General features: G+C 47.1%; 3 protein-coding genes and 1 non-coding gene across 4 annotated transcripts; 2 read left to right on the forward strand and 2 right to left on the reverse strand.

Annotated features, from left to right (window-relative positions):
- Positions 1–8661: 8661 nt before the first annotated feature.
- LOC109761172 (probable glycosyltransferase At5g03795) lies at positions 8662–11767 on the forward strand. The gene is made up of 5 exons (XM_020319970.4): positions 8662–9173; positions 9642–9928; positions 10363–10595; positions 10729–10886; positions 11260–11767. Exons 1-5 carry the CDS (start codon positions 8736–8738, stop codon positions 11359–11361), a joined length of 1218 nt encoding a protein of 405 aa, XP_020175559.1. The 5' UTR covers positions 8662–8735; the 3' UTR covers positions 11362–11767.
- Positions 11768–12129: 362 nt separating this feature from the next.
- On the reverse strand, positions 12130–23872 carry LOC109761173 (cyclase-like protein 1). Its single transcript, XM_020319971.4, has 6 exons — positions 23325–23872; positions 14046–14090; positions 13366–13438; positions 13178–13275; positions 12942–13012; positions 12130–12595 (listed from the first exon to the last, which is right to left on the reverse strand). The coding sequence occupies exons 1-6, from the start codon at positions 23707–23709 to the stop codon at positions 12470–12472; spliced, it is 798 nt and encodes a 265-aa protein (XP_020175560.1). The 5' UTR covers positions 23710–23872; the 3' UTR covers positions 12130–12469.
- A 363-nt stretch (positions 23873–24235) lies between these two features.
- Positions 24236–30391, forward strand: LOC109761177 (uncharacterized). Its single transcript, XR_012187483.1, has 5 exons — positions 24236–24911; positions 25539–25621; positions 26896–27011; positions 27831–28860; positions 29877–30391. It is a non-coding gene; the product is annotated as an uncharacterized protein (transcript).
- Positions 30392–31361: 970 nt separating this feature from the next.
- On the reverse strand, positions 31362–34173 carry LOC109761178 (cyclase-like protein 1). Its single transcript, XM_020319979.4, has 6 exons — positions 33606–34173; positions 33168–33212; positions 32747–32819; positions 32537–32634; positions 32139–32209; positions 31362–31776 (listed from the first exon to the last, which is right to left on the reverse strand). The coding sequence occupies exons 1-6, from the start codon at positions 34045–34047 to the stop codon at positions 31651–31653; spliced, it is 855 nt and encodes a 284-aa protein (XP_020175568.1). The 5' UTR covers positions 34048–34173; the 3' UTR covers positions 31362–31650.
- Positions 34174–71661: the final 37488 nt, after the last annotated feature.

A 71661-nucleotide genomic window follows, 5' to 3' on the forward strand; every position in this document is an offset into this window, starting at 1 on the left:
TTCATTCTGGCGGTTCAAATAAAATAATTCTCTGAAGAGTAGTAGGCTGGGTTCTTCTCCAAGATACACCTCACAGAACACTTGAAAGTTGCAAATATTAGACACGGAGTTGGGTCCGATGTCTTGAGGACGGAGGTCAAAGAAGTGTAAGACGTCTCTAAAAAACTTTGAGCCAGGTGGGGAAAAGCCCAGGTTCATGTGGTCAGTGAAGACGATGACTTCCCCCTCTTTGGGTTGAGGCTTTTCCTCGGTTGGATCAGGGGCACAGTAGGACATGATTTCCTTCTTTGGTAGATAGCCAGTCTTTACAAAAATCATCAAGTGTGATGTCTGTGATGATGGACTTGACCCAATTGCATGTAGTGGGTGTTTTGGGCGGCATTATGAAGACAAAAGCCTAACAAAGAGTAAAATTGCCGGTTCAAATTTAAGCCGGAGAAGAAAAACATTACAATGCATATTCAAGATGACGGCTTACAAAGGGGCCTAATGGTATATGGCTAAATTATGTCAGGTCACGTAAACCGCCAGGAGCAGTGCAAGTTATTTAAGCCGCCATGATAAGTTGGATGATGTCTGTTGAAGCATTTCAAATTAAGTCGGCAATTTGAGCCGCCATGGCTAGATGGATCTAACAATGCAGGTTTTTGCCTAAGTGTTACATAAACAGATTTCACAGGCTGCAGTTATTATTTTGGATCAACGACTGGTTAGGAAAAGAAATATAAATCTAGACCTAAAAACTAGTACAGATGAGTTCATGAGCTTTCACAAGACTTTCCTTTCAGGAAAGGGGATCTACTGATATCAAAAGTGGAAATACAACAACTACCGCAGTGGTGTAGCACCGTTTTCGGATCAAAGAAGCTCGCGAAACAACCGAGAAGATGAACTATGATGAACTACGAAGAACACGGAGAAACTCACAAACCCAAATGTGGATCTGTGGTTTGGGAAAGTAGAAACTTATAGCTGCAGATCTACTGCGGAGGGTCGCCGTCGTTCTCTGGATCGACTCAGGTTGATGCAGCGGCCGAGGTTGAGGAAGACGAGGTGCTCTGTGGTGGCGGCGGAGCTCGAGCGGCAGAAGAGTTGCGAGAGGAAGAAGACGCTGGAAAGGGGGAGAAGGAGGAAAGACCGGTCGTGCCTATTTATAAGGAAAGACTCTTAAGTGGGCGTGAAAAACGAGGAGGCCGAAAATATGGTTATCCAGCTACCAGGACGCCTCGATTCTCGGGATGGTCATTAAGATAAAGATCCGTTGAGATATGTTGAACAAAGTGTGAAGTAATGGCAGATGACGTCATGACAGTTTATCACAAATCCAGAAGATGACGTCATGGCGGGTTAAAAATTCTCGCACAATGAAGAGCAGAGGATTTTTTATAAGTGTTGAAGATTGACATGAACCAGTTCAAATCAATCTGGGGCCTAATGTTGGGGATATAACTATTAGGTATGACCCGCCCAGGAGGGGCCGAGTTATACCTATGATGATTCATGAAGCCCAAGACAGCCCTAGAGATGGCGGTTCAGTTGAGGGCCCAAGGCCCAAAGGCGACTTAAGGACCGTAGAGATAAACCGCCATATGTGCATAACTTGTATTGTAAGGCGGGGATAGTTAGAGACCGAGCCGGACACTGTTTATGAGCCGGCCGGGACTCTTTGAGCCGCTGGGCGTCAACCTCTATATATAAAGGGACGACCCGGCGGTTCAGGGCAAGTAACATCTGATCGAAAGCTAGGTCAAGCGGATTCGCTCCCTAGTAATCGAAACATAAGCAATACCACCTCAAACTGGATTAGGCCTTTACCTTCACCGCAAGGGGCCGGACCAGTGTAAACCCTCGTGTCCTTTGTCCCATTTTAACCCCTTTAAGCTTCCTAGTTGCGATGGCTCCACGACTAAGTCCTTTCAATAGGACATCTGCCTTGACAATTCCATGACACCCTGCCACTGAAGAAGTCATTCTCGAGGAGAATGTGTCTATGCCTGACCCTCCAGATGAGACACGGAGGTTGAGAACACTGAGGGTGCCACCAACAATGATACTGAAGCCAATGATGTTGTCATGGCTGAAGATAATGTGGAGCCTGAAGCCAATGTTGTGCCTGAAGCTCATGTGCAACCTGAAGCCCATGTGGATGCTGATGCCACTGTTCCAGCCCCAAGGCCTCACACAATTGAACAGGCCTATAATCGTGGTGAACTTTTCACAGTTCGGTGGCCCATCATGGTGCCTCCCACTGCTCCCGGACCTCAATATGACTATCATGTGGAGCATAGGCCACAAGTTTAGAAGCCAAAGCCCAGGCTACCAAGGCTTCCAGGTGCTGCAGCCTCCCTAGGATCGTTCAGTGTGAACAGCTTCAGAGCCCACAACACCTTCTTTGATAGCGCCAAGAATCCTTTCTCGAAGCCAAAGATCTCTTCTGATCGCTTCTGGAGCTATCAGCAGCGCAGCTACTACTCTTGCATCCTATACAATCAAGAGCGAATCTTTCAACACATGCATCTTGATTGTGAAGCTATTGCTGGGCTGCCCTGTCTGGAAGAAGCTCTTGACTGCTTCAGGGAGGTTGGTCTTCTATAGTTCGTCACTGACAAAGAACACTGGAATGAAGAGCTCCTGCTGCAGTTCTACGCCACACTTCACATTCGTGGTTGCAACAGGGATCCGAAGACATGGGTCCTTAAGTGGATGTCAGGCGATGTGCACCATGAAGCCAAAGCTCAAGACATTATTGAGCTTACTTCCCTGCCCACTCCAGTTGAACTCTATGAGCCTGGTTGTCAGCTACACCAAAATGAGCTGCAGAGTATCTTCCAGCGGCCTGAACCAAACATGAGTCAGATGCTCAGCATGATGAAGCCATTGCCTCAAGATGCTGATTATCCCAAGGAATTCTTCGTCAAGGACCTTGAGTGCCTGCCCTGCACAGTCTATCATATTCTGAGGCGTACTCTATGGCCAATCAAGGGATATTCTGCTGAAGCCAAACTTGAAGGAGCCATGAAGACTTTGGTATTCTATATTGTCAATGGCATCAGATTCAATTCCCAGGATTTCTTCATCAGACAGCTTGCTGCATCCGGAATTGATCTGTTTGGCTTGAAGTTTTATGCTCCATGGGTGATGCGCTTAATCAAGCTTCACTCTTCTGTCGACTATCAGCCCTCAGTGCGCAACCATCTAGTCTTTTTGCCTGAGGTTGATATGTCCGTCAAAGCCATCTACCCCGATCCTACCAAGGAGCCCCTTTATCTTCATAATGTTGATCACCAAAGCTTCTCGCAACCAATGGAGGGTGTTCTTGCTGCAACTCGAGTCTATCCTCTGGCTGGAAATATGCGTGCGCCTCATCGTGCAAACACTGAAGCCACTGAAAGCACCATTGCTCAAAGGCCTCGGAAGCGATCTCGTGTACTCAATGACCGGGAGCTTCTTGTGGCCTTACATCAGAAACAGGATAGGCACCATGACTGGCTAAAGCGTCATATGCATAGCATCTTGGTGGATGTCAATCGCATTCGCAATCTTGCCACCAGGAACTTATTCGTAGCTCATGAAGCCTGTCGGCGGTCTTGGAAGAGTCACACACTGCTATGCTCTGAAGACGATCTTTGCGAAGATGGCTTCACAGAGGGCTTCAAGTTTGATTCCAAGCCTCCCCAGAATGCAAGCTGGCGTCGGACTCCTTCCATTGAAGACTCTGAGTATTCATCTTCGGCTGCAACTGTTGTTGGGAGAGTCATCGATGAAGAAGACGATGCCACTTCACCAACCATGGCTTCACCGCATCTCGACACTGCACCAGGCCCCTCTGCACCACCGAACTCCAACGTCGACCCTGCACCTGCATCTACTCCTGATGGGAACGAGTAGATACTCTATGTCTTCAAACCTTTTTGGTCCTTACTGAAAAAAGGGGGAGAAGCATATGAGTTGATATTCTTCAAGCGGGTCCTTTATGGGTGGTTGCTATATTTTGCCAAGTGTTTACAACTCTCGTCTTTTGATACATTTGCCTCTTTGGGTTGTAACACTTAAACTTGATGGTCGTCTGCTACATTTGTCAGCTACTCTGTGATGCGATGATAAATTCCGCATGAAGTCATTCCGCAGACGTCCATTTTTCATTATGCATGTCATTATCTTCGTTATATCTTTATATGCATGATGAATTGTCTTCATAAGTTGAAGAGGATCTCCACAAAGTAAAACCTGCCATGTGCATTTGCATTCAAAAGCAAACTACTTATATGCACATCTTCAGGGGGAGCCTTTTTGCCACTTATGAAGACAATGCTTTAATCCTTAAACTTTCACATACTTTTATCCCCGTTCAAAACTTCAACCAGTTTGTCATCAATCACCAAAAAAGGGGGAGATTGTAAGTGCATCTAGTGCCACCCCTAGTTGGTTTTGGAGTATTGACGACAAAGTTGGTTGAGGGACTAATGTGTTTGTGAGAATTGCAGGATAACACAGGTAGTAGTCCCTCATTGATTCGGTTTACCTACCAGAGATGACCCCTAAAAATGTGTCAAGACATTGAAGACAATGGTGGTCTGTGAAGATATTCACAACGAAGATTATGACTCGAGAAGACATTCACGTGAAGACTATGGAGTGCGAAGACATAGTTGTTTCGTAGTTCCTTTTCTTCTTTGTTGAGTCATAGGAACCACCGCACTGTTAAGTGGGGTCCAAGTGAACAAAGTCAGAGTGACTAAAGTGATGCTCAACCAAATCCTATGTCTTCGAGCGAAGACAATGAGAGCAAATCTTATCCAGAGCTGGATGAGTCGGGTTTACTTGTAGCCCAAGTCAAGCTGCCGCGTGTGTTTGAAATCTGACCGTTGGACACGTGTCAGTTCCTTAGTGACCCAGGGTCATTTCGGACAAATCAGGTCGGGTTGCCTCCTGGCTATAAATAGCCCACCCCCTACACCATAAATTGGTGGCTGCTCAGAGTTAGTGCACGGCTTTTATCGTTTGAGAGCAACCCACCTCCGAAGCATTTGAGAGAGAGATCCTTGTGAGGACAAAGCCCAAAACACCCAGAGCCAAAGAGTAGGCATCACTGAATCTTTCTGTCCGCGTGATCTAAAGACTTGTTACACTTGAGAGACTGTGAATCCTCCAGCCCGTTAGGCGTTGATGTCTACTATGCAACCTTCTTCTTGTAGACGTTGTTGGACCTCCAAGTGCAGAGGTTTGTAGGACAGTAGCAAATTTCCCTCAAGTGGATGACCTAAGGTTTATCAATCTGTGGGAGGCGTAGGATGAAGATGGTCTCTCTCAAACAACCCTACAACCAAATAACAAAGAGTCTCTTGTGTCCCCAACACACCCAATACAATGGTAAATTGTATAGGTGCACTAGTTCGGCGAAGAGATGGTGATACAAGTGCAATATGGATGGTAGATATAGGTTTTTGTAATCTGAAAATATAAAAGAAGCAAGGTAACTAATGATAAAATTGATCACAAACGGTATTGCAATGTGTTGAAACAAGGCCTAGGGTTCATACTTTCACTAGTGCAAGTTCTCTCAACAATAATAACATAATTGGATCATATAACTATCCCTCAACATGCAACAAAGAGTCACTCCAAATTCACTAATAGCGGAGAACAAACGAAGAGATTATTGTAGGGTACAAAACCACCTCAAAGTTATTCTTTCTCCGTAGTAAAATAACATGAAGCTATTCTTTCCGTTCAATCTATCCTAGAGTTCGTACTAGAATAACACCTTAAGACACAAATCAACCAAAACCCCAATGTCACCTAGATACTCCAATGTCACCTCAAGTATCCGTGGGTATGATTATACGATATGCATCATACAATCTCAGATTCATCTATTCAACCAACATAAAGAACTTCAAAGAGTGCCCCAAAGTTTCTACCGGAGAGTCAAGACGAAAACGTGTGCCAACCCCTATGCATAAGTTCACAAGGTCACTGAACCCGCAAGTTGATCACCAAAACATACATCAAGTAGATCACGTGAATATCCCATTGTCACCGCAGATAAGCACATGCAAGACATACATCAAGTGTTCTCAAATCCTTAAAGACTCAATCCGATAAGATAACTTCAAAGGGAAAACCAAATCCATTACAAGAAGTAGAGGGGGGAAACATCATAAGATCCAACTATAATAGCAAAGCTCGCGATACATCAAGATCGTGCCAAATCAAGAACACGAGAGAGAGAGAGAGAGAGAGAGAGAGAGAGAGAGAGAGAGATCAAACACATAGCTACTGGTACATACCCTCAGCCCCGAGGGTGAACTACTCCCTCCTCAACATGGAGAACGCCGGGATGATGAAGATGGCTGCCGGTGAGGGTTCCCCCTCCGGCAGGGTGCCGGAACAGGGTCCCGATTGGTTTTTGGTGGCTACAGAGGCTTGCGGCGGCGGAACTCCTGATCTAGGTTTCTTTCTGGGGGTTTCTGTATTTATAAGAATTTTTGGCGTCGGTCTCAAGTCAGGGGGGTGTCTCCGAGTCGTCCACGATATAGGGGTACGCGCCTAGGGGGGTAGGGCGCGCCCCCACCCTCGTGGACGGCATGGGACTCTTCTGGCCAACTCTTTTACTCTGGGGGCTTCTTTTGGTCCATAAAAAATCATCAAAAATTGGCATGTCAGTTGGACTCCATTTGGTATTCCTTTTCTGTAAAACTCAAAAACAAGGAAAAAACATAAATTGGCACTGGGCTCTAGGTTAATAGGTTAGTCCCAAAAATCATATAAAATAGCATATAAATGCATATAAAACATCCTAGATGGATAATCTAATAGCATGGAACAATAAAAAATTATAGATACGTTCTAAGCATCCAAGAGTCATTGTGGATCGCCGGTGAACGAAGTCTGTGAAGGTTTGGAAGTCTACCTTGAAGACTTACCTGAGTGATTGGGCGAGGACTAAGTGTCCTTAGCTCAAGGGGAATAAGGTGAAGACGCGGTCTTCTGAGTTGAATCTCAGCCTCCCTAACCAGACGTACAGTTGTCACAGCAACTGGAACTGGTCCAACAAATCCTTGCCCTCACCAAGCAACTAGTTCTATCTCTTACCTCTCTTTACTTACAGTTTGTCTGCGTGAAGTCATTGCCTGATTGCATGATCTGATTGGCTTCACTGTGTGAAGACTGTTGTTGATTGGCTTCATACTATCTTCCATCCTGATCCATACTGCCTAGCTGCTAATAGTCTTCGTGCTTTCACTTTATTGCTTACTTGACTATGGCTTGTCTAGTGTAGTCTACCTTCCGCTGCATATCAATAGGTTCATTTCTACTGTTTGTCTTCGAAACCACCATGTATTGAACACGTTCATTAAAATCGCCTATTCACCCCCTCTAGTCGATAGCTAGTACTTTTAGACCCCTAAATAAATGCACGTCAGGACAAGATTCTTTTTTTGGTCTACCACGTCAGGCGCATCAATTGCTCCTTCCATATTTAGAAAAGCGTTTGATCCTAACAACTGACGCTCGTGCGCCCTCTAGCCACGTCTATATAATAATGTAGATGCATGTCATTCTTGTGTTTTTAACAGGATAAAAGTGCCAAAGTGGTTGGAACTAGTAGTTGCACGTCACTTCAACCTCTCTTTACAGTTATTATCACAAAAAAAGCTCTTTCCAGTTCATCGGCTCATGTGTTCCAGTCTCAAGCAGGCAACACCATTTTATGATGATGCGTACACGTGCTTTGGTTTGACAACACTTCATTGCAAGCAGACATTACATCATCTTCTTCAATGTAAAACACGATGCCCTAAAAACCATTATAGAGGAGGAGAGAGAATGTTTTTGAGCACCAGCCTGACTTTTGCTTTAAATAATGTAGAAGTAATGCCCTAAAATTACTTTTGCTTTAAATAATGTAAAAGTAATGCCCTAAAATTTGAGAACCACGTGAAACATGATGATTTGATGGCCGGAAGGTCGGGAGGCGGACCCAACGACAGGAAGGAGCTCAGCGGGGATGGCAACGGTGATAGCGGACTTTGGTGGCGGGGTAGTTTAGGGATGATGGCAGGAGCTTGGGGACGGCGATGAGCGGTGCTCGTGGATGGCCGCACGAGCTCGACGACCGTGACGGACAACACCGAAGGGCGGGATGGGGTGGACAACGTTGGCGGGAGGGCACAACTGTGTAGCCAGCTTGGAGGGGTCGGGGTAGCCGCGACGTAGATCGTCGAGGAGCGGTATGGGGTGAGAGGCTTCATGGTGGCCCGCGTGGAGGCGGGGTGAGGCGACGCGACAATGGTGAAAGTTCACGGTGGCGGTTGGGTTCCAGCTGTTTTAGGGCAGCTGCTAATGGTGTTGCAAATATATATCACTTGGAGTTAAAATTTAGGATTGCTGCAAATTTTTCGGCACCAAATAGAGATACACCATTTGTTGAAGGCCGTTGTTTTACATCACCCTTTGAAGATGCTCTTACACGCGCATACGGTACTTTTCTTTGGCTTGCTTGCTGTGGTGTACAAAGAATATTGACCACAACGTGCACAAATTGAGAGCCGTTTATCCAGAAACCAACGCTTGAGATCGACCAGGACATAAATAAGTTTTTAGGAAAAAAAAAAGGATCGCAGAAGATCTAAACGGCCTCTTTGTTACAGAAAACACCCTCGAGTCGCCGTTCCCTTCCAATCCGCACCCCGCATCACTCCCTCGCTCCACTCCTCTCCTCACCTCCGGCGATGGCCGGCCGCCTCGCCGGCACCGGCGCTTCCTCGCCCCTCCCCCGCGCGCTCCTCCTCCTTGCCGTGGTAGCCCTCTTCTCTATATCCTTCCTCTCCCTCCGCTCGCTCCGCCCCGCCGCGGCCCCCTCCCTCCCCCTAGATGAACCCCGCCGCCTCCCGCTCTCCTCCCCTCTGCCGGCGTCGCGCCCGTCGGTCTACCACTCGCCCGAGGCGTTCGCGGCGGGGTACGCGGAGATGGAGCGGAGCTTCAAGGTCTACATCTACCCGGACGGCGACCCCAAGACCTTCTACCAGACGCCCCGGAAGCTCACGGGCAAGTACGCCAGCGAGGGATACTTCTTCCAGAACATTCGGGAGAGCCGCTTTCGCACCGAAGACCCCGACAAGGCCGACCTCTTCTTCGTCCCCATCTCGCCCCACAAGATGCGCGGCAAGGTCCCCCCTACACTCTCTTTAGCCCTACTGCTCGTTTTACCGCATTGTAACGCCTTTAGTATTGTACTGTTCTTGGTATACTCGGGTATTACTGTGTGTCTGGCGAGCTATGCACATTGTCAAACTCTGAAGTAATATGGATTCTCATGGTATGTTAGTTAATGTGTACACAGACCACAGCTAAAGCAAAAGTAGAACGAAGTTGTAGAGAATAGAGATGCTAATTGACTTGGTTGGCTGTATTAGTCCGACGTGGGTGTTTCAACTTGCTTGCTCACAAATGTAATGGAAAAATATTCTTTCCTATGATGCCATGGTTGAACTGTTCTTTTTAAAGTTTAGCGAACAGCTGTATGACCAGAAGTGACTTCAATTTCACACGCTAGTTATTTTGTCTGTGTTGTTCTTCTGGTTTTGTGATTGAATTGCTCTGATAATTATTTACATGCATCATTTTTAGTCTTGCAGGGTACTTCATATGAAAATATGACAATGATAGTTAAGGATTATGTTGAAGGCTTGATAAGCAAGTACCCTTACTGGAACCGCACACTAGGAGCGGACCACTTCTTTGTCGCATGCCATGATGTAGGCGTGAGGGCGTTCGAAGGACTTCCGTTCATGGTGAAGAACTCTATTAGAGCTGTCTGCTCGCCAAGCTATAATGTTGACTTTATCCCTCATAAGGATGTTGCTCTGCCTCAAGTATTACAGCCATTTGCTCTACCCGAAGGAGGGAATGACATTGAAAACAGGTTGAAATGGCACTTCCTATTTGTTGAGCTATATAATGTAATTATAAGGCTCTCTATATGTGATATAAAAGAAAAATAATTCTGTATGCTAGGTTTTTTTTCAATGAAACACATCAGAAATTCATATTATTTAACTATTTGGAACTCTTGAGTGCTTTCTTTTTTTGCTAGACTTAGTGGCTTGGTGCCTTCCAGTATGACTCTTATTTACCCTACTGTCTCCTTATTTATGCATTGAGGTTTATACTCTTTGAATCTGATTTGTTAGTGCGTATGATTTTAAGCTGTGATAAATGTTTTCTTCTAGTGCATATTGGAATTCGGAAGTTGCTCATAATTGATAACCATAAACTGGTCACCACTGCAGCATAAACATCTATCTGCACTCTTGCTATATCTATATCTTAAATTGCTTCTTCTGCAATGGAAAACAGGACAAATCTTGGATTTTGGGCTGGTCATCGCAACTCGAAAATACGAGTTATTTTGGCACGAGTCTGGGAGAATGATACAGAGCTTGCTATTAGCAATAATCGGATTAATAGAGCTATTGGAGAGCTAGTTTATCAGAAGCAGTTCTACCGTACTAAGTTCTGTATCTGCCCTGGTGGCTCTCAAGTTAATAGTGCTCGTATATCTGATTCAATACACTATGGCTGTGTCCCTGGTTAGTATTTTTGACATGCAAAATACATGGCACCCATGACCATTCCTTATTGTTATTCCCCTTTCATGGGCGCTCAATTTTTTAGTGATTCCCATATTATTATTTTCTAATTATCTCTATTGTGTCCTTTTAGTTATTTTGTCGGACTACTATGATTTGCCTTTCAATGATGTTCTTGACTGGAGAAAGTTCGCGGTTGTACTTAAGGAGCGCGACGTATATGAACTAAAGAGTATCCTGAAATCTATATCACAGCAAGAATTTGTTGCATTGCACAAATCTTTAGTTCAGGTATGCATTGTGAGTAGTAGATTTTGTCACTATACAACTTCCGATTTATGCATTCATCTTCCTTTATCTACAAGATAGAGTAGTTATTCACGATCTGAAGGATGATGTTAAATATTGAATCTTATTGTGATGGAAAATAATGTAGAAGATCAGGGTACAAAGTAACAAGAGCTTGTTTGTTGGTCGAGATTCTAATGTGTCACCTGTCTTATCATTAGACTTGAGCCGTTGTAATCTGAAAAAACAAGAATGAAGAACTGAGTAGTGGACCCTTTGATTTGGCTATTTTATTTCTTCTGTAGTGCATAAAAAACCAGATGGTTATCAAAGTTCTAGTGCGGTCCGATACTAATATGTTAAGTTGGGATTGCAGGTTCAGAAACACTTTGTATGGCACTCACCTCCTGTTCCTTATGATGCATTCCACATGGTTATGTATGAGCTGTGGCTGCGGCATCATGTGATCAAGTACTAACTCAAGGCTTCACGGTCACTATTTGCAACATAATGGCGTGATCCATCAGAATGATGTTATAGGTCTACCTGCTTGTGATATGCCAAGTACGGCCTCTGTTCTTCGCTCTTGTAGTTAGTAGCTGGATGGGTCATTGGTGCAAGGAAAACATCTACATAGAAAAGTTGGCAATCGACGATATCGCTAAAATTGTGTTGTAGTTATTAGATTCATTAGCCATTCTTCGGTTAGCTGGTTCCCCCCATATTTGAGTCCTTTCTGTGGCATTGCTTTTGTAGTTTGCTTTGCTATATACTGATCTGCCTGAGTAATCGCTTATGCTTATACAAATTTTGCACCTACTCTTGTAAAGTAATGTACGCTGTTACTGATGAGATAGTAAGCATCCAAAGATATATTAGATTGACATGATCACCTCTTTTTGCTCCTGCGAGACATGATCCAACTACTTTACTCGTATAATGTAATGTACTCCCTCTGTCCCATAATATAAGAACGTTTTTCAATCTATGTTAGCTTGAAAAACGTTCTTATATTATGGGACGGAGGGAGTATGATATATGATTATTACGGATGAGATGGTAAATGCAGAGACATGTCAGATTGACATGCTAGCATCAGAAAAAATGACTTGTGTCATTTTACCCGGGGGCTAATATGGCTGTGCATGACAGTATTCATGTTACTTTTGTATGACTATCATCCATGTGCACCCAGAGGAAACATGAGAACTCATACGGTAAGCATTCAATGTATCAGCAATGGTAGTAGCACTAACAGATTTCATCATAGGCATGTTAAGTGAAAATATTGCAGAAATTGCTTGAGTGCAACATGCCAACATGTACTTGAAAGTTGCTGAACTCCTGTGGTTCAACATGGGTTACAGCGTGGCAGTGGCAGAGCAACCAGACTGCCATGAGTCTACAAGTTCATTGTTGATTTCTAGTAATGCTAAATTTTAATGTTGGTTTGGCAGTAGACTTATATACATGACATCAGGCATTTTATTTTTACGGTTATGGACTGTGCATCAAGACATTAGCTAGGGTGTAGCATCTGTGGGCATGATACATTGCAGCCTTTGGCAAGAGCAGCCGCCAAGTGATCACTTGATAAGAATGCACCTGATTGGTGAACCCTCGGAGCCAACCAGTCTTAGAGGTAAGCAGTGCAGCATGTATAGTCCAGTCTTCACGTTGTCTAGTTTCAGGGCTTCGACTGGGATGATATCCTGACAGAACAAAGTAAAGTAAAACAACCGACACTTTCGATCAACGATGCTGTCTCTAAGAAGGCAAGTTATTTGTGTTATTCGTCACCGATATGTGAAATGTCTTCGGAAGAGCATTAAAATAGCATAAGCAAGCATTGTTCCCCCCAAAGAGGTTGATCAGTAAGGAATTGGTGGGACCAAGACTTCGATCAACTTGTCAACATGCAATGTTGTACTAACATGTTGTCAGACTTGGGGAATAAGCAGCATATGACCAGAGGCTAGTGCAAAACTACGAGGTTATAACTGGTGGCTTCAATTTCACATGGGTTACTTTTTGGGGCCATGAAAGGGCACATCTTACCGCATTTTTTAAGAAGGCCACATGGGCAGTGATCAAGTGACCAAATGAAGCAACTGATATATAGTCAATCCCTGCATAATTTGCCAATATCACCATGTTAAGTTCACATCAGATAAGGTATGCATATATTGATCCACCGGTGAAAAGGTCATGAACTAACTGAACCTAGGCAGTTCACAATTTCACAAGGTTCTTACAAATTTGGTGCAATACAAGTACAACTCCTGTTTACTTACCAACAAGCTTGATGTCGGTGTTGTCAACTAACCACTGTGCACCATCCTCCGTAAATCCAACAAAACTCATATCACCTCCTTGCTTCCACATGAGCCCCCTACAGATCATTTGCTTTTATGCATTTAGTAACGACGTGGTGAAAAATATGTTATCTACTTGAATATGTGCCCTTCAAAGAGGCCAATACCTGTCTGTGTTCAATGTCCTGAAGAGAACTCGACGAACACCTTTTGGTATATTTAGGGATTCCATTGCTTCAGCTGCATGGAGTTAGAGGGGAATTGAATCCTTGGGAATTTCTCTATGTAGGTCCTTTGATTCACATGAATAGAATCCTTAGGATTTTTCCTAAGGAATCCTTTGCAGTTCATTTTGGAGGAAAGTTTCTATCCACTCAAACCTCTTTTTCTATGCCCTTGGTTTTTATGCGGTGTATCAGATCGTTGGTGCTAATTCCTGTCGGTTTCTATTCATATATATTCATGTGTACAATAACACTAAAATCATGTGTTTTTCCTATTCTTGTATTTTAAAATCCTTGCGAATCAAAGAAGCCCTTACGGGTTCCGTTGCTTCAGCTGCATAGAATCAATGGTGCCATCATATACCAAATACCAGACAACATTGATGTAATGCAGATGCTGGTAAATGCATACTGAATTTGCAACAACCCACCGTAAAGAAAAGATGAAGTAACTGATATTTGAATACAATGCCATATTAGTAATGCGCATGTATCTCTAATGCCATGTTAAATTAGTCTTATGACATGATATGAGAAGTTCATTAACAGGGTGATTCATCATCGATGATGCAATAGAGCTGATCTCCTTGTAAAAGAAGAGAGAACACATCCCCAGGTCCTACCTGTTATATTTGTGTGTCTTGGAACATCGACCAGTAAGGCAGGACCTGTCCAGAAACAAGAATAAGTCGACCGTTAATAAATCATTCATTAGTACCATGGTAATTTTAATGATGCCTGGCAGGGAAATCTTTGGGTCAAAAAATATACAGAGGGCATTTGGCGATATAGTTCTTTTGTCTTGAGAGCACTGTCAGCACTGCCGGAGTGCCAAGTCGACGAATACACACGCGAGAGAACAGAGCTCTAGATGGACGAAGAACAGAAGTGTTTTTGCGCTGTAAACTTCACAGCTTTTCTGCTCCTTTCTTGCTTCTATTTATTCAGAGTACAGAGGGGAAACTGGGGATCGTGGCCCCTGACTTGGCGCCTACGTGATCCACAACGCTCGTGCCATCCCACGAGCAGATCAACGAGGCGCACGACTCGCTCCAGGCCGTTGCAACCTTCGAGCAAAGCTAGCTAACAAAAAGACTAAAAAAAACGGGAAAGCTAACCTGACAGAAAAACTAGCTAACTGAACTTTGACAGGGCTCGGGGTTTTAATTCAACAAATCACCCCCTAAAACCTAAGCCCTTGTCAATCTCTACCATGCCGATCCTTGCTCGCAGCTCCGTGAAGCGCACGCGCCCAAGAGCCTTAGTGAGAAGATCGGCGAGCTGTCCGTCTGTGCCGACGAATTCCACCTCCACTTGCTTGTTCTCCACACATTCTCTGATGAAGTGGAAACGGTCATCGATGTGCTTGCTTCGCTCATGAAACACGGGATTCTTCGCGAGGGAGATGGCAGACTTGTTATCCATCCAGAGTGGGAAGCAGGCTGGCCTCTCCTTCTTGAGCTCGCCGAGGAAACAAGCCAGCCAAACTCCTTGGCATGCTGCTGTCGTGGCGCCGATGTACTCGGCCTCGCAGGAGGACAGAGCCACGACCTTTTGCTTGAGGGACTGCCAGCTGATAATACTGTTGCCGTAGAAGAACATGGCGCCGGTCGTGCTCCGACGTGTGTCGATGTCTCCTCCCATGTCACTGTCGCTGTAACCAGCGAGGTGGCCATCTCCTTTTCCCCTTGGGTAGAAGCAGCCCCAATGCAAAGTGCCGGCGATGTAGCGCAGAATCTTCCTCACCGCAGCCAGATGCTCGATGGTGGGCGCCTCCATGAAGCGCGAGACGTAGCCGACGGCGAAAGCGATGTCCGGCCTGGTGTGAACCAGATAGCACAGACACCCGACGAGGCCGCGGTACTCCGTCGCGTCAGTCAGAGGCGCGGTGCTCTGCTTGCTAAGCTTCAGTCTGGGTTCCATGGGCACCGCGCACGGGTTGCACCCTGTCATGCCGCCGCGCTCCAGAATCTTCTCAGCGTAAGCCGTCTGGTTCAGGGAGATACTAACCCGCGCCTGGTGCACCTCGATCCCCAAGTAAAAACTTAGGAGACCGAGATCGCTCATCTTGAAGAGCTTCATCATCTCCTCCTTGAACCGCGTGATCTCCCCGTCGTTGTTGCCGGTGATGACCAGATCATCGACGTACACCCCCACAAGGAGGCGAGACGATGCGTTGCCACGCCCGTAGATGGCGTGCTCGGTGGTGCTGCGCTCGAACCCGAGCGACGCGAGGCATGCGTCCAGCTTCTGGTTCCAGGCGCGCGGCGCCTGTTTCAAGCCGTACAAGGCCTTGTCGAGGCGCAGCACCTTGCTCTCCTGTCCGGCGGCGATGTACCCAGGTGGTTGCGCGACGTAGACCTCCTCCTGGAGCTCCCCGTTCAGAAACGCACTCTTCACGTCCATGTGATGCACGCCCCAGCCCGCGCGCGCGGCTAGAGCGAGCAGGAGGCGCACTGACTCCATGCGGGCGACAGGCGCGAACACCTCTTCATAGTCCACGCCCTGGTGCTGCACGAACCCTTTGGCGACGAGGCGGGCCTTGTGCCGCACCACCGCGCCCTGGGCGTCACGTTTCACCTTGTAGACCCATTTGAGACCAATGGGGCGGTGACCAGGAGGGAGATCAGCGAGATGCCAGGTGCGATTCTCCTGGATAGACGCCATTTCCTCGTCCATAGCGCGCTTCCAGGCTGCATCTCCTTGCGCCTCATCCAGAGAGGCCGGCTCCTCTGCCAGCCCGAGGTGCAGCTCCTCGTCGTCGAGGTCGTCGAGGTTGAGGATGTAGTCCGTGAGCTGTTGGTTCGGCTGCACGATGCCGTCCCGTGCACGCGTCACCATCAGGTGCACGCCCGCGTGGTCAGCTGGTGGCGACTCGATCGGAGTCGGCGAAGCGCTTGGCGGAGAACGTGACATGGCAGGGCTGAGCTCAGGATTGAGGTCCCTCCCGCCGGTGCTCGCGGGCGTGAACGGAGTGGGCGCGTCGGCTCCTGCTGCAGTTGCGTCCCCGACAGTGCTGGCGTGTGGTGGAGGGGCCGGCGTCGCCGGCGCAGAGTGACGCACCCCCTCAAGCACAGCAGACGGCCCGTACTCGACAGTGAACGTCGCCGCGCCGGGAGCGTCCCCGCCCCGTTGCCAGTCCCAGCTTGCTCGCTCATCGAAGACGACGTCGCGCGTGACGTGCACGCGCTTAGTGGCGGGGTCGTACGCCCGGTAGGCCTTGCCTCCCGGCTCATACCCGATGAAAACCATCGCCTTGCTCCTGTCCGCCAGTTTCGCCAGGTGCGGGCGCGTGTCCTTGACGTGAGCCACGCACCCGAAGACGCGCAGGAAGTGCACGTTGGGTTTGCGACCATGCCACGCCTCAAATGGCGTCTTCCCAGTCAGGCTCCTTGTGTACGACCTGTTCATCAGAAACACGACAGTGGTGACAGCCTCACCCCAGAAGGAAGCCGGCACGCCCCTGGCCTTGAGCATGCACCTCGCCATGCCCACAACGGTCAGGTTGCGGCGCTCCACCACTCCGTTTTGCTGCGGGGAGTAGGGCGCCGTCAGGTGGCGCTGCACGCCGTGGTCAGCGCAGTACTCCGCGAACGCCGTGCTTGTGAATTCGCCCCCGCGATCTGTGCAGAACGTGTGCAGGGAGCGGCGCGACTCGGTCTCCGCGGCGGCCTTGAACCGGCGGATCGCCTCGGCCGCCTCGTCCTTGGAGCGCAGCAAGACGAGCCAAGTGTAACGGCTGTGGTCGTCCACTAGCAAGAGGAAGTAGCGCTTCCCGCCCGGCGTCGCCGGCGAGATCGGCCCGCAGATGTCGCCGTGGACCAGCTCCAGAGGTTCCGTCGCGCGGAACTTGGCGACCTGAGGGAACGAGGCCCGCCTCTGCTTGCCAGCCAGGCAAGCCTCGCAAATGTGCTCCGCGTGGACGATGAGGGGAAGGCCGGTGACCATGCCAGTGCGCGCCATCCTCTCGAGTCCCTGAAAGTGGACGTGGCCGAATCTCTCGTGCCAGCGCCAGCCTGCACCGTCGCACTCGCTCGCCGCGAGACACGCCGGCTTCACAATCTTGAGATGCAGCACATAGAGGCGCTTGGCCGAACGAGTTACCTTGGCGAGCAGATTCTTCTGGCGATCGTGGACTGTCATGACACCATGCTCCACCAGCGTCGCGCAACCGACCTCGTCTAGTTGGCCGATGCTGATGATGTTGCTCTTGAGGCGAGGTATCCAGTAGACATTGGTGAGGCCACGGTGGTGACCGCCTGCCACGGCGAACAGCACCGTGCCCCGCCCGCGTATGTCCACTAGAGACCCGTCGCCGAACTTGACCGATCCCGTCACGGACTCGTCCAGGTCCGCGAACGCCGACACGTCGCCGGTCATGTGGTTCGATGCCCCAGTGTCGAGGTACCAGGCGGCATCGGTGTCGCCAGGAGACTGCTGCAGTTCCATGCGCGCGCGCTCCTCGTTGAGGAACACCTGCGCCGCCGCGGTCGTGAGGGATGTCTGGGGCGCAGTCAGGTTCAGCTCCGGCCCTGCCGTGCTCCCCTCGTCCAGAGTGCAGGCCTGGGCCATCAGAAGGCCCGGCTCATCCTCGTCAGCGTCGGCGAGGTTCGCCTCCTCGTCGCGCTTCTTCTTCCGGCATTCCCGGGCCCAGTGGCCCAGGTTGTTGCAGTAGCGGCACTTGTCGTTCTTGCGGGCGGCGCTGCCAGAAGAGCTCTGGTTCCCCCGCCCGCCTCGGCTACCTCCGCGACCGCGCGAGCGTCCGCCACCGCCGCCACCGCGGCGTCCGCCGCCGCCGGCAGCTTGGTTGCTGCTGCCCCCGGTGGCTCCGGCCTGGTCGATCTTCTGCTGGCGCGCCATCCACTCCTCGTGAGTGAACAGCAGGCTGCTCCCGCCGTGGGCGACCCCGTCTAGCCCGTAGCGTTCCTCCGCCGCTTTCAGCCGGCCGGTGAGTTCCTCGACCGTGAGCTCCGACAGGTCAAGCAGCGTCTCTATGGAGAGAGCCACCTGTGCATAGCGCGGCGGGACGACCCGGAGAAATTTCTCCACGGCCCTTTCTTCCTTCAGATCATCACCAAGAAGAGCTAGGTTATTCATCATACCGGTGAGTCGAAGGGCAAACTCGTCGACGGTCTCCCCGTCCTTGAAACGGATGTCGTCGAACTCGCGGCGGAGGGACTGCGCCTTCGCCTTGCGTACGCGGTCGACTCCAAGACGGATCGTCTTGATGGAGTCCCACGCCTCTTTCGCCGTCTCCTTCACGGCAAGCATCGCCAGCATCTCCGGCGGTACGGCCCGGAGGATTGCCTCCAGCGCCAGGCGGTCGTCACGATAATCGGCGTCGTCGTCAGGACACGGGCCGATCTCGATGACGGTCCACAGGCCTCTCGCCTGCAGGATTACCTTCATCAGGAGCGACCACTCCGCGTAGTTCGTCCTCGTCAGGGGAGGGTAGGAGGTGGATCCAGTCGCCTCGCGGAGCGGCCGTGGCATCGCTAGCTCACGGCCGGACGACCTCCCTGAGCCGTCGCCCAGCAGGGGCGCGGGCGTGCCGTCGCCGCCGCCGCTGGTGCCCTTTCCGTCCTTCTTCGCCCCAGCCCCGGTCTTCACCGGCGAGGCGGAACGGGAGCGACTTGGATTGCTCTTTCCCATGACCAAACGCGGCTCTGATGCCAACTGTCAGCACTGCCGGAGTGCCAAGTCGACGAATACACACGCGAGAGAACAGAGCTCTAGATGGACGAAGAACAGAAGTGTTTTTGCGCTGTAAACTTCACAGCTTTTCTGCTCCTTTCTTGCTTCTATTTATTCAGAGTACAGAGGGGAAACTGGGGATCGTGGCCCCTGACTTGGCGCCTACGTGATCCACAACGCTCGTGCCATCCCACGAGCAGATCAACGAGGCGCACGACTCGCTCCAGGCCGTTGCAACCTTCGAGCAAAGCTAGCTAACAAAAAGACTGAAAAAAAGGGGAAAGCTAACCTGACAGAAAAACTAGCTAACTGAACTTTGACAGGGCTCGGGGTTTTAATTCAACAAGCACGCCAAAGGCTTACCATGTCTTTATAGAAGTCATTTTGCGATATTGTTTGCCCTTCTTAAGTAACTTGGACAGAGCCTGTTTCACAGCTACTCCGGATCAGAGAACATCAACTACAAGAAAATTGATTGTCGCGTTGCCCATATGAATTGGCGAGACCAAGATATGAAGTGTGTGTATTCAAATTCCAAAGACTATTTTTCCCCGATAGCCTAAAGCCTTATTTTGCATGTATAATTGATTATAGCACCATATATTATACTAAACGTAGATATAACACATACTTGGGCATGATAGCATAGATTTATTCATAGAATATCATGGCAAATGGCAAAACAGTATTAATGTCTGAATAATTCTCATATTTAAATACTTCGTGCATTAATTTCTGAAAGATCTATGCCAATAGAACAAAATATGACATGAAGTGGTGAACCACGTATTCTACCATGGCACCATCAAGATGCCACATTAATCCCAGCCATGAATAATCCTCTCAAAGCACCAACCAATTTCACACACAAAAGCAGGGCAACATGTCTCGCTCTCAATGCCTATTAAAAGCCGGTCGCGAGTGATGGATGCTGCTGTCTACAGTTTGCTAGCCCGCCGCGCGCGACCAATGCACCTGCCCTCGCCACCTGGTTTCCCACGTGCCCTGCCATGCATGCGGCGCGGCGTTCGGTTCATGTAGCCTGTGGTGTTTCTCCTAGTGATTACTTCGAAGAAAATGAGACCGAGCAAGTAAATCCGATTGAAACGGTATCAGAAGAATGAAAGAGGGCACGAAAGGAATCCTTTCTACCTCAGTACTCGTTACTATAGTAACTCTTGTTGTAGCTTTTACCGTGCCTGGCGGCTACAGGATCCATGGTTCACCTACTCGTGTGGAGAAATTTCTTTTAAAATGGCCGTCGATGTTGATATATTGGCTTTCGTTTTCTCCATGGTGGCTACAATTGTTCTCATATTAGCTAGGCAACCTACGGTAGACCCTACGAGATGAGAATTGTACATGAAGAGGGCCTACTATACCATGGTGCTTTCTATTACATGCATGGCAATTGCCTTTGGATCTCGTAAGTATTTGATATTAGCTCCACTCACCAGCGGCAGAGCTTAGTGAGGGGGGCATGCCCCCTCCCCCGCCCCCAAACCAAATTTAGCTCCACCCACTAATCGCGTTGAAGCTTCACCATTTTCACTACCGTGATTGCCATTGCTATGCATGTCGAGTTCTCTCTCAACATGCATGTTTTCGATGTTAGCTACAACTCGTATGACTATCGCGAGGATCTGCATAGTGACTTCTATCATACTGCTCATTCAACGTATGAACTCGGTGCTCATGATTAACTACAACAAGGATTATAACAAACATAAACGCCCTATCACTTTATGTTTAGCGCAAGGCCTAGGATATGAGATTGTGTGCTTTAATCTTCTACTTATTATGTTTGTAGAGCAATAAATATCAAGTGCTCTTTATTTATACTCAATATGCCTAGTCCAGACGTGGTGTTTCTCCTAGGGATTACTTTGAAGAGAATGAGACCGAGAAAGTAAATCAGATCAAAAAGAGTATTAGAAGAGTGAAAGAGGGCACGAAAGGAATGCTTGTTGCCTCTGTACTCGTTACAACAGTAGCTTATTTTATAGCTTTTATTGTGCCTGTCGGCTACAGGGTTGATGGTTCACCACACTTGCGGAGAGATTTTCTTTTAAAATGGTTGTCGATGCTGATGTATTGCCTTTCATTTTCTCCATGGTGGCTACAATTTTTCTAATATCACCTAGGCAGCCTATGTTACACCCTACAAGACATGGATGGTAATGAAGAGGGCCTAAGACACCATGGTGTTTTCTGTTACATACATGGTAATGCCTTTGGATCTAGTGAGCATTTGATATTAGCTCCACTCACCGGTGAAGCTTAGGGCCAGTTCTTTTCTAGCTTCTATGAGCTTATTGTCAAAATAAGCCAGCAGCTCAAAAGAACTCGTTTTGAAGTATAGGGCTTAACTTATTTCCACAGCTCTCTCTCTCACAATGAGAAAAAGCTCGGGGGAGGGGTGCTTCCCGCAGAAGCCCACTTAAAGTCGAAGGGGTATACCCCATTGCCCCTAGTTTTCACACTTAATTACAGCGATTTTGCCACCGAGCCCAACCCAACCGAGCGAGATAGGAGAAAAACGAATCGAGCAGAGTCCTCGCCCCTCGTGTTCGTCCTCGCCACGAGAGCTAGGGTTCCTCCGCGATTCAAGCCGCCGCCGCCCCCCATCACCATCGTCGACGAGGCCGGTTCCAATCAGGCGCCGTTGACGCTAGCCGTCCCCCACAGTCGCCCCCGCCGCCGTTAACCGCCAGCTCTTCTGCTCCTCCCGCTGTCCCACAGTCGCCCCCGCCGCCGTTAACCGCCAGCTCTTCTGCTCCTCCCGCTGCTAACAGCCAGCTCCTCTCTGCTCGTTCCGTCGCCGCCGTTAGCCCTACCCTACAGCACGCCGCCGAGCACGGGGCCGCTGCACAACTAGACTTGAGGCCGAACAGGCAGCAACTCGTCCAATCTGGCCGCTGCCTCACGTTCCGTAGTTCGCCCAGCCGCCGCTTACATTTTAGGGGTATTGTAAACTTTCACCAGAGAACTTGGAACATAAGCTCAGACAAAAGAACTGGATGGCTTAATTTCATGGGCTTATTTCCACTGCAGCTTATCAAGGGATTATTTTCACCGCAGCTTATGTATAAGCCATGGCTCAAAAGAACTAGCCCTTAGTGAGGGCCAAAGGGGGCCATGCCCCCCCCCACCAAATTTATTTCTTTACATAAACACATAATCCCTCCGTAAAGAAATATAAGTAGATCTAAAAAGTATTATATTTAACACCATCTGGACCAAATTTAACATAATACACTAGATTAGTCCTCTCAACTCTATTTGTGACTCATTTATCCCCCTCTCAAATTGCATTGAAGCCCCGTCACTGGGGTTGAGCCATTGATGTCCCGGAGATTTAGATTCTTCCATGTTAACCATTAATGGGTACACTTCGCATGGTCAGACAAATGGTATGTTATCTTGCATATGGATTAGTCCACTACAAGTAAGATGTATCACTATCACTACATCCACTAAGCTACCTAGAAAGGACGCCTTGTGGTGCAGTGGAGTTGGGGCACGACGATGGCGGCCCGAACCGAGGTCGATGGGGAGCCGAATCGATGGCAACGACGGTTGAAATGGTTTGTGGGAGGTGTGGGCTAGGGTTTGGCGGCGCGGCTCCTCGGTTTTTACCGACTAGTAGTTCTTCGAATGCTAGATTTGATTGATTGATACGATGTTTTTTTAATGCTAATGATGATGCTTTTTGATTGCTAATTACGATGCTTTAATTGGTACAATGATCATTAGAGCAATGTTGGAGGATAACGGAGGGCTGATATTAAATGTTTTTGCCATAATTCATTTGTTTAATAGTAGTGGAGATGGAGATGAAGGTACTTGTCCTCTTAGCCTAAAATAGGGAAATGGTGTAAAGTTTTGAGGAATAGAAGTTAAATTTTTGATAAGTTTAGAGAATCTAGCAGCTGATACTTACTTTATAAATTTTTTTTTATTCTTAAATAGTACTCCCTTCGTTCGAAAAAATTTATCCCAAATAAATGTATCTAGCACTAAGTTAATGTTAAATACATCCATTTGAGGAACAGATTTGGGATAAGTTTTTTCGAAAGGAGGGAGTACAACTTTTGAGGGATGCTGTAGCTAACCATTTAACCAGGGTTTATTTGCGAGACCGCAGGGCGGAGATTCACAAAAATGGTCAAAGCTATGTTCTGGTCGGCGAAAACCGGGGAGCTCACCGTTGAGGACTTGGAGGTCGAGCGTGTCGACGTCGAGGCCGGCGGCGAAGTGGGCCTGGTTCATGTGGCCCGGCGCGTCGACGTGGGTGCCCATGTGGCAGTGCATCCGGAGCTCCGACAAGTTGTAGTCCGACCCGTTCTCCATCGACTCCTTGAGCCGCACCAGGGGCCCCGTCGTCGCGTCGGGCGGCATGCCCGGCCGGTACGCGTGCGTGATGTCCACGATGCGCCCGCCGCCGTACTCCTCCAGCCCCGGGCCATGGCGCCGGCCTGCCGCGCCTCCGAGCGCCGGCCCACAGGTGTCGGCCTCCGCGCCCGCGTAGCCCGCCTGGTGTGCCGGGAGGAGGAGCAGCAGGAGGAGGGTGAGAGCCGGTGCGCCCGCCATGCCGCCGAGCGCTCACTTCCGTGGACTCCCTGGGCTGTGATGGTTACTGGAAGTTGCAGCTCTTCCTTGATTTCTGGTGGTCAATACAATGCTGATGAATGGAGCAAGCATGCACCAAGCTTCTCTCAGGCCGGCTGGCTGAGAATGAGACAACGGACAGTGAAAGGGGCCGTATCTGAAAACCACATGATTTTAGCCTTTCCAAACAGTCCCCCGCAAATATGTACTGTATCGCTCATCCATGTGCACCCAGAGGAAGATTGAGAACTCATATCAAAAGATTGTACTACACATGTTCACCGGCATGCAACTTATTTTGCTTTACAAGAAAAGTTGCTGCAGATATACAACAGTTTGACAAGCTAACATCTAACATATAAAGCCCAAGAAGTGCTAGTCACAACCGATGCCTCGAGCGCACGGCACCACGCGAGGCGAAAAAACCACCACACCGCGCCCGCGCGTGGGGGTGCAGCGCACCACGTGAGGGAAAAAACCACCGCGCCGTGATGAGCCCCGCGCCCGTCCGCTTTCTCCTCCCGTTCCCTCAGTCTCCAACCCTAAATCTTTTCCCCCTACAGCCGCCTTCCCAAGCTCCCCATCCCCTCCACTCCCTCGACAATGGTGGCGGCGGCGCCCTCTGGTGGCGGAGGAGGAGGGGGGAGATGGTGGCAGCGGCGCCCTCTGGTGGCGTAGGAGGAGTGTGGAGATGGTGGCGCGGCGGCAACCTTCCCCTCACGCATCCCATCCCCCCTCGTCATCCCGGATCCCACCGGACCCGAGGCGTGCGGGCGCGGCAGCGACCTGCAAGGGAAGGGCGACGCTCGAATCGATCCAGCCATGGATCGGTCCCTGCGGGAGAAAGAGAAAATGAGGGCCTCCGTGCTCAACAGGAGGAGCCGGGGTTGCTGATCCGGCCGGCCCAGATCCACACGCCTCCTCCTTCGGCCACCTCGCCCCACCAGCTTCCAGCGCCGTGGATACGACGAAGATGGAGGGCAGCAAGTGAGAGGGAGCAAGAGAAGAGGTGAATCGAGGGAGTGAAAGAAGGATCTCACAGGGGAAGCGGTGTATCCTCGTCTCATCCCTGGCTGCACCTCTTCTGATGCCATGGCACCAGTGGTGGCTCCTCGATGGAGCACCTCCTTCCATGACGGCACCACCAGCGGCTCTTGCTCGACGCCACGACACACAACATCGAGGTAAGCTCGACTCCCTTTCTCCCCTCTCTCAATTGATAGTCAGTGATTTTATTCTCTCCTTTCCATCTCATGATGGATTCCTTCTTCCAAGACGAATTAGTAACTTTAGCACCAAATATGAAGTTATTTGGACAAAGAAAAGAGCATATGGCAAAATTCTAGGCAATCCCTTGCTAGCATTTGTCTCTCTGAACTGTTGTTGGTTGATAGGCCAATAACCATGGCGATTTGCACTTACATATGCATTCTGCCTATGTTTTTGGGGTGGAATTTTGCCTTCTCTTAGGTTGTGTTCTGCCAGGTATAAGTTTGCCTGCAAATTGTTTGTGCTAATGTCTGTAAGAGCTGTTGTACTACACCTATATTCAATTGATGGCTAGGCACTATACTGTGCATAAGTAAAATTTTCAGTTTTTCTTTTCGTAGTTGCAGCAGTTATTCTGTACCAACTGCTTCCTCTCTTATTGGTGACTTGAAGTTAGAAGAGAAGATTTGGTTTTCTTTTCTTAGGTTTTGACAAAGCAGGTGAGGCCAACAAAACTGCTGCACCAGAGTAAACCTGTGCTCCAGCAGCCGAGCTGTATATACACATCTTTGCATTCTGATCCGTTTTGTTTTGCGATTCAGGCCACCCCTGATGCTCAGGCTGATGCTTCTTCGCTTGATGCCGAAGAAAAGGATGATCAGATTCAGACGCCCAAGAACAACAGGTGCTGGTGCTGCATATTCTCTTATATGTTTATCTATGTACTTTCAATTCATATAGTCATTCAAATTGTCTATATACACATCTTGAAATTAAGAAACTCCGGTGGTTTAAAGCGAGTTGGGCCAGGGAAGAAATCAAAGCAGTGACTGCCCGTGCAAGGATCAAAAGCATATAGGTGTAGCAATAAATTCCCCTAGGGCTGCATGCATCATTATGATGCAGAGGCCGGGGGTATACCTCCATTTCCAAAAAAAAAGCAATAAATTCCCCTCTTATGCTCAAGTTAAATTTCTTCACTGAAGATATGGTTGGAAGTTACGTTTTGAGTTTGATTCTTTAAACTATAGGCCAATTTGCATATTAATCTCTTTATTTATTTTCTTACTACAGTAGCACACTTGCCTAAATCCCACATAAGACTGAATGGTACTCTGCCATGGTGTTTAATCTCAGTAATGTGTCTTGTTTTATTTTGTCCGCGGTGACTATGGATGTGTTCTCGGCTTTGCCGACAGTAAAAAGAAGGCATACAAAACATTAAATTTTTGCCTTGGTTGAATGCCGCATTTAATTGTCGCTTATGTATTCTAAGTTATTCAATTCTCATTGAGCTTTCCTTTGCTAAAGAAATTTAATACGCAATATTTTTAATATGTGAGGAGGCGAGAGAAGAAAAGAGGGGTTGTTAGGTCAGACTTTGGTGCGTCTCTGGTCAGAAATGGCTGGATCCGTCCGACGCTCTTCCAAACAGTGTAGTGTAGATTCGCTGACCAGTACAACATCTAAACCTTCACTACTCTAGCTTCTTCTTACATTTCTTAGTATCAACAAATAAGGTGGTCACAATATATACTTGAAGATTGCATCCCGAGCCAGCTCGGGCCGCTGCTACCTCTTCCTCGCCGCCCAACAGGCCGCCGTGCTGGGGGAGCAGGGTAGCATCGGGTCCACAGGCACTCTAAAGCCGAGTAAAATCCTTGCATTCGTATTATTCACTTTCATTATGCAAACTTCTCTTTCCAAGTTTGAGAGAACAAGAAGCCAGCGTCGAGGAAGCCTTGGGGTGTGAAAAGCATAGTAACAATATATCTGGGCTGCGACGTATATTGTTATGAAACTTTACTGTAATTACGATTTCCTATTATAGCTCATATGACGAATTATTTGCTGCTTTTACATTTGCTTATTTTATTAACTTTTACTAGGATATGAGTAGCATTACTCAAAATTTTGCTTTGAGAAGAATCTAATGATGTATCCAATTTCACATCCAAGCTACTATGAATATTATGATTGAGCGACTGCTTGGCGATGTCATCGTCAGAGGCTCAAGCCTCCTCCCTGGACAAGGCACTCGTGCTAGGCGGCGGCGATCTGTGCGCTGGTTCAAGGTGAGGCATCTCCTCAAGCCACATCCAGTTTTTCCCATGAGTTTGTGCTAAAAGAATGAGTGTTCTTCTATGACCCATGCATTCTGAATTTAGGAGGAATGACAACAAAGAGAAGAGATCTTTTTGAAATTCTTAGTAAAGTCTGAGCTTTACGTAAATCTCAGTTTCCTTAGCAAACATATGTCTGCAGTTTTTAGTTTGATATGTGGCGTGAGGTTGGGATTTGTGATCAAAATGGTTGGATGTTGATTCAAGAGTGTAGAAAGGTGAATGAGATTCAAGAACGATTCAGGCAGCTTATGAGTATGTTACATTCTGATATTGGCTTCAGATTACATAATTTTATTTCCTTTGGATCGTTGCTTTGGTTCCCTGTGGCCAAGTATCATGGTTTTAAAGATAACATGTGTTTCATGAAGATAACAGGTGTTTCATGAGACTAGGATTCATTTAGGAATCCTTGTAGCACAGATCTCCATACCTAATTTGACTAGGATATGAGTAGCATTACTCAAAATTTTGCTTTGAGAAGAATCTAATGATGTATCCAATTTCACATCCAAGCTACTATGAATATTATGATTGAGCAACTGCTTGTTACACTACACCATGCCACCAAACCAGTGCATTTGAGTGCGAGTTCAGTTATGTGCGTAAATAGCTGTAACGGAAATAATATGGAGTTGGGCATGTGCAACTCTAATTTAGACAAGGGTAGTCATATGTCAACTTTAATCCTACAAATGTGACACAAATAAATAAGATTTGCTTTTGTGCCTTATCAATTTTCTTTCCTAATATTTCTTGGCTTGTAAACAGAGGCGGTAAGACGGTCGCAAGAATGCCAAGCTTTTCAGCTGTGGCATCATGCAATAATGGAATTGAGCATCCTGGCCAAAACATAAAGGACAACGAATATGCAAGGTTGGTGACACCAGCTGAACATGCAACAGCTGACAAGAAATTTTGCCTGAGCAACCAAAGTTAAGACACTTCATTTGGTGAATGAAAGATTTGCTTGGAGCTTCCATCTTATATTAGCATCTTATATCTTCGTGAAATTTGGAGCCCCTTTGCCTTTGAAAATGTGAGGCGTTGATACTTCCCGTGCAAAAGAAAATCTCTTGTTAGGGATTTTTCCATTTAACATGTGCTTGTTCTAGGGTAGCGGTACTCTGCTGCGTGTTCGACCGGCCAGCCAAGGATCTCCAACAAGCATGTGCGCCTACTCTCCTTGCCCTTAATTCCTGCCACAACAGCAGCTCCTGTGTAGTGTGAGCCAGAGAACTACTACACTAATCATGTTCCTGGTATTTTCTCACTCTTGCTTCACAGACGATGTATTGTAGTTAGTTCAAAGAAATTCCATTACATATTTTGCACATTTCCTGATTGGTGACCATCCATTTTATATGATGTTCTTCACCTGCAAGCGTTGAGTGTTTTTTTCCTTTCAAGTTTTTGTCTCTTGCTCTATTTCATGAAATACATTCCTCTTCTCATTCCATCATTTAGCCTTGTTGATTACTTACGATTAGTGATTACATGCAATCATCCGCCTTAAATTAGAATAGTTAATTAGTTATGCCAGGTTGCTACATTTCTATCTCCTTTTTGCCAAAATAAAATTAAAATATGATGGCATGTTATTGACCCAGCCTCGCCGTCCGTTGTGGCATCACCCTTCTTGTCCACCACCCTAACTCTGTCGCGCTTCAGGCCTAGCATGTGACAGTGGTGCCGCGAGGATTTGCTGACGTGGGAGGAGGGGCCCGACCCAGATGGCGGCCACCAGTAGGTCACACACTTATTCAGCTCGCCGTTTGGTTACTCTGATGGCTTCTCTAAGGTATCTTCTCGTGCAGCTTCACTCTTGCTTGTGTGTCTCGCGTGAAAAAGTAAGCTACCTGGCACTTGCTCTACTCTGCTTTAGCAGGCGCTCGCAGAGGAGGCCAAGGGATACATGATACTGGTAATTTACTAATGATCCATCTTAGTGGAATGCTTTTGTTGTAGATATTTTCATTGGTTGTCCTTTCATTTTATTTATATTCATGGCTGGATGGTGCCTTCCACTATGCTTCTTCACTGAAAAGGTGTTTCGCATATGTGTACTTGCTTGAGAATGGAATAATCTCAGAATTCTGTTGAAAACAAAACTTAGTTATTTCAGCATGCATAGTGTTTGGCTATAGAGATTGAGTGCTTCACATATCCGATGCCATCTCGGAATAATCTCAGACCTGTTTAAATAACTTAGTGTTTGGCTAAGGAGTCCACATTGAACGCCACATATCCGATGCCAACACACCGAGGTGAGCTTCAGCAAACTCTCTCTCTCTCTCTCTCTCTCTCTCTCCAATCAGACATGTGAATATTTACCAGAGTGCTTCAAGATCGATCTGACGAAAGCCGTCCACTGCCGCTCTGCTGTTTCTCTCTCTCTCTCTCTCTCTCTCTCTCTCGCCCTCTCCCCTCCAATCAGACATGTGAATATTTACCAGAGTGCTTCAAGATCGATCCAACGAAAGCCGTCCACTGCCACTCTGCTGTTGGGACTAATTTGGACGGGAATGGTGATTTCATGGTTGATTATGATTACTTGGTTGTTGCTCTTGGAGTTACTGTGAATACATTCAACACTCCTGGTGTGATGGGGCATTGCCACTTTCTGAAGGTCAAATCCTTAATTGGCATTGTGTGTCTCTTTACTGTTCTGCTATTTCTCATGTTTCAATCCTAAGATGTAAGTTACAGTTTAATTTCCTGCTAAATCTTGAGATATATGGTATTGATACTTTAGGTTATTGTACCGTACAGTATTAGTCATATCTTGTGCTTACAGCCTCACATTGTAAATGTCAGGTCATGGAGGATGCCCAAAAGATTCGGAAGAGCGTGATAGACTACTTTGAAAAGGCGTCACCTCCTAACCTCAGTGAAGAGGAGAGAAGGAAGATCCTTCACTTTGTGATTATCGGTGGTGGACCTACTGGGGTTGAATTTGCGGTGGAGTTGCATGATTTTCTTGTCGAAGATCTGGTGAAGCTATATCCTGCAATTGAAGAATTTGTGAAGATAACAATTATGCAATCAGGAGAACATACAATGAGGGTTGAACGTTCCTGCAGTAATAACCTTAGTTTTGGGCAAGATGATCAAGGAGTAGCGAAACTTTAGCAGTCATCTTTGGCTTCACCATCTTCCTCCCCTGATCATGCATCTATTTTAGATCATATAATTATGCTATATCATATATATTGTTTAGTTCAGACTTGTGCATGTGCGTCCATTGGCATTGATTTATACAGAGATATTGCATGATTTGTACATAAAAGGAGTACGGATGATCTAAGAATAAATGTTCAAATAAAGTTAGTAGTGAGATTTAGGTAAAGGTTACCTGCACTGTTCTGTTTTATGTAGATTCTAAGCTGCAAAATCATACATGGCCCTGTTAGTAGTTTGTCTGAGTTGTGAGTTTACGCATTTTCCCTTGGAATGTTTGTATGTGTGATCACTTGCTTTTAGGTTCCCAGCGTTATATCATGAGAAGTTTTTTACTTTGCACCGGGTGATCAACTACATATTTAGACGAATACACTATTCAGGACCAGGAACATTAGGATTTCCAATGTTGTTTTCCTCTTTCAAGGTTGCAGTTTTCATTAGTCTTAGATAGCTAAGGTACATAGTTTTCATTTAACAATTTTTTTTACTGTTCTCACATCTCCTATATGATGTCTAAGAAATACTAATGTAGACAATTCAAAATTTTAAAATACCTTCTGGCCAATTATGTGGGGAAGGTGCAGCAAGCCGGCTCTCGCGCCGCAGTAGAGTGGAGCCGGCAATTTTATGATCGGTCTCTAAATATTTCAACTTGCATAGTTTGAATTAGTTTCACATGCTAAAGTATATAGTTTGAACATAGGTATTCCTTAATTTTTCATATATAAGGTTTAGAATTATTACCCTCAGTGCTTGCTAAAACTCGAAGTTACTAACAAATGCAAAGGTTTCTGTTACAAAAGGTTTAGAATCATTACCCTTGATGCTTGAATTTGGACCTTGCGCCTTACTTGGGTAACATAGAGCCAAATGGCACATTGTCCAACTACACGTTCAAAACACTTCGGGTTTGACATGGTCTCTATCCTTGATCAAACATAAAGTTACTAAAAAAGGCAAATATTTCTCAACACGAACATGGTTTCAATTGGGTCTCTGCGCCATTTGGCGCACCGGGTCATCTAGTTACACAGAACAGTCCAACGTATCAGCAATGGTAGTAGGCTTCGCCACCGGCTGAGTCAGAGTCGAAATATTGCAGAAACTGCCTGAGGAAGATGCACTTGAAAATTGCTGAACTCGATTGGAAATTATACAAACTCGTGTGGTTCATCACTGGTTACAGACTGACAAAAGTCGCTACAAGTCTGTCTTCACTACTCACTTATTCGTAGTACTGCTATATTTCCTTTGTTCATTTTACAATACAAACTTGTATGCATGACAAGAGGCATTTTCTTTTTCCACTAAGATGGGACCGTGGACAAAGATATTGTAGCATCTGCGGGCACGATACGTTGCAGCCATTGGCAAGAGCAGCCACTCGGATAAGAATGCACCATGGTGATCACTTGATAAGAATGCACCTAATTGGTGAGCCCTCAGAGCCAACCAGTCTCAGAGGTAAGCAGTGCAGCATGTATAGTCCAGTCTTCACGTTGTCTAGTTTCAGGGCTTCGACTAGGATGATATCCTGACAGAACAGAGTAAGTAAACCAACCGGTAGTTTCAATCAATAATGCAATCGCTAAGCTGATAAGTTCATCACTGATATGTGAATTTAATGTTCTCTAGAGAAGCATCAAAATAGTGTGAAGAAGCATTGTAGCCCCAAAAGAGGTTGATTAGCAAGGAATTTGTGGAACCAAGACTCCAGTCAACTGATATATAGGCAGAACATGTTTCCAGAGTTGGTTCGTTAGTCAGTAATGCTCGTGAAGGAATGTTCTGAAGTAGGCTTGGGGACTAAGCAGCATAAGATCAGAGATTAGCACAGAACGACAAGGGTGGCTTCAAATTCACATTCTTTGAGACCATTAAAGGGCAGCATCTTACCGCATTTTTGAAGAAGGCCACATGGGCAGAGATCAAGTGATCAAACGCAGCAACTGATATATAGTCAATCCCTGCGGAATTGCCAATGTCATATGTTAGGTTCACACCAGATAAGGCAAGTAAATGCATATATTGAGCCACCAAAGGACATGAACTAACTGAACCTAGGTAGTTCACCATTGCACATGGTTCTAGCAAATACTCCCTCCGTTCCTAAATATTTGTCTTTTTAGAGATTTTAAATGGACTACCACATACGGATGTGTATAGACATATTTTAGAATGTAGATTCACTCATTTTGCTCCGTATGTAGTCACTTGTTGAAATCTCTAGAAAGACAAATATTTAGGAACGGAGGGAGTATGTTATAACACCAATACAGCTCCCGTATACTTACCAACTAGCTTGATGTCCGTGTTGTCAACTAACCACTGTGCACCATCCTCTGTAAATCCAACATAACTCATATCACCAGCTGCCTTCCACATGAGCCCCCTACATATCATCTGCTTACTTACATGTTCAATACAGCCTATAGAAAGATCGACTGATGATATGGTGAAGAATGTAGCGTCTACTTGAATATCTGTTCTTAAAGAGGTCATACCTGTCTGTGTTCAATGTCCTGAAGAGAACGCGACGAACACCTTTCGGTATATTTAGGGATTTCATGGATTCAGCTGCATAGAATTAGTGGGGCATCATATATCAAATACTAGACAGCGTGGATGTGAATCAAATATTTTTAGTAAGAATATCAGCACTCATTTTTTTTCGAAATGCAGATGTTGGTTTTAGCAAGAATATCAGCTTATTGGATTTGTATCAAACAACATGAATTATATGGAGAAACCAATATCTGAACACATAACCACATTAGTAATGCACATGTTTCTCTCATGTCATGTTAAATTGATCTTGTGACATGATATGAGAAGAAGTTCATTAGCTGTGTGATTCATCATCATTGATGCAATAGAAGAGCTGAGCTCCCTGTAAAAAGAGAGAAGACATCCCGCACACCCTACCTGTTATATTTGTGTGTCTTGGAACATCGACCAGTAAGGCAGGACCTGTCCAGGAACAAGAGTAAGTCAATTGTCAATGCTAATTTCAATGAAGTTTAGCAGGGAAATCTTTCGGGAAATTACATATAAAATGCTAATTGTCAATGAACAAGAGTCTTTTGTCCTTTTTAAACAATTTTAATCGACAAAGTCTGTTCTACAGCTACTCCGAATCAGATTCAGAGGACATCAGCTACAGGAAAATGATGTGAGGCGGCCGCAGTCCATGCTGCCGTGTTGCCTGTATGAATTGGCACCTAGAATTCCCCGTCTCATCATCTAGCCAACCATTTAACCAAGGTGATCATATGTACAAAGACGGCAGGCCGGAGACTGACAAAAATGGTCAAAGCCTAGTTCTGATCGCCGATCGGAGAAAACCAGGGATGCTCAGCTCACCGTTGAGGACATCCAGGTCGAGCGTGTCGACGTCGAGGCCGGCGGCGAAGTGGGCCTGGTTCATGTGGCCCGGCGCGTCGACGTGGGTGCCCATGTGGCACTCCATCCGGAGCTCCGACAGGTTGTACTCCGACCCGTCCTCCATGGACGCCTTGAGCCGCACGAGGGGGCCGACGGTCGCGCCGGGCGCGAACGCCGGCATGCTGGGGCGGTACGCGTGCGTGATGTCCACGATGTGCCCGCCCCCGTACTCCTCCAGCGCCGGGCCGTGGCGCCGGCCTGCCGCGCCTCCTCCGTAGGGGGGAGCGCCGCCGGGCGCCGGCTCGCAGGTGTCGGCCTCCGCGCCCGCGTAGCCCGGGTGCGCGTCGCCGGCCGCCGTGGCGAGAGCACGGCCCGCCGGGAGGAGGACCAGCAGGAGGAGGGTGAGAGCCGCCGCGGCCATGGTGGCCGACTTGCCGCGCCGAGCGCTCACGCTGGACTCCGTGGACTCTGGGGAGTGATGGTAAGAGGAAATTGATGCTCTCGCCTGGTTTCTGGCGTCAGTAGTAAAGTCTGGATGGGACAAGGGGCTGCCGATAAGTACGGACCGAGTTGGGGCAAATTTGACAATTTTAACGTGTGGATGAAATCATTTCACAAAATGAACTGTCTCTAAAAAATTCACTTAGCTGATTTTTTAGTGGCCCCCAACACAAAGTCAGTGTGCAGCGCCTCAGAGCTAAGCGTCACACTATAGAGTGTAGTTTGACATATATATTATGCAATGCCTGACAGATATGCGTTGCACGCCTGGCCAGCGTCGCACCCGTGTGATCCGAAATTTACAAAGTCAGTGTGCAGCGCCTCAGAGCTAGGCATCACACTATACAGTGTAGCGCCCAGCCTCTAGGCGTTGCACTCCTGTATAGTGTGACGCCTAGCTCTCAGGCGTTGCACACTGACTTAGTAATTTTTAGGCGGTCCGGGGTGCGACGCTGGCCAGGCGTGTAGCGCCTATCTGTCAGGCGTTACATAGTGTAGTGTGGCGCCTTCGTGTCGGACGCCATTCAAAAAGATTAGCCGAGTGATTTTTTAAAAAACAGTTCATTTTGTGAAATGATTTCATCCGTAGATTAAAATTGTCAAATTTACCCCGAGTTGGGTTGACCAAATTGGCAAATTAGATGCCTGCTTCTGTCAGGCTTCAAAGCTGGACAAGAGAAAGAGCCAGATCCTGGAAACCAACCACAGAAAGTGATTCGATCGAATGGACGGATCACGTCTCCTCGTCGGACGCTGATCTTGCCGTTCTAGACGCCGCTGATATTCAGGCGCGTCGGGGTTGGTTTTGCTGGGCCCACTCCACCCGCTCCGTGTAGTACACTAGGCTCGAGCTCTACGCAAGCTGCCGCCTGACCGCAACTCCAATTATCATATCCACGTTGACGAAAAAGGTCGGGCCCCGTTTTATACGTAAAGCAGTGACCACGTATAATTATCCGGATACAAACGTAACACATTCACCCTAGGCGCCTAGATACAGGCATGCTGAAATCAGCTACACCCCATGCATCACAAATAAAACGAACGATAAACAACAAAACATCACTTGAGGTAAACGGCCGAACATCGATGAGTTGAAGCCTTCAAAGCGGTGTCTTCAAGAAGAGCACGACATCGTACTCCCGCCACCGCCCGATCGAAGTGATTTGTGATTTCATCCGAAGTGTCTCAAAGAGGATCGAGCAGCCACGACGGTGCCTTCAAGAAGAGCGACGCCAACTAGCGCCGTCACCGACGGCCTGTCCAAAGACAGACAAAGTTTTCATCCCAACTCGCACGATCCATGCCTGAAACATGGTACGAGCATATTGCCGTACAACCATTGTCGGTGTCAAAACCGGCCGATCTCGGGTAGGGGGTCCCGAACTGTGCGTCTGAGGATCGAATGTAACAAGGGACACAGGGAATACGATGTTTACCAGGTTCGGGCCCTCTTAATGGAGGTAAAACCTTACGTCCTGCTTGATTGTATTTGATGAATATAGGGGTTACAAGAGTCGATCTACCTCAAGATTGCAATGGCTAAATCCTAGATGTCTAGCCTGTATGAATTTTGATAGCCTCTACGGACTAAACCCTCCGATTTATATACACACCGGAGGGGCCTAGGGTTGTACAGAGTCGGTTTGCAGAAGAAGGGAATTACATATCCGGACGCCAATCTTGCCATCCACGCATAGGAGAGTCCTATCCGGACACGGGGGAAGGTCTTCTACCTTGTATCTTCACGGCCCATCAGTCCGGCCTATATCACACAGCCCGGACACCCGAGGACCCCCTAATCCAGAACTCCCTCAGTAGCCCCTGAACCAGTCTTCAATGACGATATGCTCGGTACGCAGATTGTCTTCAGCATTGCAAGGCGAGTTCCTCCTCCCGAGTACTTCAAAGCAATCTTCTGAATAGAAGAACTGTATCTGGCTCTGCATGATAGTCACAACCCTCAACCACGAAGGCAAAATATTTAATCAAAATAATATCTGTCAACTGACAACTTTTCGGCGAAACGCCACATCTGGCCTCTCTGACATTTCGAACCGTTTTTCGCCTCCCCCTTCGCGTTTCGAGGCGCAGCCTCTATTGACACGTCTTGTCAAAACAGAGATCGTGTCCGCTTATTGCGGGATCCTCATCAATACGGCTTTGGGTAATCCAACCCTGTCATTCGCACGACCCCTTGGGAACAGGCGAGTTTTAAGGCTTGAGGGGGGAGGGGGGCGCTTGACATTCATTGCCTATATGTGGATAAAGATCCCTCTTTTCTCCCCACGCCTTCTTCCTTCTCATGTTTTCCCATCGTCAAGCTCCAACGCCCAAGCTTCAATCTTTTCCACCGCCACCAACCTATCCAGCCATGTCCGAATCTGGTTCAAAGGGCAAGTGGGAGGCCTCCTCCATTACGGAGAAGGACGTAAAGGAGCTCTGGGAGGCGGGATATCTGTCTGCGGACATCGTCCACAGGCTCCCTGCCAAGGAGCAAATCATCCCCACCCCGGAGCCCGACGAAAGGGTTGTGTTCATCCTTCACTTCCTCCGCGGGCTAGGGTTTCCCCTCCACCCCTTTGTCCGCGGCCTCATGTTCTACTATGGGCTACATTTCCATGATCTAGCCCCAAATTCTTTCCTCCACATCTCGGCGTTTATCGTCGTGTGCGAGGCGCTACTCTGCATCCCCCCACACTTCGGCCTATGGCTAAAAGTCTTCAATGTGAAGCCGGGGGTGGTCGACGGGCAGCACGCGGACTGCGGCGGCGCCATGGTCAGTAAGCTCCCCAACGCCACTTGGCCTAAAGGGGCCTTCGTGGAGACCGCCAAGGTGTGGCAACAGGAGTGGTTCTACATCACCGAACCCCGCGGCGCTAGGTGGACGGCCACTCCTGAGTTCAGATCCGGGCCCCCTATGCGGCTCGCGTCGTGGACCAATGATACGTCTCCAACGTATCTATAATTTTTGATTGTTCCATGCTATATTATATTCTGTTTTGGATGTTTAATGGGCTTTATTATACACTTTTATATTATTTTTGGGACTAACTATTAACCGGAGGCCCATCCCAAATTGCTGTTTTTTTTGCCTATTTCAGTGTTTCACAGAAAAAGAATATCAAACGGAGTCCAAACGGAATGAAACTTTCGGGAACGTGATTTTCGGAACAAACGTGATCCAGAGGACTTGGAGTCTACGTCAAGAAATCGACCAGGAGAGCACGAGGCAGGGGGCACGCCTACCCCTCTGGGCGCGCCCTCCACCCTCGTGGGGCCCACGTTGCTCCACCGACGTACTTCTTCCTCCTATATATACCTACGTACCCCCAAACTATCAGATACGGAGCCAAAAACCTATTTCCACCGCCGCAACCTTCTGTACCCGTGAGATCCCATCTTGGGGTCTTTTCCGGCGCTCCGCCGGAGGGGGCATTGATCATGGAGGGCTTCTACATCAACACCATAGCCTCTCCGATGATGTGTGAGTAGTTTACCTCAGACCTTCGGGTCCATAGTTATTAGCTAGATGGCTTCTTCTCTCTTTTTGGATCTCAATACAAAGTTCTCCACGATTCTCGTGGAGATCTATTCGATGTAATCTTCTTTTGCGGTGTGTTTGTTGAGACCGATGAATTGTGGGTTTATGATCAAGATTATCTATAAACAATATTTGAATCTCCTCTGAATTCTTTTATGTATGATTGGTTATCTTTGCAAGTCTCTTCGAATTATCAGTTTGGTTTGGCCTACTAGATTGATCTTTCTTGCAATGGGAGAAGTGCTTAGCTTTGGGTTCAATCTTGTGTTCAAGATTATCTATAAACAATATTTGAATCTCCTCTGAATTCTTTTATGTATGATTGGTTATCTTTGCAAGGCACGTATTGTATTGTTGCCATCGAGGATAAAAAGATGGGGTTTATATCATATTGCATGAGTTTATCCCTCTACATCATGTCATCTTACTTAAAGCATTACTCTGTTCTTATGAACTTAATACTCTAGATGCATGCTGGATAGCGGTCGATGTGTGGAGTAATAGTAGTAGATGCAGAATCCTTTCGGTCTACTTGTCTCGGACGTGATGCCTATATACATGATCATACCTAGATATTCTCATAACTATGCTCAATTCTATCAATTGCTCGACAGTAATTTGTTCACCCACCGTAATACTTATGCTCTTGAGAGAAGCCACTAGTGAAACCTATGGCCCCCGGGTCTATTTTCCATCATATTAATCCTCCAACACTTAGTTATTTCTTTTGCCCTTTTATTTTACTTTGCATCTTTATTTCTCTTTATCATAAAAATACCAAAAATATTATCCTATCATATCTATCAGATCTCACTCTCGTGAGTGACCGTTGAGGGATTGACAACCCCTTTATCGCGTTGGTTGCGAGGTTCTTATTTGTTTGTGTAGGTGAGAGGGAGTCGTGTGTGATCTCCTACTGGATTGATACCTTGGTTCTCAAAAACTGAGGGAAATACTTACGCTACTTTACTGCATCACCCTTTCCTCTTCAAGGGAAAACCAACGCAATGCTCAAGAGGTAGCAACCAACAAGGGTCTGGACTGGGGATCAACTGCAGAAGTGTTGATGCTGCAAAAGCGCATCACAAACATGATAGGCAAGAACACCAGTCTCACTAACATGATTCAGGTGATGCTGTTCCGCCAGATCCTCCCCTACCAGCTCCGGCCCCTCCACATGTGGGAGTTTAATCCGGAAGTTCTGTGGACCCTACAACACTTCTTCGGCACAACGCACGAAGAGATCTGGAAGCTACTCTTCAAGGCCCAGAAAAACATGGCCGAAGAAGACCGAAGACATCGGCCTCGACAACGAGAATCCGGCCACTCCGGTAAGTGTGTTATTTCCGAACATACCTTCGGTCCATAAATTCTTAGGCATAATGGGTTTTCTGTCCCTCGCACAGGGCTGGATAGCGAAGGCAGAGCGGATCAAGTGTCCGGCACCGCTGCCTGAAGATCCGGCCACACCCCAGCTTACGAAGATGCCCTATCAGGCGCCGGAGAAGAAGAGCAAGGAGGCCAAGGGCGGCCTCTGCCGTAAGGGTACTTCGGATGCAGTGTCCGGAGAGACCGAAATCCCCTCCTCCCACGAGGGAGACGAAGACGAAGAGGAGGAGGAGGCGGAAAGTGACTCCCCTCTCAAGGGGAGGAAAAAGAAAAGGGCGGCCTCCCTAGAACCGGAGGGGGAGGCGTCCAAGAGGGGGAAGGTGACCCTCTCGGATGGTTCGGATTCAGATGCCAAGCCCATCCTCGAGAGGCTTCCCAGGGCGAAGCCCCTAGCCGCATCGTACGTATCAAAATGATATATTACCAGTATTTGGTCTTTTATGTTTTTAATATAACATATTATGTTGTGTGTATTTCAGCCCTGCCCGTGACCTCCCCAATCCATCGCTATCTGAGGGGAGTTCTCTGCCACCGGATATGGAAGAGAGCGAGACGCCTCCACGAGCCTCTCCGCCAACCATCGCGGATGACACTGAGGTGTTGTCCCGAAGGGCCTCTCCGGGCCATGGAGGGGTGAGTGAGGCTGTCAAGACGACACCTGAGGGTGATGCCACGGTTGCCGAGAACATGGTGGGTGCAACCCCCATGGAGACCGACGGCGGGGGCCCTGACCAGCCCGGGCCCCAGCCGAACATTATTCCGGAGACCCATATGGCTCCAGAATCGAGCGAGCAACCCCCTTTGAAGGAGGGGGGAGCGTCGACTCCGACGGCGACCTCCACTAATCCGGAGGCGCCGAACGCTCTGGTGGAGGCACTACGACGTGCTTCCATCATGGAGGAGCACCGCACCCTGATGGGTGTGGTGGTTGAGAAGGTTCAGTCGGCCAAGAGCGGGCTGCACGAAGCCTTCACCAGCCTGCTAATAGGCTTTGAGGTATGCGACGTAATACTCTTAGATGCTTTTCATATGAAGGAAATATGCCTGTATATAGATAGTAGCCCCTGAAACTATGTTTGGTTTTGAAAAAAGCCGAACAGAGGATCACATAGTATTCGGAAGAGGTGACGTATTTTTCTATTTTATAACAGGCTTCCCTGTTGGCGGCAACCGCCCAGGCCGCTGAGGTTTTCGAACTCAATCGGAAACTGAAGCTGGGTTGATGATGAGATCGATCGCATTAATAAGCGGTTCGATGAGTCGCAAGGTATGCGTGTACGTTAAAAGAGCTAGATCGTATATCTTAGGTGATAGGCAAACTCAGAGTGTAACTCATGTACTGCTATGTCTATGAGTTCAGGTAGCGCAGCCGAGGTCGAAACCCTCAAGAGCGCCCATGCATAGGCCAAGAAGGAGGCGAGGGCAAATAAAGCAGCCACTGATAAAGCGGCTGCGGAACTGAAGACCGAACAGGTTGCCTGCCACCAGCACGAGGAGAGGGTGGCCGAGGTGGAGCAAGAGCTTAAGGACGCCATCGGCAAGCACGAGGCCTTAGAGGAGAAGAGTACGGCCCAAGCGGCCGATCTCGCCAAGGCCCTCTAAGAGGCCAAAGAGGCGCAGACCGAGTCCCGGAGTGCTCGGGAGGAGATCCGGCAGGCCGAACAGATAGCGGCTGGTAAGCCCTTTCTCTTGCAGAGTATATTTGGGGGTCAGAGATATTGATAACCCACAAGTATAGGGGATCGCAACAGTTTTCGAGGGTAGAGTATTCAACCCAAATTTATTGATTCGACACAAGGGGAGCCAAAGAATATTCTCAAGTATTAGCAGTTGAGTTGTCAATTCAACCACACCTGGATAATTTAGTATCTGCAGCAAAGTATTTAGTAGCAAAGTAGTATGGAAGTAACAGTAACAGTAGCAAAAGTAATTTTTTTGGGTTTTGTAGTGATTGTAACAGTAGCAACGGTAAAGTAAATAAGCAAAGAACAATATGTGAAAAGCTCGTAGGCATTGGATCGGTGATGGAGAATTATGCCGGATGCGGTTCATCATGTAACAGTCATAACATAGGGTGACACAGAACTAGCTCCAATTCATCAATATAATGTAGGCATGTATTCCGAATATAGTCATACGTGCTTATGGAAAAGAACTTGCATGACATCTTTTGTCCTACACTCCCGTGGCAGCGGGGTCCTAGCCGAAACTAAGGGATATTAAGGCCTCCTTTTAATAGAGTACCGGACCAAAGCATTAACACATAGTGAATACATGAACTCCTCAAACTATGGTCATCACCGGGAGTGGTCCCAATTATTGTCACTTCGGGGTTGCCGGATCATAACACATAGTAGGTGACTATAGACTTGCAAGATAGGATCAAGAACTCACATATATTCATGAAAACATAACAGGTTCAGATCTGAAATCATGGCACTCGGGCCCTAGTGACAAGCATTAAGCATAGAAAAGTCATAGCAACAGCAATCTCAGAACATAGTGGATACTAGGGATCAAACCCTAACAAAACTAACTCGATTACATGATAAATCTCATCCAACCCATCACCGTCCAGCAAGCCTACGATGGAATTACTCACGCACAGCGGTGAGCATCATGAAATTGGTGATGGAGGATGGTTGATGATGACGATGGCGACGGATTCCCCTCTCCGGAGCCCCGAACGGACTCCAGATCAGCCCTCCCGAGAGAGTTTAGGGCTTGGCGGCGGCTCCATATCGTAAAACGCGATGAATCTTTCTCTCTGTTTTTTCTCCCTGAACACGAATATATGGAGTTGGAGTTGAGGTCGGTGGAGCTCCAAGGGGCCCACGAGTCAGGGGGGCGCGCCCAGGGGGGCAGGCGCGCCCCCACCCTCGTGGAAAGGGTGTGGGCCCCATGGACTTGATTCTTTTGCCAGTATTTTCTATTATTTCCAAAAATAATCTCCGTGAAGTTTCAGGTCATTCCGAGAACTTTTGTTTCTGCACAAAGATAACACCATGGCAATTCTGCTGAAAACAGCGTCAATCCGGGTTAGTTCCAATCAAATCATGCAAGTTAGAGTCCAAAACAAGGGCAAAAGTGTTTGGAAAAGTAGATACGACGGAGACGTATCAACTCCACCAAGCTTAAACCTTTGCTTGTCCTCAAGCAATTCAGTTGATAAACTGAAAGTGATAAAGAAAAACTTTTACAAACTCCGTTTGCTATTGTTATTGTAAATATGTAAAGCCAGCATTCAAGTTTTCAGCAAATATTATGAACTAACCATATTCACAATAACTCTTAGGTCTCATGTTTACTCATATCAATGGCATAATCAACTAGCGAGCAATAATAATAAATCTCGGATGACAACACTTTCTCAAAACAATCATAATATGATATAACAAGATGGTATCTCGCTAGCCCTTTCTGAGACCGCAAAACATAAATGCAGAGCACCTTTAAAGATCAAGGACTGACTGAACATTGTAATTCATGGTAAAAGAGATCCAGTCATAGTCATACCCAATATAAATTAACAGTAATGAATGCAAATGATAGCGGTGCTCTCCAGCTGATGCTTTTTAATAAGAGGGTGATGACTCAACATAAAAGTAAATAGATAGGCCCTTCGCAGAGGGAAGCAGGGATTTGTAGAGGTGCCAGAGCTCGATTTTGAAATAGAGATAAATAATATTTTGAGCGGCATACTTTCATTGTCAACATAACAACCAAGAGATGGCGATATCTTCCATGCTACACACATTATAGGCGGTCCCAAACAGAATGGTAAAGTTTATACTCCCCCTCACCAACAAGCATCAATCCATGGCTTGCTCGAAACAACGAGTGCCTCCAACTAACAACAGTCCCGGGGGAGTTTTGTTTGCAATTATTTTGATTTGATTTGCATAAAGCATGGGACTGGGCATCCCGGTGACCAGCCATTTTCTCGTGAGTGAGGAGCGGAGTCCACTCCTCTTGAGAATAACCCGCCTAGCATGGAAGATACAGACAACCCTAGTTGATACATGAGCTATTCGAGCATACAAAACAGAATTTCATTTGAAGGTTTAGAATTTGGCACATACAAATTTACTTAGAACGGCAGGTAAATACCGCATATAGGAAGGTATAGTGGACTCATATGGAATAACTTTGGGGTTTAAGGGATTGTATGCACAAGCAGTATTCCCGCTTAGTAAAAGTGAGGGCTAGAAAAAGACTGGGAAGCGACCAACTAGAGAGCGACAATAGTCATGAACATGCATTAAAAATAATAAACATTGAGTGCAAGTATGAGTAGGATATAATCCACCATGAACATAAATATCGTGAAGGCTATGTTGATTTTGTTTCAACTACATGTGTGAACATGTGCCAAGTCAAGTCACTTGAATCATTCAAAGGAGGATACCACCCCATCATACCACATCACAACCATTTTAATAGCATGTTGGCACGCAAGGTAAACCATTATAAGCTCCTAGCTAATTAAGCATGGCATAAGTAACTATAATCTTTAATTGTCATTGCAAACATGTTTATTCATAATAGGCTGAATCAGGAACGATGAACTAATCATATTTACAAAAACAAGAGAGGTCGAGTTCATACCAGCTTCTCCCATCTCAATCAGTTCATCATATATCGTCATAATTGCCTTTCACTTGCATGACCGAACGATGTGAATAATAATAATAGTGCACGTGCATTGGACTAAGCTGGAATCTGCGAGCATTCAATAAACAGGAGAAGACAAGGCAACATGGGCTCTTGGTTAAATCAACAATAATGCATATAAGAGCCACTTCAACAATTTTATTATGGTCTTCTCCTATCGACCCCCAAAGAAAAGAAAAGAAATAAAACTATTTACACGGGAAAGCTCCCAACAAGCAAAAGAAGAACGGGAAATCTTTTTGGGTTTTCTTTTAATTAATACTACTACAGACAAGGAAAGTAACTAACTAAAGCTACTACTAATTTTTTTGGTTTTCTTAAGGTTTTTCAAACACACAAGAAGAAAGCATAAAAAGGAAAATAAACTAGCATGGATAATACAATGAAAGAGTATGAGCACCGACAACTAGCAATGAGTGTATGAACATAAATGTAATGTCGGTGAGAAATACGTACTCCCCCAAGCTTAGGATTTTGGCCTAAGTTGGTCTATTGCCACGGCTGGCCTGGCGGATATCCAAATTTATAGTTGGGGTCGTACTGTGAAGAAGCCTCAGATTGCCACTGGTTGGCAATCACCTCCGGATCCCACTGGTAATCAGACTGTCATGGAGGATCAAATTGTGGTTCCGGCTCTGGCTCTGTAGCCGATGTAGGGTTCCGGTAGGCGTGAATGGCCTCCAACAGAACAAGATACTTGCCTGCAGATAAGTCAAACAGGGAAGGAGCAGGCAAGGTAATAGTCTCAGGGTGATTTTTATCAAATAATAGTTTGTATTTAAGCGCCTTTTTCCTATTCTTAACAATAAAATCATGCGCTACCATACTCTTATAATCTAGATAAACAGGAGGCAGCAACTTTTCTTCTTTCTCATAATGCCTAATAGGTATGTTATAGTATGCAGCGAGGCGCGAGGCGAAGATGCCTCCCAAGATAGGGCCCTTAGTACGGTTAAGATTTAACCGCTTTGCAACTATAGCGCCCATACTAAATGTGTCATCGCGAAACAAGGCATGGAACAAAATAACAATGTCAGGGGTACTTAGATTGCCAGAGTTTCCGCGACCAATTAAGCATCTACTAGCAAATAATGCAAAGTAACGTAAAATAGGAAAGTGTATGCTAGTAATTCGTGCTTCGGAAACCTTCCTCGTTTCCCCTACAGCAATGGTATCAATAAACCCATCCACATCATCACGATGTGGTTCCTCTATGATGCCCGAAAAGGGCAACTTGCAAACCTCACAAAATTCACGAAGGGTCATCTCCTTATACTCATCATATAAATAAAAATCCACCGTAGGTGGTGACCTCCTAGAATGGAAATGAAAATTTTGCACAAAGGTATTAGTGAGTAAGAGATACTGTTCGCGTTGGTCGCGGAGGAAGTCGGTGAGGCCTCCGCGGTGCGAGGCAGATTATATCTGGGCCTCTCTTCTTCTTCACTTTGCTTATCCTTCGAGCTTCGGCTCGAAGAGCCCCTCAAAAATCTCTTCATCATTTTCTGAAAATTTCTAAAACTTTTTAGTAACTTCAAATAAAAGTGAACCAAGCTTCAACAAAATTGATAGCAACTACTCCCACAAGTGCCTAGAGACTATATCATGCATTAGAAGTACTTGGAACCATATATATTTGACATGCAAGCTCAAGAACATGGTCACCTAGGCAACACAAATTTGCAATGAATAAAGCACTAGAACAAAAGCTAATTGGACCATTGGAGGAGTCACATACCAAGGAACAATCCCCCAAAGCAGTTTGGTGAGTGGTGCTTTGAGCAAGGAGATCGAAAATTGCAGCAAAATGAGCTAGAACTCGTGCTTGAGCTGGTTGGTGATTTTTTTGGGAGGAAGAAGAAGTGTGTGGGTGCAGGAATAAGTGGAGGGGAGCCACCATGGGCCCACGAGGCAGGGGGGCGCGCCCTGGACCCTCGTGGCCAGGTGCTTGCTCCCCCTGCTATGTTCTCAGTGCCAGATATTCTCAAATATTCCAGAAAAAATCATATTTCAATTTCGGGGCATTTGGAGAACTTTATTTTCAGGGTATTGTTTTATTGCACGGATAATTCAGAAAACTGACAAAAAAATACTATTTTTACTTTATTTTAACTAAATAACATAAAGTAGAAGGAGGGTACAGAAGGTTGTGCTTTCTAACTTCATCCATCTCATGCTCATCAAAAGGAATCCACTAACAAGGTTGATCAAGTCTTGTTAACAAACTCATTCCGACTAACATGGAACCGGAGAAATTTCAAATAACACTATGTTACCTCAGGGGATATGCACGTCCCCAATAATTAGAATATCATATCTCTTTTTGACAGTAGGAAGAGGAAATTCAAAACCTCCAAAAATAATCGATGGAAATTTTTCAATAGAGTTGATACTATGAACTTGAGGTTGTTTCCTCGGAAAGTGTACCGTATGCTCATTGCCATTAACATGAAAAGTGACATTGCCTTTATTGCAATCAATAACAACCCTTGCAGTATTCAAAAAGGGTCTTCCAAGAATAATAGACATACTATCGTCCTCGGGAATATCAAGAATAACAAAGTCTGTTAAAATAGTAACATTTGCAACCACAACAGGTACATCCTCACAAATACCGACAGGTATAGCAGTTGATTTATTAGCCATTTGCAAGGATATTTCAGTAGGTGTCAACTTATTCAAATCAAGTCTACGATATAAAGAGAGAGGCATAACACTAACACCAACTCCAAGATCACATAAAGCAGTTCTAACATAATTTCTTTTAATGGAGCATGGTATAGTGGGTACTCCTGGATCTCCAAGTTTCTTTGGTATTCTACCCTTAAAAGTATAATTAGCAAGCATGGTGGAAATTTCAGCTTCCGGTATCTTTCTTTTATTTGTAACAATTTCTTTCATGTACTTAGCATAAGGATTCATTTTGAGCATATCAGTCAAACGCATACGCAAGAAGATAGGTCTAATCATTTCAGCAAAGCGCTCAAAATCCTCATCATCCTTTTTCTTGGATGGTTTGGGAGGAAAAGGCATGGGTTTCTGAACCCAAGGTTCTCTTTCCTTACCGTGTTTCCTAGCAACAAAGTCTCTCTTATCATAACGTTGATTCTTTGATTGTGGGTTATCAAGATCAATAGCAGGTTCAGCTTCTACATCATTATCATTGCTAAATTGAGCATCAACATGAAAATTATCATTAACATTATCACTAGGTTCATGTTCATCACCAGATTGTGTTTCAGCATCAGAAATAGAAATATCATAGGAATTCTCAGGTGTGTCTACAACAGGTTCACTAGAAGCATGCAAAGTCCTATCAGTTTTCTTTTTCTTCTTTTTAGAAGGACTAGGTGCATCAATATTATTTCTCTGAGAATCCTGCTCAATTCTCTTAGGATGGCCTTCAGGATACAGAGGTTCCTGGGTCATTTTACCAGTTCTAGTAGCCACTCTAATAGCAAAATCATTATTCTTACTATTCAATTCATTGAGCAAATCATTCTGAGCCTTAAGTACTTGTTCTACTTGAGTGGTAACCATAGAAGCATGTTTACTAATGAGTTTAAGTTCACCTTTAACTCTAGACATATAATCACTCAAGTGTTCAATCATATACGCATTACGTTTTAATTCTCTACCAAAATAAGCATTGAAGTTTTCTTGTTTGACAATAAAATTATCAAACTCATCTAAGCATTGGCTAGCAGACTTATAACGAGGAATATCACCTTCATCAAATCTATAAAGAGAATTTACCTTTACTACCTGTGTCGGGTTATCAAGACCATGTGTTTCTTCAATAGGTGGTAAATTAAGACCATGTATTTCTTCAATAGGAGGTAAATTCTTAACATCTTCAGCTTTAATACCCTTTTCTTTCATAGATTTCTTTGCCTCTTGCATATCTTCAGGACTGAGAAATAGAACACCCCTTTTCTTCGGAGTTGACTTAGGAGTTGGCTCGGGAAGTGTCCAATTATTTTCATTAGTCAACATATTATTCAATAGAATGTCAGCTTCATCTGGTGTTCTTTCCCTGAAAACAGAACCAGCACAACTATCCAGGTGGTCTCTGGAAGCATCGGTTAGTCCATTATAAAAGATATCAAGTATTTCATTTTTCTTAAGAGGATGATCAGGCAAAGCATTAAGTAATTGGAGAAGCCTCCCCCAAGCTTGTGGGAGACTCTCTTCTTCAATTTGCACAAAATTATATATTTCCCTTAAAGCAGCTTGTTTCTTATGAGCAGGGAAATATTTAGCAGAGAAGTAATAAATCATATCCTGGGGACTTCGCACACAACCAGGATCAAGAGAATTAAACCATATCTTAGCATCACCCTTTAATGAGAACAGAAATATCTTAAGGATATAATAGTAGCGAGTTTTCTCATCATTAGTGAACAGGGTGGCTATATCATTTAATTTAGTAAGATGTGCCACAACAGTTTCAGATTCATAGCCATAAAAAGGATCAGATTCAACCAAAGTAATTATATTAGGATCAACAGAGAATTCATAATCCTTATCAGTAACAAAGATAGGTGAAGTAGCATAAGCAGGATCATATTTCATTCTAGCATTCAGAGTTTTTTTGTTTCAGCTTAGCTAATAATTTCTTAAGATCACTTCTATCATTGCAAGCAAGAAAGTCTCTAGCAGTTTCTTCATCCATAACATAACCCTCAGGCACAATAGGTTAAAGATCGTGGATGTCGCCTAGAGGGGGGGGGGTGAATAGGTGCTTTAAAATAATTACGGTTTAGGCTTGAACAAATGCGGAATAAACCTAGCGGTTAATTTGACAAGCACAAAACCTACAACAACTAGGCTCACCTATGTGCACCAACAACTTATGCTAAGCAAGATAAACAACTAAGTGATAGCAAGATATATGACAAGAAACAATATGGCTATCACAAAGTAAAGTGCATAAGTAAAGGGTTCGGGTAAGAGATAACCGAGGCACGCGGAGACGACGATGTATCCCGAAGTTCACACCCTTGCGGATGCTAATCTCCGTTTGGAGCGGTGTGGAGGCACAATGCTCCCCAAGAAGCCACTAGGGCCACCGTAATCTCCTCACGCCCTCGCACAATGCAAGATGCCGTGATTCCACTAAGGGACCCTTGAGGGCGGTCACCGAACCCGTACAAATGGCAACCCTTGGGGGCGGTCACCGAACCCGTCAAATTGCTCGGGGCGATCTCCACAACCTAATTGGAGACCCCGACGCTTGCCCGGAGCTTTACACCACAATGATTGAGCTCCGAACACCACCAACCGTCTAGGGCGCCCAAGCACCCAAGAGGAACAAGCTCAAGGGTACCAAGCACCCAAGAGTAATAAGCTTCTCAACTTGTAACTTCCACGTATCATCGTGGAGAACTCAAACCGATGCACCAAATGCGATGGCAAGGGCACACGGAGTGCCCAAGTCCTTCTCTCTCAAATCCCACCGAAGCAACTAATGCTAGGGAGGAAAATGAGAGGAAGAACAAGAAGGAGAACTCCAAGAACTCCAAGATCTAGATCCAAGGGGTTCCCCTCACATAGAGGAGAAAATGATTGGTGGAAATGTGGATCTAGATCTCCTCTCTCTTTTCCCTCAAAAACTAGCAAGAATCCGTGGAGGGATTGAGAGTTAGCAAGCTCGAAGAAGGTCAACAATGGGGGAAGAACACGAGCTCAAGAGATAAGGTTCATTGGGGAAGAAGACCTCCTTATATAGTGGGGGGAACAATCCAACCGTTACCCCCCACACCAGCCCCGCAGAGAGCGGTACTACCGCTTGGCCAGTGGTACTACCGCTCCCCCTCGCGGTACTGCCGCTGGGCCCAGAGCGGTACTACCGCGGTGGTCAGGGCGGTACTACCGCATACGAGCGGTACTACGGCCCCCACTGCCGCGGCTAGTACCGTAAAACCCGACACGAAAAAAGACCCCTCGAATCGAGGCGGTACTAGCACGAGACCGCAGCGGTACTATGGCTGGGGGCTACCAGCGGTACTACCGCTCTGGAGCGGTACTACCGCTCTAGAGCGGTACTACCGCTTGTAGCACCCAAGCGGTACTACCGCTTCGGCCCGCGGTACTACCGCTAGGAAACCAAAACTACCATAACTTCCGCATATGAGCTCCGAATTGAGCAAACTCAAGCTTGTTGGATAGAGGAAGACGAGTAGCATAACCTCCAACAAATAGAGGAGTGAAACCTCCAACCAAGAAGAACCGGCATAACCTCCAACATCAAAAACATCATAGAAGATGCGAGTGAACTCCATTTTCGATGAACTCGAGCTTGTCATCAAGATGACCATAAGCTCCAAAACTCACAAAGAGAAAAACCAAACAAGAACCAATAAAGATGATGCAGGGATGCAATGGTTTGAGCTCTCTATGAACGATACGATCAAGCTACTCATCGAGAGCCCCCCTTGATAGTACGGCAATCGATCCTATAACCCAGTCTCCCAACTACCATCATGAGACTGGTAAAATAGAAAACCTATCAAGAGCAAACCTTTGCCTTGCACATGGTCCACTTGAGCTAGATGATGACGATCTTGACTCCCTCAAGTTGGACCACCTTTCTTGGTTGCGTTGGCTCGATGAAGACTAGTTGATTGCTCCCCCATGCTCCACTATGGGTGAGCCACTCTTCCGCACATCTTCACAAGTCCATTGTCACCACAATGGACGGCAAGCTTCAAGCATTTGATCTCTTCATGATGCTTCACTTGAACTTGCACACCGCAACATCTTCACAAGTCCATTGTCACCACAATGGACGGCAAGCTTCAAGCATTTGATCTCTTCATGATGCTTCACTTGAACTTGCACACCGCAACCTAACCCCACAAAGAACTCTCACGAAGATCATGGGTTAGTACACAAAGCGTAATTGACAATGCTTACCACACCATGGGATCGCTTGATCCCTCTCGGTACATCTTCTACGCTTTGTGAGTTGATCAAGTTGATTCACTCTTGACTTAGTCTTGATCAACCATGAATCTTTTCAACTCTCTTCATTTGGATGATGTCTTGAAGATATGCATGAATGATCACACAATCTCCTTCTTCAAGACATGCTTGCAATAAGCTCAACTCTCACATGACCAATCTTTGGATAATTCCTTAATAACACCTTGGTCACCACATAAACTCCTTGAAACCAACACATGGACTTCAAGAAATGCCTATGGACAAATCCTTCAAATATAACTCAAGGCAACCATTAGTCCATAGAGATTGTCATCAATTACCAAAACCAAACATGGGGGCACCGCATGTTCTTTCAACAGGCAATTCATATCTAGGGGGAGAATCTTCATCATCACTTTCATCAATATTAGCAGGTTCAATAATTTCATTCTCTCTAGCCCTAGCAAGTTGTTCATAGAAAATTCACCAAGTGGCACAGTAGTATCAAGCATAGAATTAGTATCATCATAAGTATCATACATAGCAGAAGTGGCATCATCAATAACATGCGACATATCAGAATTAATAGCAGAAGCAGGTTTAGGTGTCGCAAGCTTACTCAAAACAGAAGGTGAATCAAGTGCAGAGCTAGATGGCAGTTCCTTACCTCCCCTCGTAGTTGAGGGATAAATTTTTGTTTTCGCGTCTTTCAAGTTCTTCATAGTGACCAGCAGATATAAATCCCAAGTGACTCAAAGAATAGAGCTATGCTCCCCGGCAACGGTGCCAGAAAATAGTCTTGATAACCCACAAGTATAGGGGATCGCAACAGTTTTCGAGGGTAGAGTATTCAACCCAAATTTATTGATTCGACACAAGGGGAGCCAAAGAATATTCTCAAGTATTAGTAGTTGAGTTGTCAATTCAACCACACCTGGATAATTTAGTATCTGCAGCAAAGTATTTAGTAGCAAAGTAGTATGGAAGTAACGGTAACAGTAGCAAAAGTAATTTTTTTGGGTTTTGTAGTGATTGTAACAGTAGCAACGGTAAGTAAATAAGCAAAGAACAATATGTGAAAAGCTCGTAGGCATTGGATCGGTGATGGAGAATTATGCCGGATGCGGTTCATCATGTAACAGTCATAACATAGGGTGACACAGAACTAGCTCCAATTCATCAATATAATGTAGGCATGTATTCTGAATATAGTCATACGTGCTTATGGAAAAGAACTTGCATGACATCTTTTGTCCTACCCTCCCGTGGCAGCGGGGTCCTAGCGGAAACTAAGGGATATTAAGGCCTCCTTTTAATAGAGTACCGGACCAAAGCATTAACACATAGTGAAGACATGAACTCCTCAAACTATGGTCATCATCGGGAGTGGTCCCGATTATTGTCACTTCGGGTGCCGGATCATAACACATAGTAGGTGACTATAGACTTGCAAGATAGGATCAAGAACTCATATATATTCATGAAAACATAATAGGTTCAGATCTGAAATTATGGCACTCGGGCCCTAGTGACAAGCATTAAGCATAGCAAAGTCATAGCAACATCAATATCAGAACATAGTGGATACTAGGGATCAAACCCTAACAAAACTAACTCGATTACATGATAAATCTCATCCAACCCATCACCGTCCAGCAAGCCTACGATGGAATTACTCACGCACGGCGGTGGGCATCATGAAATTGGTGATGGAGGATGGTTGATGATGACGATGGCGACGGGTTCCCCTCTCCGGAGCCCTGAACGGACTCCAGATCAGCCCTCCCCGAGAGAGTATAGGGCTTGGCGGCGGCTCCATATCGTAAAACGCGATGAATCTTTCTCTCTGATTTTTTTCTCCCTTAACACGAATATATGGAGTTGGAGTTGAGGTCGGTGGAGCTCCAGGGGGCCCATGAGGCAGGGGGGCGCGCCCAGGGGGGCAGGCGCGCCCCCACCCTCGTGGAAAGGGTGTGGGCCCCCTGGCCTTGATTCTTTCGCCAATATTTTTTATTATTTCCAAAAATAATCTCCATGAAGTTTCAGGTCATTCCGAGAACTTTTGTTTCTGCACAAAGATAACACCATAGCAATTCTGCTGAAAACAGCGTCAGTCCGGGTTAGTTCCATTCAAATCATGCAAGTTAGAGTCCAAAATAAGGGCAAAAGTGTTTGGAAAAGTAGATACGACGGAGACGTATCAGATATGCCTTGCTCACTCGATTGTGGAGTTCCCCAGACGCCTTTGCGGATCTTCCGAGGAGTACCGCCGACGCTGCACAGTTCTTCCGAGCACAGGAGGGGAGCTCGACAGAGAAGCTATTCTGGTCACAGTTCCTGGCACCGGAGCACCCGGTGCTGTTGAACAACCAGATGAAGCAACTGGCGGAGCTGCACAGGATGTCCGGTTTGGCCATGAGGGACGTCATAGTCCGGCTATGGCCGTCCGAACCCATTCCAAGCAGCTACTTTGGCTTGGTGAGGTGACTCGTTGATGCGCTGCCCCGAGTTGAAGCCGTAAAGCGCTCGGCGTGCATAGAGGGTGCGCGGATGGCCTTTGCCCGTGTTAAGATGCACTGGGCGAAAATGAAGGCCACCGTCGTGGCGATCGAAGGCCCACCCGAAGCCAAGGACCACCGCAAGCCAGAGTGGTACTTTGACAACGTCCTGGCGGGTACCCGAATAGTAGAGGGCCAATGCTCAAAGGATATCATGTTTGAGTGAATTTAATATGTTTATCCAGACTTTGTGTTATGAACCAAGGCCTGTAATATATGTATGCGTTTATCTAAAATTATTTTCCTCCTGTGCGGCCATTTCAATTCTGAAAGTTTGCCAGTCGTCGGCTTCAGTCCCCACATAGATGCTACACGGGTGTTCGGTATAGCGCATGATCACACTTGACTCAACATCTTGGTCCGTAAAGGAGGTGTCTGCGCAACGAACCAGGCAATCAGACTATGCGGCTTTACTACTTTCACTTAGCCATAGGAGTTTGACATTGGGGCTAAGTACTAGCCCATGGTGCGTATGCGGACATCCGAACTAGGATGCCTTGAGCGCATGACTGAGCGAATGCCAGCCCCTCGTGTAGTACAGAGTAAATCGCAAAAGATTTGTAGCAAGTCGCCGATTCGCCGACCAGCTCTCGCCATATCATGACAGTCAGTTTTCGGCTTTCTCTACTGAGGTGTTTAACCGGACTAACCAGAAACACAATCGCAGTAGTTCTCCCTTTACTACCTTAGCCGAACGAGCGGAACGTAAGGTGGTAATCACAGGAGCCGGGCAACCCAACTATTGACCAAAGACATGATTCGGAGCTGGTGCACATAATGCAATATTCGGGACGCCGAACTATTCACTAGAAAGTGTTCAGACTTTTGAAAATATGCATGGCCGAATAGAGCCCCCAGCCTTTAGGCCGGGCCAAAGGATGTCTGGCAATCTGAAGCAAGGAGGGAATACAGATGGTAAAATAAACCAATACCAAACAGGGGCAATAAACTGTTTCCTTTATACTCTGATTAATACATTAAGACGTGCTATTATAGATAATGCCATAAACGTTGAGGCTATTTTACATGCCCAGAATTTGCACACAAGGGGAAGCTGTATACAGGGCTTTAAAAGAAAAGGTAGTCTTGAAGATCCCATTGATGCCCTGCCGCATGTCTGTGCCACTTCTCCTTTGTAGAAAATCCTTTGCGAGGAGTAGTTCAATGGTCGTTTGTACGAAAGGGGTCCGGAAAGAGCCCTTGTACGACCATATGCTAGCTAGGTTTTAATGAACCTGTAGTATGGGGAAAAAGGATCAGAGAAGAAAAGTTAAGGTCGAATAGGGTCAGGCCGCACTATAGACCTTGTCCGCAGTGTGCCTCCGTCGTTGCCCAGGGTATTTTGAGTGCGTAATTATGCACACATGGTACGTATGTCGCGGTTGTGTGGGGCGATCGGCGGAGGCAAAACTGCTAGTCTAGCTCTGGATCGACCGAGCTGTCATTCTGGAGAGTAGGCCGGACTCGCTTAGCAGTGTCCGAGGTCTTGATGGCCGATGAAGTGTTCGGCTTGATGAGGCTGCTCTGTACCTCGGCTGCGAGGGCCGCGGTGTGCTCCTCAGCACGGGAGGGAGCGCTCCATGTTTCCATTGACTGTGATAACGCCATGTGGTCCAGGCATTTTGAGTTTTAAGTAAGCATAGTGCGTGACTGCGTTGAAACGGATGAAGGCAGTTCGTACGAGCAGTGCGTGATAGCCAGTGCGAAAGGGAACAATGTTGAAGAACAAGTCTTCGTTTCGGAAGTTATCCGGCGAGCCGAAGACTACTTCCAATGTTAATGAACCCATGCAGTGGGCCTCTACGCCGGGTATCACCCCTTTAAAGGTGGTGTTACTAGGCTTGATTCTTGATGGGTGAATACCCATTTTACGATTGATAGATCAGGTTAAGACGACTGCCGTCGTCCATAAGGACTCGTGTGAGATGGTATCCATCAATGATTGGATCAAGGACCAGGGCTGCCGAACCTCCATGACGGATACTGGTCGGGTGGTCCCTGCGATCGAAGGTGATCGGGCAAGCCGACCATGGATTGAATTTTGAGGCGATAGACTCTACGGCATAGACGTCCCTTAGTGCGCGCTTGCGCTCCCTCTTGGGAATGTGTCTGACATACATCATATTCACTGTTTTCACCTCAGGGGGGAATTTCTTCTGTCCCCTGTGTTCGGTGGGCGGGGCTCGTTATCGTCCTCGCTTGGCGGCCCTTCCCCCTTCTGTTCGGTATTTTGCTTACCGGCCTGTTTAAAAACCCAATGGTTTCTGTTGGAGTGGTTGGCAGGTTTGTCAGGGGTGTCGTGGATCTGGCAAGGCTGGCCGAGTATTTTGTCCAAATTAGATGGACCGTCCCTATTTCCTTTGAATGGCTTCTTCTGCTGACCGGGTTTAGAGCCACTGAATCCGGCGTTGACCACTGTATCTTCAGTTTCTTCGTTGTTGTTTCGACGCTTGTGTTTGTTATGTCGTGGCCTTTCATTGACATCCCTGATTTCGGAGGTGCCAGGGTTGCTGGTACTGTTGCTTCTACGAGCTAACCAGCTATCTTCTCCCGCGCAGAAGCGGGTCATGAGTGCGGTCAGAGCTGCCATAGACTTCGGCTTTTCTTGACCGAGGTGTCAGGCGAGCCATTCGTCGCGAACCTATGTTTAAAGGCCGCTAGAGCTTCGGCGTCCGACAGTCGACGATTTGATTCTTTTTAATTAAGAACCGAGTCCAGAGTTTACGGGCTGACTCTCCGGGTTGCTGGACTATGTGACTAAGGTCATCGGCGTCCGGTGGCCGGACATAAGTACCTTGGAAGTTGTCTCGAAAGGTATCCTCCAAATCTTCCCAGATGCCAATAGAGTTCTCTGGGAGGTTGTTTAACCAGTGTCGTGCTGGTCCCTTTAGCTTTAGGGGGAGGTATTTGATGGCGTGGAGATCATCACCGCGAGCCATGTGAATGTGGAAAAGAAAGTCTTCAATCCATACAACGGGATCTGTCGTTCCATAGTATGCTTCGATGTTTACGAGTTTAAACCCTTCCGGAAACTGGTGCTACACTACCTCATTGGTAAAGCATAAAGGGTGTGCGGCGCCTCTGTATCGGGCGACGTCATGACGGAGTTCGGATGATATCTGTGTTTGGTTTTCAGCCCGGGTGAGGTTATGCTTATCGCGCCAAGCTTGATGGCTGTCAGCTCGCATTGGAGCACGCCCCCTTGATCCATAGATTGATCTAGCCTGACCGGCTCTGTTGTCCACGTCCTGGTGTAAATCGTAGGTGTAGCCCGGAGCCGCTACCTCTTTGCCTCGATGGCGAGGTGGCGTGGGCTGGTGTTTGGCATAAGCAGCCGCTTTGTCTCGTCCATGTGGTGGTCGGTCTGGTTCATCAGTGTGATTATATGTTGATGGTATTGGCTCAAGGGCCTCGTCATCGAATTGTGGCTGTAGCTGACGCTTCGGATAACTCTTTATTGGGCGCTCGAGGCCGTACTCCTCGGTGGCTAGTACCTGTGTCCATCTGTCGTGGAGCGTATCCTGTTCGGCTTGAAGTTGTTGATGTTTCTTTTTTAGGCTCCTCGCAGTTGCGATTAGCTTTTGCTTAAAGCACTCTTGCTCGAGGGGTTCCTCTGGCATGATGAAGTCTTCGTTGCCGAGGCTGACATCCTCCTCGGAGACCAGTAGATAGTTACTATCCTTCGAATCCTCATTTCTGATAGGCTCGTTGGGGTTAACTTGTCCCTCCTCCCATTCATCCTGCTCAGACGCAGGCTCGGCGGGGTCTTCGGGATCTTCGGCATCATCCGGAGTGTTGTTGTCTCCAGTGCTGGTATTGCTTTCCTTTTCACAATGCGACTTTGAGCGGTGTCGCTGACGCCGACGTTTTGATGGTGCCTCGACGGGCTTGTCCTCAATCGGATCCTTCCTGCCGTCGTTGTCGTCGTCGTCCTTTTTGGGTGTATCCACCATATACACATCGTATGTGGAGGTGGCCGTCCAACGCTCGGTGATAGGCGGATTCTGGCCTGGTACGTCTCCGGCATCGTCGTCCATACCGTCGATGTCTTCAGAGGTGTGATCTAGCATGTCGGTCAAGTCTTCGACAATGGCTATTAGGTGGGTGGTGGGTGGGACGTAAAATTCCCCGCTCTCAGACCCTAGTCCGGGCTGGGCGTGGTTCGGAGGTGATACTTCCGTAATGGCGAGAGATTGCATTAAGTCCAGGGCCTCGTTTAGGAGCTAATGCTGGACGAGGAACTGAGGACCTGCGGAGCTGGGCATGGTAGACTCTACCTGGCCGTGCTCACTAGATGCAGGCCTTGAGAGTTCGGAATTGGCATCCAGAGGTGAGTTCGGCTCCCCAATGATAGGGAGAGTCCTGTTTGATTCTAGGTTTGCCGAAAATATAGTCGCCTTTGGGTCTCCGACAGAGAGCTCCATAGTAGGAGAGAGTCCGGTGGGTTTCAAACTCCCGTCTTCGAGTGATGTGGTCTGCTCTGGATCTAAGGCCAGGGCAGGGGTGATAGTGCTTGATGATGGATCCGACGGGTTTCCTTCTCGAAGATGAGGAATAGCGGTCGAGGCCGTGAACCCTTCAAAGATTAAGTCTCCTCGGATATCAGCGACGTAATTCAGGCTCCCGAATCTGATCTGATGACCAGGGGCGTAGCTGTCGATCTGTTCAAGGTGACCAATTGAATTGGCACACAGAGCGAAGCCGCCAAACACAAAAAGTTGACCAGGGAGAAAAGTTTCCCCAGAAACAGCATTGTTGTTGATGATCGAACGAGCCATCGAACCTTCTGCCAACAACACAGGGGAACTCTCAATGAAAGCACCAATGTCGGTGTCAAAACCAGCCGATCTCGGGTAGGGGGTCCCGAACAGTGCGTCTGAGGATCGAAGGTAACAAGGGACACAGGGAACACGATGTTTACCCAGGTTCGGGCCCTCTTAATGGAGGTAAAACCCTACGTCCTGCTTGATTGTATTTGATGAATATAGGGGTTACAAGAGTCAATCTACCTCGAGATCGTAATGGCTAAACGCTAGATGTCTAGCCTATATGAATTTTGATAGCCTCTACGGACTAAACCCTCCGGTTTATATACACACCGGAGGGGCCTAGGGTTGTACAGAGTCGGTTTGCAGAAGAAGGGAATTACATATCCGGACGCCAATCTTGCCATCCACGCATAGAAGAGTCCTATCCGGACACAAGGGAAGGTCTTCTACCTTGTATCTTCATGGCCCATCAGTCCGGCCCATATCACACAGCCCGGACACCCGAGGACCCCCTAATCCAGGACTCCCTCAACCACCACCGATTGCCGATCGCCAGCCACCACGCCGCCCTCATGACCATGATAGCCGGCCATCATCTGAGCCACGGGCTCAGCCCACAACCACTGCGCTCCCAACCCTAGGGCCGCCGCCTCGGCATCCGCGACCATCCCACCATCCTCACCACGAACCACTGTGCCACTGACTAGCAAAGGGGCAAAAGGCCACTCCTTTCCACCCCAGAACGCACCCTTGGTAAGACTGGAGTTCTTCCGATCAAAGGAATGAGGAGAACTCGCACCATCGCCGCTGCGCTACCCCATCCACCAGCCGAGGTGGCCACAACAGAGGTAGCCACGCGCATCCCTTGCCATCCGCAGCCTGTGCCGCTGCAAGATCAGGCCAGGCTAAACACCGCTAAACCAGCTGCAACCCACGCCCTCGACCTCCCAACACACACCAACCACCACGTCACCTGCTCCACCAGCCGCCGGCCACGGCAGAGCAGGTCGCTCATGACCTAGGTCACACGCAGCCCCCGTTGCACGACGGGCCGCCGACGCCAGATCGGCCATATCTGGCCGGGACCGTCCCACATGACACCACATGAGAAGACGTCGCTGCACGCCGCCAGGGCCACAAGACGCCACTGCACCACCACCATGCAAAGCCGTCGCCACCCATCACGCCCAATGCCACACCGCTGGGCCCCGCATCAGCACAATGTCTCAGCACGTTGCGCCATCCCGCGCCATCTACCACCAAGAAGAGAGGAAACAGATCCTCGCCGCCACCAACGCCGGTCGAGCTTTGCCTGGCAGCGCCTCATGGTGGAGGCGGGGGAGAGAGGCTGGAGGAGAAGGAAGGTGGGATGGCGCGCTAGAGTTGCCCTCGAGGACGCTTGTGGGAGCGGCTCGGGGGAGAAGCCTTCGTTTGATCGTATCCATGTTCAATTTTTTCCGGGTGATCTCGACGTGGAGGCTGCTCGGAAGATGGACGCCGAGAGGGACCGCCGGATTTGGGACCGTGTACTCGCCCCAGAGGCCACCATCGACAATGGCACATGGCCGAAGTGGGATGCACCTGCCCTGGACCGCTCCTCTCCATCGAAGCCCGCAATGTTGGCACCCGCGCATGGCCGGCGTGGGACAAGGCTACCTTGGCCCGTTTCCACGAGATTGATGCCGCCAATGCCACATATCGGACCAGCAAGTCCTGCCTGTTGCGGCCGCAACTAGTTTAGTTACTTTTAGTTAATGTTTATTTATTTTCACTTTTTGAGAAAAGTTAGTTTATTTGGTTGTCTATACTAATAAAAGCCATGGTGTGACTCATTTTCCACCCCTTTCTATGAATGAAATCATTTGTAATTCTACTTTACATGAATCTGTTATCGTTCGAAGCAAAAACTATGCGTATTGTGCATTGGTGAGTGGGGAATTGGGGGGAAAGAGTTAACCAATGACATACGAGTCCCACACACATGGAAATTCTGGAGGGTGTATTCTTTTCAATTTTGAGATTGCACGTGGAATCTGGAGTCTCCGTATTCCTGGCAATCACCTCCATCATGATTATGGCGATCCATATTTTTGACGATTCTACCAAAGTTGCTCTAACACTTTTTTTCTCGAGAAAACGCATGAGTATGCGTTTCATATATTGATAGGAAGAGAGAGGTGAAAGAATACCGGTGCAGAAAGTTACGCCTTGGCCCATGGGATAAAGCTCATATTACAAGAGGCTAATTTTCCCTAACCGCCCTCCTAGACAACTCAAGCAAACAGGGGGCCATGTCAACCTTGAAGAACCCTGCCTGAACCCACTCTGATGCGACCTGCATAACCTGGCGAAGGATGTCCCGCATGGGTGGAGTAGCACCGTCGAAGACCACCACATAGCGGTGCTTCCACGTCTCCGAGAGCACTAGAGTCACGAAAGTGTTGATGTCTTGCCGGGGTAATCTAGTGACATATGCCAATGGGTGACTTATCATGGATGGGGACAGGAGTACGTCGTCGGGCCCTGGAAGCGGGAGTGAGCGAGATAGCGAACGCCTACGAGTCTTACCCAGGTTCGGGGCTCTCCGGGGAGATAACACCCCTAGTCCTGCTCTGCTGGGTCTCCCCATGATGACTATGATCAGATAGGTGGCTACAAGGTTGCTCCTTGAGTTGTTCGGCTAGAGGAAGAAGAAGGGCAAGGCTACCTCCTTTGCTTCTCTAGCTATATGTGTGTGTATTGGCGTGGGTGTTGAACCCCTTGCATGGGTGAGCCTGGGGGTTTATATAGGCCTACCCCCAGGGGTACAATGGTAATACGGCCGGGTGCATGACCCGAATGTCAGTGTCTTGGGGCGCCGGGTTCTCCGCTGACTGCTGGGGCCCGCTGCTTGGTGGGTCCCGCTGGCTGCCGTGAACTCGGCCGACAGGTAGGGCCCACCGCCTGCGGGCCATGCTGATTGCCTTTTGTTGTACCCTCGTCCTTGATGACGGAGGCCTTGTCGAGGGGCACATGGCTACAGTCCTACCGCCTGGCGGGCGCTCACTGTAGCCATGCTCCGTCTCATCTGATTAATGGCGTGCAGATTCCGAGAGGAGGGAGGGCCGGCTTCTGTAGACCGGTCCGCCCCCGTGGCCGCCTTCCGGGGTTGCGCCGCCTTCTGGTCGCTCGCAGACAGGTAGGGCCCGCCGCCTGTGGGCTGTAACGACCGCCCGTTGGGGAGCATGGGCCTTGCTGATGTATACCACGTCATGAGTCGCATGGCTACAGTGCCGCGCCGGGCAGGCAGGTGACCGTTGGGTCGGCTCGCACTGTGGCCATGCTATTCCATGATCCGGGGAAGGGGGTGGTCCTGTAGCCACACCCCGTCTCGTCATAATGAATTGGTGCAAACTTTGAGGGGGGGAGGGCCGCCTGCCAGGTGCCGGCCCCGTGAGGCCGCCTTCTAAGGGTGCGCCGTCTTCTGTGAGCCGGCCTCCTGGGCCAGCCGACCCAAGGAGCCGGCCGCACATCCGAAATGTGCGAGGGGCTTGCTAGCCCCGATGTCTTGAAATGCCATGGGGGGTAGATGAGGCTACCCGTGGTCAATCCCTCCGACATGTCCTTCTGGTGCCTCGAAAACATGGCAAGTGTTGAGCACCATGTGAGGAAGCGATCGGCTTGTCTGGGCACCCACTCACCATGCCCCCAGGCTGAGAGAACCTCAAACCACACCATGCGGAAGAAGATGCAAGACAGTAAAAAGTGATCCACGGTCTCCTGATCCTGCTCGAACACCGGGCAGACGACCTGATGTGGTAGGCCCCTCCTCACCAGCCTGTCACAGGTCGAAATTCTTTTCTTGAGGATTATCCAGCTAAAGAATTTACACCTCAGAGGAGCCTTGGAGCGCCAAGTGAAGCTTGCCGCAATGTCGTGTTACTCCCAATGAACTTGCTGGCATAAGCCGATCAAACTGAGAAAGCACCTGAGGTCTCCCACGCCCAACAGACTGAATCGGCGATGCCTGTATGAAGCTCCACTGGGGCTAGTATGTCCCAAAGCAGGAGGAATTGGGATAGCTTGGCGGGAGTGAGGTATGGGCCAAGATCTCTCGCCCAAGCCCCTACCATGGAGTATGCGACCATTCTAGAGGCACTGATCTTTGGCTTGATCATGGCGTATACTAACGATGCGATCTCCTGTATGCGCCAGCCCTATAGCAACCTATCTTCACAGAAAAAGTTCTCTCTGCCGTCGCCAATCTCCACGAAGAAAACCACCTGATATATCTGTCGCGATTCAGTAGACGGGGAGGGTGGACTAATAGAGAACAATGGGAGAGGAAAGGGCTCTCTCTGCCACCTATCTTCCCCCAAAAAGCTCTCTCTGTCGTCGCCAACCTCCACGAAGTTGCTCTCACATTCTCCCTGTCTTCTTGAGAGAGGAAATATAAGACGAGGAGGGTGGACTAATAGAGAAGAATGTCGGCAATGCAACTTCGGGAGTGGGGGTTGATGGCCCACCATGGTAATGAGAAGGGCAGAAAGGGCACGGTGTCAACGCAATTGGTGTTTGAGGGGAAGGAGATGGTTCCACAGGAGATGGGGGTGATCTGAAACAAATGGGGGAAATGTGGAGCAGGAAAAGGTGGATTTTTTTGTACAAATACTGTTATTATTTTTGGAAAAGTGAAGCTATGTCTGAATTAAAAAACCAAATTTATGACCATGTCATTACTGACATTAATCATAAGGTACTAATTGCTGCAGACCGCAACGACCAGCGCTCGTTCTAGGCTCTACGAGCGAACATTAATTCATATTTTTCGGTCCCAATGAATAATGCTTCCTCGTTGCCACTACCAACGACAGTGTATGCACAACTAGGTATTTGGCCATGACTTGGTCATTACCACGAGCAACCTCTGTGGTTATGTCATATGTATGTAGGAATTCTTTGGGATACATGTTGGGGAACGTAGTAATTTCAAAAAAATTCCTACGCACACGCAAGATCATGGTGATGCATAGCAACGAGAGGGGAGAGTGTTGTCCACGTACCCTCGTAGACCAAAAGCGGAAGCGTTATCACAACGCGGTTGATGTAGTCGTACGTCTTCACGATCCGACTGATCAAGTACCGAACGCACGGCACCTCCGAGTTCAGCACACGTTCAGCTCGATGACGTCCCTCGAACTCCGATCTAGCCAAGTGTTGAGGGAGAGTTTCGTCAGCACGACGGCGTGGTGACGATGATGATGTTCTACCGACGCAGGGCTTCGCCTAAGCTCCGCAACGATATTATCGAGGTGTAATATGGTGGAGGGGGGCACCGCACACGGCTAAAATATCGTATATCAATTGTGTGTCTAGAGGTGCCCCCCTGCCCCCGTATATAAAGGAGCAAGGGGGGAGGCCGGCTGCCCTTGGGGCGCGCCAAGGAGAGGGGGGGAGTCCTCCTCCTAGTAGGAGTAGGACTCCCCTTTCCTAGTCCAACTAGGAAGAGAGGGGGGGAAGGAAAGAGAGGGAGAGGGAGAGGGAAAGAGGGGCCGCGCCCCCCTCCCCTAGTCCAATCCGGACTCCTCATGGGAGGGGGCGCGCCACCTCCTGGCTGCTGCCCTCTCTCTCCCCTCAGGCCCACTAAGGCCCAATACTTCCCCGGGGGGTTCCGGTAACCCCTCCGGCACTCCGGTTTTATCCGAAACTTCTCCGGAACACTTCCGGTGTCCGAATATAGTCGTCCAATATATCAATCTTTATGTCTCGACCATTTCGAGACTCCTCGTCATGTCCATGATCACATCCGGGACTCCGAACAACCTTCGGTACATCAAAACATATAAACTCATAATATAACTGTCATCGTAACTTTAAGCGTGCGGGCCCTATGGGTTCGAGAACTATGTAGACATGACCGAGACACCTCTCCGGTCAATAACCAATAGCGGAACCTGGATGCTCATATTGGTTCCCACATATTCTACGAAGATCTTTATCGGTCAGACCGCATAACAAAATACGTTGTTCCCTTTGTCATCGATATGTTACTTTGCCCGAGATTCGATCGTCGGTATCTCGATACCTAGTTCAATCTCGTTACCGGCAAGTCTCTTTACTCGTTCCGTAATACATCATCCCGCAACTAACTCATTAGTTACAATGCTTGCAAGGCTTATAGTGATGTGCATTACCGAGGGGGCCCAGAGATACCTCTCCGACAATCGGAGTGACAAATCCTAATCTCGAAATACGCCAACCCAACAAGTACCTTTGGAGACACCTGTAGAGCACCTTTATAATCACCCAGTTATGTTGTGACGTTTGGTAGCAGACAAAGTGTTCCTCCGGTAAACGGGAGTTGCATAATCTCATAGTCATAGGAACATGTATAAGTCATGAAGAAAGCAATAGCAACATACTAAGCGATCGAGTGCTAAGCTAACGGAATGGGTCAAGTCAATCACGTCATTCTCCTAATGAGGTGATCCCGTTAATCAAATGACAACTCATTTCTATGGCTAGGAAACATAACCATCTTTGATTAACGAGCTAGTCAAGTAGAGGTATACTAGTGACACTCTGTTTGTCTATGTATTCACACATGTATTATGTTTCCGGTTAATACAATTCTAGCATGAATAATAAACATTTATCACGATATAAGGAAATAAATAATACTTTATTATTGCCTCTAGGGCATATTTCCTTCAGTCTCCCACTTGCACTAGAGTCAATAATCTAGATTACACAGTAATGATTCTTACACCCATGGAGTCTTGGTGCTGATCATGTTTTGCTCGTGGAAGAGGCTTAGTCAACGGGTCTGCAACATTTAGATCCGTATGTATCTTGCAAATTTCTATGTCTCCCACCTGGACTAAATCCCGGATGGAATTGAAACGTCTTTTGATGTGCTTGGTTCTCTTGTGAAATCTGGATTCCTTTGCTAAGGCAATTGCACCAGTATTGTCACAAAAGATTTTCATTGGTCCCGATGCACTAGGTATGACACCTAGATCGGATATGAACTCCTTCATCCAGACTCCTTCATTTGCTGCTTCCGAAGCAGCTATGTACTCCGCTTCACACGTAGATCCCGCCACGACACTTTGCTTGGAACTGCACCAACTGACAGCTCCACCGTTCAATGTAAATACGTATCCGGTTTGCGATTTAGAATCGTCCGGATCAGTGTCAAAGCTTGCATCAACGTAACCTTTTATGATGAGCTCTTTTTCACCTCCATAAACAAGAAACATATCCTTAGTCCTTTTCAGGTATTTCAGGATGTTCTTGACCGTTGTCCAGTGATCCACTCCTGGATTACTTTGGTACCTCCCTGCTAAACTTATAGCAAGGCACACATCAGGTCTGGTACACAGCATTGCATACATGATAGAGCCTATGGCTGAAGCATAGGGAACATCTTTCATCTTCTCTCTATCTTCTGCAGTGGTCGGGCATTGAGTCTTACTCAATCTCACACCTTGTAGTACAGGCAAGAACCCTTTCTTTGCTTGATCCATTTTGAACTTCTTCAAAACTTTGTCAAGGTATGTGCTTTGTGAAAGTCCAATTAAGCGTCTTGATCTACCTCTATAGATCTTAATGCCTAATATATATGCAGCTTCACCGAGGTCTTTCATTGAAAAACTCTTATTCAAGTATCCCTTTATGCTATCCAGAAATTCTATATCATTTACAATCAGCAATATGTCATCCACATATAATATCAGAAATGCTACTGAGCTCCCACTCACTTTCTTGTAAATACAGGCTTCTCCAAAAGTCTGTATAAAACCAAATGCTTTGATCACACTATCAAAGCGTTTATTCCAACTCCGAGAGGCTTGCACCAGTCCATAAATGGATCGCTGGAGCTTGCACACTTTGTTAGCTCCCTTTGGATCGAAAAAACCTTCCGATTGCATCATATACAACTCTTCTTCCAGAAAACCATTCAGGAATGCAGTTTTTACATCCATTTGCCAAATTTCATAATCATAAAATGCGGCAATTGCTAACATGATTCGGACAGACTTAAGCATCGCTACGGGTGAGAAGGTCTCATCGTAGTCAATCCCTTGAACTTGTCGAAAACCTTTCGCAACAAGTCGAGCTTTATAGACAGTAACATTACCATCAGCGGCAGTCTTCTTCTTGAAGATCCATTTACTTTCAATGGCTTGCCGACCATCGGGCAAGTCAACCAAAGTCCATACTTTGTTCTCATACATGGATCCCATCTCGGATTTCATGGCTTCAAGCCATTTTGCGGAATCTGGGCTCACCATCGCTTCTTCATAGTTCGTAGGTTCGTCATGGTCTAGTAACATAACCTCCAGAACAGGATTACCGTACCACTCTGGTGCGGATCTTAATCTAGTTGACCTACGAGGTTCAGTAATAACTTGATCTGAAGTTTCATGATCATTATCATTAACTTCCTCACTAATTGGTGTAGGTGTCGCAGAAACTGATTTATGTGATGATCTACTTTCCAATAAGGGAGCAGGTACAGTTACCTCGTCAAGTTCTACTTTCCTCCCACTCACTTCTTTCGAGAGAAACTCCTTCTCTAGAAAGGATCCATTCTTAGCAATGAATATCTTGCCTTCGGATCTGTGATAGAAGGTGTACCCAACAGTCTCCTTTGGGTATCCTATGAAGACACATTTCTCCGATTTTGGTTCGAGCTTATCAGGTTGAAGTTTCTTCACATAAGCATCGCAACCCCAAACTTTAAGATACGACAACTTTGGTTTCTTGCCAAACCATAGTTCATAAGGCGTCGTCTCAACGGATTTCGATGGTGTCCTATTTAGAGTGAATGCAATCGTCTCTAAAGCATAACCCCAAAACGATAGCGGTAAATCAGTAAGAGACATCATAGATCGCACCATATCTAATAAAGTACGATTACGACGTTCGGACACACCATTACGCTGTGGTGTTCCGGGTGGCGTGAGTTGCGAAACTATTCCGCATTGTTTCAAATGTAGGCCAAACTCGTAACTCAAATATTCTCCTCCACGATCTGATCGTAGAAACTTTATTTTCTTGTTACGATGATTTTCAACTTCACTCTGAAATTCTTTGAACTTTTCAAATGTTTCAGACTTATGTTTCATTAAGTAGATATACCCATATCTGCTCAAATCATCTGTGAAGGTGAGAAAATAATGATATCCGCCACGAGCCTCAATATTCATCGGACCACATACATCTGTATGTATGATTTCCAATAAATCTGTTGCTCTCTCCATAGTTCCGGAGAACGGTGTTTTAGTCATCTTGCCCATGAGGCACGGTTCGCAAGTACCAAGTGATTCATAATCAAGTGATTCCAAAAGTCCATCCGTATGGAGTTTCTTCATGCGCTTTACACCGATATGACCTAAACGGCAGTGCCACAAATAAGTTGCACTGTCATTATCAACTCTGCATCTTTTGGCTTCAACATTATGAATATGTGTGTCACTACTATCGAGATTCATTAAAAATAGACCACTCTTCAAGGGTGCATGACCATAAAAGATATTATTCATATAAATAGAACAACCATTATTCTCTGATTTAAATGAATAACCGCCTCGCATCAAACAAGATCCAGATATAATGTTCATGCTCAACGCTGTCACCAAATAACAATTATTTAGGTCTAATACTAATCCCGAAGGTAGATGTAGAGGTAGCGTGCCGACGGCGATCACATCGACTTTGGAACCATTTCCCACGCGCATCGTCACCTCGTCCTTAGCCAATCTTCACTCAATCCGTAGCCCCTGTTTCGAGTTGCAAATATTAGCAACAGAACCAGTATCAAATACACAGGTGCTACTGCGAGCATTAGTAAGGTACACATCAATAACATGTATATCACATATACCTTTGTTAACCTTGCCATCCTTCTTATCCGCCAAATACTTGGGGCAGTTCCGCTTCCAGTGACCAGTCTGCTTGCAGTAGAAGCACTCAGTTACAGGCTTAGGTCCAGACTTGGATTTCTTCTCCTGAACAGCAACTTGCTTGCTGTTCTTCTTGAAGTTCCCCTTCTTCTTCCCTTTGCCCTTTTTCTTGAAACTAGTGGTTTTACTGACCATCAACACTTGATGCTCCTTTTTGATTTCTACCTCCGCTGCCTTTAGCATTGTGAAGAGCTCGGGAATTTTCTTATCCATCCCTTGCATGTTATAGTTCATCACGAAGCTCTTGTAGCTTGGTGGCAGTGATTGAAGAATTCTGTCAATGACGCTATCATCCGGAAGATTAACTCCCAGTTGAATCAAGTGATTATTATACCCAGACATTTTGAGTATATGCTCACTGACAGAACTATTCTCTTCCATCTTGTAGCTGTAGAGCTTATTGGAGACTTCATATCTCTCAATCCGGGCATTTGCTTGAAATATTAACTTCAACTCCTGGAACATCTCATATGCTCCATGACGTTCAAAACGTCGTTGAAGACCCAGTTCTAAGCCGTAAAGCATGGCACACTGAACTATTGAGTAGTCATCAGCTTTGCTCTGCCAGATGTTCATAACTTCTGGTGTTGCTCTTGCAGGAGGCCTGGCACCTAGCGGTGCTTCCAGGACGTAATTCTTCTGTGCAGCAATGAGGAAATTCTCAAGTTACGGACCCAGTCCGTGTAATTGCTACCATCATCTTTCAACTTTGCTTTCTCAAGGAACGCATTAAAATTCAACGGAACAACAGCACGGGCCATTTATCTACAATTAACATAGACAAGCAAGATACTATCAGGTACTAAGTTCATGATAATTTCAAGTTCAATTAATCATATTACTTAAGAACTCCCACTTAGATAGACATCCCTCTCATCATCTAAGTGATTACGTGATCCAAATCAACTAAACCATGTCCGATCATCACGTGAGATGGAGTAGTTTCAATGGTGAACATCACTATGTTGATCATATCTACTATATGATTCACGCTCGACCTTTCGGTCTCTGTGTCCCGAGGCCATATCTGCATATGCTAGGCTCGTCAAGTTTACCTTGAGTATTCCGCGTGTGCAACTGTTTTGCACCCGTTGTATTTGAACGTAGAGCCTATCACACCCGATCATCACGTGGTGTCTCAGCACAAAGAACTTTTGCAACGGTGCATACTCAGGGAGAACACTTTTATCTTGAAATTTTAGTGAGAGATCATCTTATAATGCTACCGTCAATCAAAGCAAGATAAGATGCATAAAAGATTAACATCACACGCAATCAATATAAGTGATATGATATGGCCATCATCATCTTGTGCTTGTGATCTCCATCTCCGAAGCACCGTCATGATCACCATCGTCACCGGCGCGACACCTTGATCTCCATCGTAGTATCGTTGTCGTCTCGCCAACTTATTGCTTTTACGACTATCGCTACCGCTTAGTGATAAAGTAAAACAATTACATGGCGATTGCATTCCATACAATAAAGCGACAACCATATGGCTCCTGCCAGTTGCCGATAACTCGGTTACAAAACATGATCATCTCATACAATAAAATATAGCATCATGTCTTGACCATATCACATCACAACATGCCCTGCAAAAACAAGTTAGACGTCCTCTACTTTGTTGTTGCAAGTTTTACGTGGCTGCTACGGGCTTAGCAAGAACCGTTCTTACCTACGCATCAAAACCACAACGATAGTTTGTCAAGTTGGTGCTGTTTTAACCTTCGCAAGGACCGGGCGTAGCCACACTCGGTTCAACTAAAGTGAGAGAGACAGACACCCGCCAGTCACCTTTAAGCAACGAGTGCTCTCAACGGTGAAACCAGTCTCGCGTAAGCGTACGCGTAATGTCGGTCCGGGCCACTTCATCTCACAGTACCGCCGAACCAAAGTATGACATGCTGGTAAGCAGTATGACTTATATCGCCCACAACTCACTTGTGTTCTACTCGTGCATAACATCAACGCATAAAACCAGGCTCGGATGCCACTGTTGGGGAACGTAGTAATTTCAAAAAAATTCCTACGCACACGCAAGATCATGGTGATGCATAGCAACGAGAGGGGAGAGTGTTGTCCACGTACCCTCATAGACCGAAAGCGGAAGCGTTATCACAGCGCGGTTGATGTAGTCGTACGTCTTCACGATCCGACCGATCAAGTACCGAATGCACGGCACCTCCGAGTTCAGCACACGTTCAGCTCGATGACGTCCCTCGAACTCCGATCCAGCCGAGTGTTTCGTCAGCACGACGGCGTGGTGACGATGATGATGTTCTACCGACGCAGGGCTTCGCCTAAGCTCCGCAATGATATTATCGAGGTGTAATATGGTGGAGGGGGGCACCGCACACGGCTAAAATATCGTATATCAATTGTGTGTCTAGAGGTGCCCCCTGCCCCCGTATATAAAGGAGCAAGGGGGGAGGTCGGCTGCCCTTGGGGCGCGCCAAGGAGAGGGGGGGAGTCCTCCTCCTAGTAGGAGTAGGACTCCCCTTTCCTAGTCCAACTAGGAAGAGAGAGGGGGAAGGAAAGAGAGGGAGAGGGAGAGGGAAAGAGGGGCCGCGCCCCCCCTCCCCTAGTCCAATTCGGACTCCTCATGGGAGGGGGCGCGCCACCTCCTGGCTGCTGCCCTCTCTCTCCCCTCAGGCCCACTAAGGCCCAATACTTCCCCGGGGGGTTCCGGTAACCCCTCCGGCACTCCGGTTTTATCCGAAACTTCTCCGGAACACTTCCGGTGTCCGAATATAGTCGTCCAATATATCAATCTTTATGTCTCGACCATTTCGAGACTCCTCGTCATGTCCATGATCACATCCGGGACTCCGAACAACCTTCGGTACATCAAAACATATAAACTCATAATATAACTGTCATCGTAACTTTAAGCGTGCAGACCCTACGGGTTCGAGAACTATGTAGACATGACCGAGACACCTCTCCGGTCAATAACCAATAGCGGAACCTGGATGCTCATATTGGTTCCCACATATTCTACGAAGATCTTTATCGGTCAGACCGCATAACAACATACGTTGTTCCCTTTGTCATCGGTATGTTACTTGCCCGAGATTCGATCGTCGGTATCTCGATACCTAGTTCAATCTCGTTACCGGCAAGTCTCTTTACTCGTTCTGTAATACATCATCCCGCAACTAACTCATTAGTTACAATGCTTGCAAGGCTTATAGTGATGTGCATTACCGAGGGGGCCCAGAGATACCTCTCCGACAATCGGAGTGACAAATCCTAATCTCGAAATACGCCAACCCAACAAGTACCTTTGGAGACACCTGTAGAGCACCTTTATAATCACCCAGTTACGTTGTGATGTTTGGTAGCACACAAAGTGTTCCTCCGGTAAACGGGAGTTGCATAATCTCATAGTCATAGGAACATGTATAAGTCATGAAGAAAGCAATAGCAACATACTAAACGATCGAGTGCTAAGCTAACGGAATGGGTCAAGTCAATCACGTCATTCTCCTAATGAGGTGATCCCGTTAATCAAATGACAACTCATGTCTATGGCTAGGAAACATAACCATCTTTGATTAACGAGCTAGTCAAGTAGAGGCATACTAGTGACACTCTCTTTGTCTATGTATTCACACATGTATTATGTTTCCGGTTAATACAATTCTAGCATGAATAATAAACATTTATCATGATATAAGGAAATAAATAATACTTTATTATTGCCTCTAGGGCATA

Source organism: Aegilops tauschii, chromosome 6 (assembly GCF_002575655.3).
Source record: "Aegilops tauschii subsp. strangulata cultivar AL8/78 chromosome 6, Aet v6.0, whole genome shotgun sequence".
Lineage (NCBI taxonomy): Eukaryota > Viridiplantae > Streptophyta > Magnoliopsida > Poales > Poaceae > Aegilops > Aegilops tauschii.

Coding starts and splice junctions, on each gene's coding strand:
- LOC109761173 (XM_020319971.4), bottom strand. CDS start 23,709: ATGGCGGGCGCACCGGCTCTCACCCTCCTCCTGCTGCTCCTCCTCCCG. Junction 13,439..14,045: donor AAGACACACAAATATAACAG/GTAGGACCTGGG, acceptor AACTCCATGCAG/CTGAAGCAATGGAATCCCTA. Junction 12,596..12,941: donor TGGCCTTCTTAAAAAATGCG/GTAAGATGTGCC, acceptor TTGTTCTGTCAG/GATATCATCCCAGTCGAAGC.
- LOC109761178 (XM_020319979.4), bottom strand. CDS start 34,047: ATGGCCGCGGCGGCTCTCACCCTCCTCCTGCTGGTCCTCCTCCCGGCG. Junction 32,820..33,167: donor AAGACACACAAATATAACAG/GTAGGGTGTGCG, acceptor AATTCTATGCAG/CTGAATCCATGAAATCCCTA. Junction 32,635..32,746: donor AGGACATTGAACACAGACAG/GTATGACCTCTT, acceptor GATGATATGTAG/GGGGCTCATGTGGAAGGCAG.
- LOC109761172 (XM_020319970.4), top strand. CDS start 8,736: ATGGCCGGCCGCCTCGCCGGCACCGGCGCTTCCTCGCCCCTCCCCCGC. Junction 9,174..9,641: donor CCCACAAGATGCGCGGCAAG/GTCCCCCCTACA, acceptor TTAGTCTTGCAG/GGTACTTCATATGAAAATAT. Junction 9,929..10,362: donor GGGAATGACATTGAAAACAG/GTTGAAATGGCA, acceptor AATGGAAAACAG/GACAAATCTTGGATTTTGGG.